Below are 71,702 nucleotides of genomic sequence, written 5' to 3'. Positions count from 1 at the left end.
TATTTTTTCTCTCCTAGCTTTGGAAATTTTCAAGAAAGCTCAGAGCCTCTTGCCTTTTTTCCCCTAACTGAATTAAAGTGGGAAGGTGTAAAAACTAAATAATCCAATTATATTCATGGCTTAGAACCTTGGATACAAGCAATGCAAAACCCAGTAAAAAGAAAACACAAGAGTGTTTTGGCTGCTTCTGTCATTAATAGGTTTTATGATATTTTCTAATGTAAGTGAAGTTGCTTATTTTCTTCTCCTCTAGAGTATTTAGAAAAAATTGTTGAAATCAACTTCTTACACAACTGCAAACAAAATTTTTTCTCTGAAGATTTCTCTTTCAAAATAAAACCGTGGTAGAGAGGCACTACCTTCTCTGAAGTAAAAACTGCTTAGCAGAGGGTGCTTTTCATGAAGCAGTGAAAAAAGGAGTGCCCAGTTCTTTCTCTGTCAAGTGCCATGGCTACAAACCAGCTGTGATTCATGGAGCAACACTGACTTGCAGTGAGGATTTAGTCCCAAAGGACACAAGAAGGCCCACCCCAAGGACACCCAGCAGGATATACAGGAACATACCCCAGGGTTAGTCAGTGGTACTGCTTCCATAGCCTCACCCTCTACCTCCATGCTTGACATGGATTTTTTGAGGAGTCCTTTTTGGGGAGGTGTAGTTGGGGGGTGGCAGGAGGAGGAATGAACAAGTATCATCCTGTTCTACCAGCACCTTCTGTTACTCAGATGCTCCCATCATCATCATCTAAGGAGCAGAAATCAAAATCCCAGCCTATACTTAGTGCTTGAATCACAAGCATCACTCAAATGATTAGACAGAGAGAGCTGCATCAGGGAATATCAGGATGGACCATCTTCTTGCAGAATTCATCTCCTATTTAATTCATATTATTCAGAGCTTGACACATTTTTACTCCTAATAAAGTACTACTGCTGACATGCCACACTTCATGAAGCTCTTCTTCCATAATTACATGGTTGTGATAAATACAACGGGGAAAGAAGACCAACTGATTTTGTATCAGTAATTTGAAATGTATTCATAAGCAGTGCTGTAAAAAATAGATTCTGCAAGTTCCAGGGACTAAGTACATAATTCTATACATAACAGTTCTTCAGCTAATAAGCTATTTTTGGACTATGCTGGTCCAAGTTACAACAGGCTTAAAAGGCAGAAAAGGACAATCTATACTGAGATATGATTGATTAGAAATCTGTTTGTCAAACCAAAGTAGAATGACAGACAGCACATGTGCCAGAAAAGCTGCACGCCAGAAAGCCTACCTCAAGTACCCCCCCATAAATAACAGCAAATCTAATCCCCAATTTCTATGGCAACAAACATGCAGCTTTCCTTTCCCACTTCTATCTGCAGGTTTTCTTTTCCAGGGCCATTCACTACACAAGTTTCATCTTAGGACTCCAATTTCCTCTTGGACTGATCATGAACCATGAGGAACAATTCTTGGGTCCTGGCCACTGACCATTTTTAGGTGCACAGTTAAAAACAGCACTAGGAAATCCTTGTGAACTGTGGTTACAGCTGATTCACTTCCCCATTACAGGGGCATCTATCAGCAACAGGCTGAGACTCTGGCTGGGAATTCCAGGCTGATGCTGAGCACACCAGAGCTGGGTTCATTACTTCAGTGCTTATGGTATAATGGCATTGTTGCCAGAAGACACTAGCACAATTTCAACTGTTGCTATGGCCTGTACACAATTAGTAAGACACCATGAATTACCTTGGATTGAATAGGAGTCAGAAGAACAAAAGTGGGCTTCCATTACAGCTCAAGTAACTTACCAATTCAAGAAGTAAATACTGCATAATTTTATTGGTTGTCGTCTGGTTTTAAATGTGTGATGCCCAGCAGATTATGCTTTTCCTAACAGAAATAGCAGCTTTACATCTTCATTCCTGTCTTAGCTTCCTTTTAGAATGTACAGACCATGTTCTATATGATGTATTGTTATCTCTAATCTTTTGTGTACACAGAGAAGTACTTGTGTATAGAATATTACCAACACAGCCCCTTTGGAATGACAGTCATTTTCGTATCCAAGAGGCAAAAGCCATAAAAATGACAAGCTATTATTTTTAACTACAATGCTAATGCCTATTCCTCAGCAGCCTCTATTCCATCTGAGTTAGGCTGGAACAGATTGTATCTTAAATATGTAGCTAACACACATTTGCTGTGGAGCACTAATAGTGCAACAAGCTCTTTGGGCCTCCTTGACTTGCTGAATATTCCACTGCCAGAAGAGAAGGTAAACAATACAGAGCATCACTTTTTATCAGCATGTCAGACATTGTGTTAAACAGCAAGGAAACCTGAGGAGATGCTGGTTTTTCTCAGTTTCACAGCCACGTAACTTTCAGTTGGACATCCCCATAAGGACTGAGAGTTATGGAAACAAAATCTGCACAGGAGCACACAGCAATTTTAGCTCTGGAATGACCACATACTTTTAGGAAATAAGAACTGTATCTGCTATTAGTGCAATGATAGCATTAATAAGATGCAAGCCTAAGAAACATGCTACAGAAAAAAAAACCCCAAACAGCTAGTAAAAATAATTAAATCTTGAACATTTACATTGATCAAATACTTTGTATACTAACAACTTGATCATATTGCCTCAAGCCTTCAAGTCTTTTAAATGTGAACTAAGTATGTTTATTCTTCAAATAACGTCTTTTGCTGAAAAAGGAAATTAAGACAAAAATCATACCTTGGCTTCTCTAAAACTGATTAGTTATTTAGTAAAAAACAAATTAGTTATTGCTCTCATTTGCGATTTCAGACACTCCCAGAATCCAGATACTGCTTTGCTAAGATACAAAAACACAGTTGAGAAGAAATGCTTCTATTTTAGGGTTCAAATTCTACTTAATAGTGTAATACTGGCTACTTAATTACAAGAAAAACAACTTCCATGTAATTGTTACCTTGCAACATTTTAAGTCCTTAATACCACATAATAGCAGAAATAATTAAATGCAATTATGTAAGTGATTATTGCTGATAGCTAAAAATCACACATTAATCACAATCGTGACCAATCCCAAATACCTCACCCTGGACACCATGGCAAAGTTTGTAATTCAAAGAGAAAATCCAATTACAGAAAAGCAGCCCAGAGGCTGGAGAGAACAACTTGAGGTCCTTGGAATCACAGAAAGGTTTGGGTTGGAAGGGACCTTTAAAGATCATCTCATTCCAAACCCCTGTCATGTGCAGGGACATCTTCCACCAGATCAGGCTTCCCCAAAACCCCTCCAACATGGCCTTGAACACTTCCAGGGATGGGGTATTGACAGCTTCTCTAGGCAACATGTCTCATCACCTTCATAATGAAAAGTTCCTCCTCATATTCCACCTAAAACTATCCTCATCACTTTAAAACCATTGTTCCTCCTCCCCATTCCCACAGCCAGCCTCTTTCTCCTCTGGAAGCACTGATACACACTACTCAAGGAAGAATTCAATTTTCTGTACAAACAGCTTTTCTGAAAACAAATTTTCCAATTGCTATTCATACAGACAGTACGGAAAAGCTTGCACACACATCATAACTCCTTGGAAGAAAAAGCCCAACTACACAAATGGTGCTGTGAGACCTTGAGGAGTGACCTCAAGGCTGCTGCAATGCTGTGAGCAATTGTGCTACTCAGGCTGTTCAAATTAGGCTCTTCTTGCTGTGACAGCAGTTCCCAGTGCATGCCTGACTGAGCTTTCAGAAGGGATGTATTTGTTGTTTCAGTGTGGACCCTTTGGAAAAAAACAGGACTTCCAAATCCAAAATGCATAATTTTTTTCACTATTCTGCACATTGCTGCTGGTGCTTGGAACCAGAGTGCAGCTGTACCTGTAATTTCCTAATAACTGACCTACACTGGTTTTATAGTAACTCCGCAATAGTAAGAAAAGTTTCTAGACCATAAATCAAGGACCACAGCTCAGAAGTTGACCAACTCACAACAGAGAGAAAATAAGGCATTTTTAATATTTCTGTCTGGGATCAGACAATTTCTCACATATGATAATTTAATATATTCCACAGAAAGCTCTTCTCCCTTTATTTCCTGAAACTAACCAGTAATAAAATACAGCACACCACACACAGGGCATATATTCTGTGATGCAAGCACCTAGATCTGTCATGTTCCTCAGGCTACTCTTCCAAACAAGAGCTAACACCTGCCTCCCCGTGTACCAACACAAGTAATATCTGTATATGGAACAGTGACCTCTGTCACTATGAACTGAATTCTGGTTGGAGAGAACTCTCTGTCTCCCAGGGAGGGCTGCCCGATGGCTCCTGGTCTCTCTCTCTCTTCCACCCTTCCACCCCCGGGCTCAGGCCTACCTCTCTCGGCCACATGGCTTTTCCCCTCCCACCGCCCAGCCAGCAGCTGGGCCAGAGGAGAGACCCAAACTCTTTCCCACCGGAAACCCAAGAGAGCCTCCCAGGGGAGAGCTCTGCTTTTAACCCCATGTTCTCAGAGGCGGTCCCAATGTCCTAATGGCCAGGTTAGATGCCAATATTAAAGTCTGAACGTCCATTGGCCTGACCACAGCATCCCAGAAAACACATTTTCTGTCAAACCACCACAGTTCCCCAAAACTGAACATGCTAAGCACCTGTGACTATAGAAAAAGAATCTAACACTTATGTCCCATTATTTCACCATTCAGAAACCTGTTTGGGAAGAACACAGAAGTAACTAAGCTGATCAATAAACCTAGTCTAGTATCAGATCAGAGACTCAGAGCTGCCATACAGAAAACCAGGAGCTGTATTTTGGTTTTTAACTCATAGATTATTCTCTGCTAATAACCATAAAGCGTACAATAAATTACTCATTAAAATGAGATCTTACATGTCAGATGTAATAACATCTCTACTCAATTTCTAAGCACTAACATTGCTGGGAATGCAAACACCCCAAACTCAGCAAGTACCAGAAAAAAAAAATCCAACATTAAACTAACAAAGTAGAAACAGTTTAGTTTTGTCCCAATGAGTCACCTTTAAGGTTATCTTGCCATTTTTCTTACCCTTACACATGACCTCCCAAAACCACCCCACCCAATTCCCCAAACCCCAAGGAAAAAGTTGACAATTAAATCTATGCAGTTCATCAAACAGATAAAATGCCTTCCTATAGCTGTACAGGCACCTGCCTGAAGCACTGTATCACTAAACCCCATGGTTTTTTGTGGTTATAACCTTGATTTTTTTTCCCCCATGATCATAAAATTTGGCTGCAATTAAGCTAAACACATGGCTTCCCCTGTGGAATAAAACTCGTTTTTAGGACAGGGCTGTCTTTCATCTGCCAATAGCAGGGGTGCAGCAGCAGTGCCTCCAAGCATCTCTTGAGTCTCATGCCCGTTTCTCCCAGGACGTGGAACTCCCTGGGCAGCCCAGAGGCCGGCCCTCAGCACACGGCTTGCCCTCAGTTGGTGCCGGCAGCTCAGGTGGATGCAGGAATTCCCCATGCTGCAGTTTCCGTGCCCTGGGGCCCCGGGTAACACTTGCTGCTCCGTACAGACTGCAGAGCGTCTTACAAGCCCCATTGGCTCACGCATAAGAAATGAAGCTGGTTTTTTTCTCAGCCTCACCTTCTGCACTGTTGTACCTTTGGAATCAGCCTTGCCTTGTCTCTGACAGCAAGAGCAAGATAGCACCCAGGTAGTGACAGGGAAAGCCAAGCTTCATGCCACAATTCTCTGACACTTTTAAAAGCAGCTTGTGGTCCCAGGAGGGGTCACCACGGTTTTAACAATGGGCCCTGTTCACAGGACATAAAGCCAAATCTGGTAACTCTCCATGGACCGGGAAAGGTAGGAGTTGACTGTCATCCCTGTCTAATTTCTTATTTAATTCTACACCTCTATTTCCCACAAAATGATGCCTAAAAGGGGTACTTGCCAACAGCTTGGGACTCTCAGTGAGGCATTAGCACCTCCTTGGCCACTGTGGGACTTGTGTAGAGGGGACATATTGATACTTCCCAACAGCAATAGCAGATAAGGAAATTACTTCTATTGCACAAACAGTACTTTTTGTTTGCATGGGGACAAGATGCAAAGTGGAGGTACATTATTCAGAAAAATCCCATGTTTATAGTAAAGCTTCTACTAGATGTGACTGCCCTGCTCATCAGAGCAACACTTTTTATAAGCATCTTTTCAGGACCACATCAAAGGATAACAAGTTGATAATATTATTGGTACTTAGAGGTCTAACAGCAAAACACTTCAAGTCAAGAGCACATTAAACTTTTGTGCTTAATTGAAATCTAATTCTGCTCATGGAAATCTAAGACAACCTAATTTACTTCATAGCAAAGCAGGAGCACAGGAAGTCTCTGTGCCACTAACTTGGGGCAATACCAAAACTTTTAACAATGTGTGTGGATCTAGCATCACCTTTTTATTACCAATATCTACATTCCCATCTTTAAAGCACATATTGAGATAGCATTATTTCAGATAATTCCCAGAACTAGACCTGAAAAAGAAAGTACAGTTTAAGAAGGAAATGCATGAGATAAGAGAACATCCCCTAGGGACTTACACTGCTGTGTAGTGGGCAACACCCATGAAAGTTCAGTTTATGAACAATTAAGTTCAGGTTATACAGGTTATACCTTGGAAACCAGAGTTTGATTTGTTTCCCTCCAACAGCTCTAAATCCTGGAGAGAAGGCTAACTGAGCTCGTCAGAGGTTTGCATTAAAACCAATGGTGTCCTAAAAGCATTAATACCTACAGAGAGCTTTAGAAGCCTTGCTGAGGCAAAGAGATAAGGCTTCTCTCCTTTTTCTCCTGGAGGGAGGAACAGAGCTTTCCCAATAGTCAAGATGACCAAATGTCAGAAGTTGTGAACACTAAGTGCCCTTGGTCAAATTGTCTGAACAGGTGAGAAAGTTCAGCATCTTTTTATTCTAAGCTATATTTTGGTAATTTTTAAATACAATTTTTTTTAACCATTGGGACAACTCCTCATCACATCTACCTTTATTCCCAGGTCACTATTTTTACTTCCAACTTACTATCCCCCAAGCCTGTTACTCTTTTAAGAGGAATGTGGGCATGCTACAAAACTTTTTCCTGAACATCTGTAATACTTGAATTACAAGGAGACATGGTCATAAAGACCTCATATAAGAAATCAACTTGCTGGGGAAAAATAAATGCTTTCTTATTTTTAAACTAACCTGTCAAATAATTTGAAATTCAACAGCCATTCCGTTACAAAAGTCATTTTACTGATTTTTCTTTAGTGGATCCAGAATATTTGAGACTAGACTGCTAAAGTCTGTAACTATAAAGGGAGAGAAAACCTTAATATCAACAGTCTTAGCTTCTCCATACCACAAAGTTCACAACAATATTTAATGCAAGGCCAGAGACCCAGAGCTGTGAAAAATCACACAGCATAGGCCTAAAGAAACCAAAATCTTCAAGATGATTTAACACCTTTCCCTCTCATGATTTGCTGCTACAACTGTGTCTAGACCAAATGTGCTTGTGGTCTTGTGGGCACTGTACACCAGTCAACTAAAACCAACCAGGTAGGCTGCCACTAAATATCCTGAAAGAAGGGGAACTCAGCATAATAAGGGAAATAGATTAAAAAGTCTCAGTACATTATGATCCCAGTTTTGCAGTCACAAACTCTCTTCATAAACATGATTTCCCCATTGCGTAGATAACAAGTCACCACTACCAAAGCAGCCAGTGGTTTAAGTTGCTTGAATCTCACCATCATCATTTACTTCAGTTTGCACTGGAACCTCCTGGCAAGCTCAGAAACAAGGAGAAACTAGCAATTTCAAGTACTTGATCTCTGTTTTAATTGTTCATCCTCCCACTACGTGTGCCTTTCCAACTGAAAAAATTTTGAGGAAGCTGCCATCTCATCTGTACTTACATTCATTTGGAAATCTTCAGGGCTGCTACTTCACAGCTGTTACACAGAAAGATTTTATTAGATCAGCTGAATGACTTCTCACTAATAATTTCCTAAGGTCACAAAAAAAAAAAGCCAGAAAAGAATCCCCCTTTTTTCCCCATGATATCTGGATGACATAGTGCTATACACTCTCTCCTTTGCAGAAGAGATTAAATCACCATCAGTTTGGGATCTGTGCAAGTATGAAGCACCTCCTGTAAACCATGCGCAGATAAAGCTCTTTGACTTCCCAAACTGGTAACATGCAACAGAGAAATCTACTACATAAGATGCAATATGAGAATGAAATCATGAAGCCAGGCACCTAAGGCAGCACTACCACAACACTCCTCAGACAATAATTGCCCTAAGAAAAACTAAACGGCAGTCTTCATTACCTACAAACAGCAGTCTTCATTACCTACAAACAGCTTGACTAAATAGCCCATTCTGGGGGGGTTCTGATCAGAGCCACAATAATATCTACTATTTCCTATTATTTTGCCTAATTAATATGTATTATTTCCTATGTTTGCAAACATACTTAAGGTTGTAATCTTTATGTAATAACCTGTCCCTTGCCAGGCACAAACACCAAAACACCAGAGACTGCTCTGTAGAGCCATAGTTAAGGTAAACTCAAGTTTCTCAGAGTCCTGCTTAGGAGAAGTAGTGCTGGGAAAATGGCAAATGGCCTTGTAATGGCTCATAGGACTGGTTAATGAGTGACATTTAAACACATCTGTTGTTTGGAAAACCTTGAGCAGTGCTATTTCCTTGTATCTAGTAAGGAATGCAGTGTTCAACAACATAGTGAAGTAAGAGACCAGACAGATACAACAAAAGCCTTTCAACTAAACTAAAAAAAAAAATCTCATTGAGTAGAAAAATATAAAATATTATGACACAGATGGGATTTTAGATTTTGATTGCACATTGGATTATACAACTCTTACAATTATTCTTTATAGGCCTCAAGACTGCATACAATTAGCAGCAAGAAGAAAAAAGAATTCTCACAAGTTAAGGAAAAGATTGCAGACCTCCAGACACAAGCTCTTTGGAATCCCCTGACATCAGTCCTCTGCACCCAAAAGAACTTAATTTTTTTGTCTGATAAGCATCATTCGAAGTGTTTTTCCATAAACACACAATGTAACTTGGTAACAGATTCATTCACAGAAGTGAGCCAACTTGATCACATTCCCAGCCCTAGTACCATTTTAGCTATGGGTAGTGGCTAGGTCACAATTTCCTACACTAATGCATCAATTTAGCCGAGCTATGGCAGAGAGTCAGAGCCTTCAAAGCATAACTGATTTGGTCCTGTGATGCCCCTGTCCACAAATCATTAACATCATCACAGGCTGAGGTTGGAAGGAAACTCCTAGAGGTACGCTCTGATGCCTTTGGAAGGTACCTGCTGCTCTCCCAGCCTTGCTCTCAGATCTGGCTGTGATTTAGTGGATGCCATCCCTTTCTGGCCAACCTCTGCTGGTGCTTAATCACCCTCACTGCAAAAAAAAATTCCTCAATTTCAGAGGAAAACTCCCCTGTTTCATTTTGTGCCCAGTGGCTCCGGTTCTGGCACCAGGCAGCAAAGGCAGCCAAGTTCTGTCTCCTCTGTACCCTCCCCCTCCAGCTATCTATCCACTGATGAGATGCCCTGGAGCCTTCTGTTTTGAGCTGAAGAAGCACAGTGCTCCCAGCTGTTCCCTGCAGACAGGATGGTGCTTTTCTTTGAACACATTCCTGGCCCTTGGCTGCACACTCTCCTGTATCTCCCTATCTCTCCTGTGCTGAGGGGCCCACATCATCCAATGCATGGTCCCACCAGTGCTTAACGCCTTGGAAAAACTGCTACAAGGTCAGGAACAGCTCTGCACGGGAAGTGTGCAAAACTAATTCAACTTCTCTTAAAGCACGCCAGCACACAGAAGGTTTCCTGATCCTAAAGATTACCATTGTCTCACTTGGCTTTACATTTTCAACCACATTCCTGACCCAGATTTTAAATTAGAAAAAAAAAATCTATCCTTAACATTATAGCTCAACAGAGAAAGCCCAAGATGTAATACTTGAGCATCAGGTTGCTTTCCAATAAAAGTTCTGAAAACACCCTGGATTCTTAGCTTTGGCCACCTTATATTTTAAACAAATAAAGGTCATTTAGCACAGAAAACATGAAGTTACTACATATTTAGAATCTCCTGATGTTGAAAGCAGACATCCAAAAGGTCTATTCCATAAAGTTTACATAGCCTTTGATTTCTGGAGATCTCTTCCTGTTGCACACTGATGAGAAAAACTATGTGATACACAGATGATGATACAATCTCTACTTTTGGCGTTTGTCTCCTCAGTAACTTTTCTGAATGACACCACAAAGTTAATAGCACTCCTTCCCAATCCTACTAAAGAGAATATCTGAAATTAGTCATTATCTTTTATGCCTCAACAATGGCTTGAAAAAGTTTAGGGAAGAAATAGGTGGGTTTCTGTTAAGTTCCAAGGCAGTAAATTGGGACAGTAAAAGATCAAGTAATCTGAATGAGTCACAAAAATTTGGCAAAGGAAGAAATTAGAACTTCATTTCCTGAGTTATGACCTGAAGCTTTTTGAACTTAAGCTACAAGCTTGTTGATTTTACCATTTGTATTCCAAAGGCAACATATACAGAAGGACATGGAGTCAGCAATTTGAATTATGCATAATAATGTAGCTTCTACCAGAAACACATTAATGCTTTCCTAAGCTATGATTGTACTGCAGCAGCACTTCAGGCTTTGCTTTAAGTCCTCACCACACTTTGGCACACAGAGAAATGGCTTCCCAAGCTTACCTGTGCATGCAGAGGTGCAGACACAGGCACACACTGATGACCCTTGCCCTGGAGCTGGGCTATGAATGCAGCAGAGATACCAATTGCTGCACTGACATCCCCACACCCCTCTGGGGCAGAACCAGCCCAGGCACTGTGGCCACACTGGCACTCAGTGCCAAGGCAATTGCCAGTCTATGGCACAAACCAGCAGTTCTGCCCAAGAAGAGGCACCTCAAGCGTGAAGATGAACAGAACTGTGTTTAGCATGCTTCTGTTCCCATACCATAAATAAAAGAAACTGAAATATTTGTCCAGAACTTCCTTGTGATGCACAGTGAGTTTCCCTGGCAGACTGGGCGACAGTTACTGAAAAGCCAGAGCAATGGCTGTGGTACCCAGTGCCTTATGTCCTGCAACATGGATTGTACAGGCAATCTGAACGCCCAGCATGGCTCACAGGATCTTGTTGCTGTAGTATTCCTTACACAGTGTCACATATCAACCCTTGCCTTCCCCTGCAGAGTCTGAGAGATTTAAAAGAATGGATTAAGGCAGGAAGTTCGCCTCTGGCCCAAACCAGAGTTAAGCCCACATTTAACCCTCACTGAAGCCGGTGTGGGATCTCACAAAAAAGTCAGCATCAATTTTAGGATTCTGTGTTTAAATTCTCATCCTAATTTTACTCACCATAAGGTTTCAGAACAAAGGGAGAAAAAGACTGAACACTTGTGTCCAGGTTTTCTTAAATATATACATATACTGATTCTTACACATATAATTTGTAACTGATAGATAACTTAGAAACACATTAAAAAGGAAGCAGTAGAAAGATGGGTTGAGCTGAAAGAAGAATAAACAGACCAAGTAAAAAGCAAGTGGCACAGAGATACCTTATCATATAAAGGGGTATCTTTATTACCACAGAGAATAATAAAAAGAGGAATTGCATAGGAATGGAGAAACCCCATGGATAATGCTTTACACATCTCACAGCATTCCTCTTAAGGAGAACAAGAACAGATGAAGATATTTCTCATTTACACCAGGATATTATCAACAACTCTGACTGGAGAGACTGTGAAAAGAAAAGTTTTGCTTTTCTTTAGTACATCTAAAAACATGTGAGAGAATCACATAGTAAAGACAATGACCATGGACCTACAGCTTACCTGAAGAATTACATGCTGGAAGCTCTTGCACTAATGAATCCATTGTAGAGTTCTGTTCCTAACATGACTCTAAGGAGCAAAGTGCATTCCCCAAAAACCAAACCAACTTATGCTGCCCCAAATCCCTTGGTTGAACCTAATAAAATTTCCAAGTTAATTTTTGTGCTCTCCTTAATTGCCATGAACTTGTAAGGCAGTGCCTCAGACAGCTAATGGGATCTTCAGATCAAGATGTGCAGAAACATGTCCCAAAAGCTGTGCCAGTCAAGGATTTTCACAATAAATTGAGATAGTAATTCTGTAGCTGTGGTGATCTAAGAGAGGTCAGGCTCATAGGGACAGGTAGTCTTGTTAGGCAAACAGTCACAGAAAACTCAGTGAAAGGTCACCTTGGTGAATTCAACTGAACACACTGAAAACCAGCAGAATAAGATGACTGAGCATGCAAAAATTTCTTGCCTAATGTGAAACTTAGTAATTGAGCCACTTGTGAGGTCTGCCCTGTATGTAAAAAGGAGTATTCATGTCCCATCAGCATTACAATAAAACCACATACGCAGATGTTCTGGAAGCTGGAAAATGAAATCCTTTGCATACAATGACACACATGCAAGATATCATCTATCTGATGTGGCTTTTGGGTACAAAACCTGAGACTGCTTCAGGAGCCCACAACTCAGAAATGATACTTTACTTACCAATTAACTTCTCATGGCACAAATGCTGCTTTCTTGCTGCTCACATATGTTTTCAGTGCATTACATGGCAGATAGCCCCAAGCTATATCTGGAAATTCAGTCATTTTTGAATAGAAATGTAGAGATATATTGCATGACTGTGCTTTGAAATATCAATATATGCACTTTTTATGTCAGTCTGAACACAACCACCACTAAAAACCACATTTGGGAAGCCCTTTGCCAATAAACCCACTGTTTTAAAAGCTATCAGGTTACACAGTCAGATTAGTGGACAGTCAAGACTTCTGTTAGCCCAGCTGCATTATAGTGGAACAGAAATCAGGGGCATGTGTCACATCCTCCCTTCGTAAAAGGAGATGAGCAGCATTAGGGAAAGAAAATTTGACAGCCATTACACAGAACAGTCCAAGAAAGTACAAGAAAAAACCCAATACACTGCTGTCATCATATTGCAAAAGTCCCATACCTTCTCCGTGGTTTCTCATGGGCATCTCCTCACAGCTCTGACTCCTTCACAGCACAGCCAACTCCAACTCTCCCCTCACCCAGCTCACCCACCCTTTTGTAGCACTCATCTTCTTATTGGACACAGCTGTGGCCTGTTAAGGGCAGGCCTGTTCCTAACCTTTGGTGATTAGTACAGCTGCAACTCCTCAGGCATGAGACTACCTTCTGCACTATTCTTTTACATTCTATCCCTCCAGAACACACTAATACAAGTATGATTGGGAAATGCATTTATTCATCAACTACAATACCATGGCACAGAGGCCAGTGAGATACTTAAAATTCCACCACAGAAATAAAATTCAACTCAGACTAAAGAAATGAAAAAAAAATTGATTGACTTGCAAAGAGACATAACCAAAGACAGCAGCAGTGATTGCTTCACCTTACTGGCATAAAAGGCCTTAAAATGACTTGTTTTATTTAGTCTTTAACCTGGTCAGAATCACCAAATAGATCGAGTGTTAGCTAGAACAAGTAATTCCACCTTACAAAGCAAGTTTTTCTGGTATCTTTGGTGTTTTTTTGTTTTGTTTTGTTTTTTTGTTTTGAGGTTTTTTTTGTTTAATCGGTGGTGGGTTTTTCAGTTTGGTTGTTTTTGGGTTTTTTTTTTGGGTGGTGCTTGGGTTTGTTGGTTTGTGGGTTGTTTGGTTTTTTTGTTTCTGTTTTTCTTATTTGGGATTGGGGTGGGGTTTTTTTTAGAGTTTCTGTGTGTGTGTGTGGTATACAAGGAGCAGAATACCAGTACAATACCAGTAGAGGTCCTTGGTTTTCAGGGCTTACCTGCACTGCTCCAGGCCCCAAATGTTCTCATACTTGACCAGGTAAATATAACCTGTATATAACAGGAAGTCCCAAGCATAAACTATAACTTCCCCTCTCATACAGTTGGTATTTAAATCAAAACCTTTTCTCACATGGCTTGATACTGAATCATTCCATGACCCTTGCATTAATGTAAATTGAATCTCACCATATCTCCCAACTTTTAGCATGCATTTCTTTCTAGTTGTGTCACTATTTACAAAACACTTTATCTACCAGGATGTTGCAATTTTGGAATAGGAGCTGGTAACTTTTATTTTGGCAAGCTTCACATGCTTCAATTTCACTTACCTCAGCAACGTTCTAGGAGTGAAGCATTTCCACAATTTGCCCGCTGTCCTTGCTGTTCCAGTCTGTAGACTGTCCCTCCTGTGTTTCCTTCTGGGCATATACTGTCACAATATGGAGTAAAACAGGATGTAATTTATGTTGCTAATGCCATGCATTAAGTGGTGGTACTGCTATGTACCACAGACACACAAAAAATACTTCTGTTTCACCTTCATTATCAGTCTATAGTCATTCCCTCTTATAGTTAAAACACTTAATAAGCTGGTCCCTCTTGCTTATTAAGTGTATCTTTGAAGCTAAGCTGCCTGTTTAAAAACCATCTCAGCTCTGTTGTAACCAGGAGCTTCGTAGGGAAGCCTAACTCTGACAAGCAGCTTGTTTCCTTTCATTTCTGATGGTGGATTTTACCACAAACCTCATATCAATTGGTTGAAAACTGAATGAAGTTAGGCTGAAAATATTTCTAGAATCAAAAACATTAAAGGCATTTTCATCTTTGTAGTTATATGTCATTTTCATGGGCCAAAAACCACAGGACTTCAAATCCCTTTCTATTTAAAGATGCACAAATTCAGATTTCACTCTCCAAATGCTCAAACAAGCAGGTCCTATCACCCTACAGGACAAGTCTTTTATGATGGATCTGTCAAGATGCCACCCTTACATAGTCACTGGGCAGCAGCAAACACTTTTTCCTTGATACTTTTAAGGAAATTCAAAGATGCCTCTGCTGCTCTATATTGGGACACTAAAAAGGGCAGGTAGTGTTAATCTGGGAGGGAAAAATAAATTTGCTAAGAGAGATTTTCCCATTATTAGTCACTAAGTGTTTAATCCAGGCAAGACAGCAAGGTGTGACACCATCTGCCCATCACTGTGGTTGTCAATGGTAATGAAATTTAACTGTTCATGAACATTTCTTCTGTTTTCTAGAATGAAATATTAATCATTTTACAGTGCTGCATGTATTTGTGCTTTGTTCAGTGACCAGAACAAATAAGTTATTGGCACAATGATGCCCATCCTGTTAAACCCAGGCTGTCATATGGACACAACACAGCAACTACTGCCAGCCCTGTCACCAACACATGCAAGTCATTTCACAAATTCTTTGATGACTTGTGCTGACATCTCAATGGACTCTTCACACTGTTGTACTCACTGACTTCTCACTCAGATTCTCCATTACTTGCTGTTCCTTCAGTTCCTTGATTTCCAGCTCCTGGTCACTTGCATACCTGTATCCCATGGCATTGCTTGCTCTGCAATAGGTGGCAAAAGCTGACTCTGTCTCTCTGCAGCTGCCTTGCTTGTCCTTGTTTCACATCCTGCTTAAGTGCGCTCTCCTTGTTCCTTCAATGCCATCCTTCTTGCCGCAGAGAGGGCACTATCCTCCTTACTACCTGGCTGTATCCAAAATACGCATAAACCCCTGGGGGGAAAACCCCAAACAGTTGGCAGAACAGCAGCTCTCCTCCACCTATCCCTCCTGCAGACTCATCTCTGCCTCTAGAGCAGACCACGGTGCACTACCACCTGTTTCCCTAATACAGCAAAAATCTCTTTTACTTATCATTGATCACTTCTTGGAGATCAATCCATTTGACTTAAGCTCCCGTCAAAAAAGTTTTTAAAAAGGCACCATAAAGGTGGGAGATGCAGCCACATTTTCCCAAAAGTGAAATAGGCTGGAAGCCAACCTGGAGAACTGTGCTTGAGTCTTATTTTTAGCAAAGGCAAAACAAGAGACAGATTTACTCCAGAAAGAAGCAACATAACCTATTCCTTAAGGAGCTTGTACCACTAGATGGTGCTTTCAAGAGAACCAAACAAATCAAGTCAAAGCAGCAGACAAGGTCAACACACCAGAATGGAGAGAAAAAAGCACAGCAAATCAAGCTACAAACATAGCCTTATGGTATTAAACTTGTGTTCTAGGCCAGGCTGTGGTTCCCTGGCAGAGAAAGGGAGCCTGAACACACCCGGCCATCACAACAGGGACATGACAAGCAATGACATGGTAATAAATATTCCAAGCTCCCAACTGCTTCCAGCAGAGGATACCAGGGCATGGAGAGAAGCAAATAGACTCAAGCACCCTCTGGGCAAGCAGATGTCCTTTTCAGAAAAGGGATGAATTACACTCAAAGTGACCTGAAGCCATCTCACTTACCACCTGTCACAGTCCCTCCAAGCATAAGACTGGATCACCGGGCTCAGTGGTCTGAGAAAAAAAAAGGAAAAAGGTTGGTGTTTGTCCTTATGGATAGGCATGAATTGAGAACTTTTCTGGTTATTTCCACAATTCAGAAGCTTGTTAAACAAACCATAAGAAAAGCTTGGCAACTGCCTTGTTAATCATGTTTTAAAACACATGTAACATTGCTGTACAGATACACAGCTCAGCCAGCTGGAAGCTTCAAGAGGTTTTGTTTTGCCTCATGCTCCAATCAGGTAATGAATAGAACATGGCATAGAACAAATATATACATTTTAATTTCAGTCTTTGCACTGTTTTATTGTTTGTTTAAGCCAGCCCAACTGAGACTCCTTGCACTATACGCCCCTGGTTGCATTCCATTGGAAACAAAGGCATATTTGAGGGAAGTACCTCTTACAAAGAGGTATTGATGAACCAGAAATCAGGGTCTGGACAAATAACCATTTTTCTATAAACACAGCTCTATTGTTTCAGCTGTTCTTCTCCAAGGGAATAAATATTTCATTATTCAAAGCAGTGGCTGAAAAAGAAGAACTCCTCCCCCTTCAACCAATAATCTTCCCCTCTACACTCTAGAAAAACCAAACCCCATGATTTCCATGATGCCTCTTCTTGCAATATTTGTACTCATTTTTTCACTCTTAACTTGCCTATAGACATTACTGTGATATTAAAAAGAGAAAGTCCGAGCCAATTAAGGCAGTAATGTCTGCAATCCCTTGCCCACCACAATTCCAACTTGCTCTTTGCATCTGCACCACCTATATTAAACTCATGGTTTTGCTATTACCAATGCCTTCATTTTCATTAATCCTCTTTTTTTTGGCTTTACTCCATCTGTCAAGCTGCCTCTTCTGCAATGAGTTCCTTCCCAAGTGTGCTCTTAGCCATCTCACAGATATAAAATCAAAGGGAGGAGCCAATTCTGTCTTCCCTCCAGCCCTAGCAGACTCCAAGATCTAATCCCAATCAGGAAAACTTTCTTTCTGGGAATCACTGTTTCTGATCCACACAAACCCCACAGCACCAGAGTTACAAAACAAGACAAGATTTCAGTAGGTGTGGAGGGATATCTCCATACTCTCACACAAAATCCCCAGTCTGGCAAGACTGAAGGAACACAGGTGAATAAATTCTCTAGTGTCCTATATCTCAAGAGAGCTGAGGGGAGAACTCATTACTCTCCTCAGCTATCTAGTGGAGTTAGGTAAAGGAACAGCAAGGCTTTTTGGGAAGTGCTCAGTGATAGCATGAAAGGCAGTGGACACAAAGGCCAAGAAGAGCTGCTTAGAAAAAAACCAACATAGTTGTCAAACACCAAAAGAGGTTGCCCACATAGGCTGTGGAACCCTGATATTCCAATGTTCCAGACTGAACAGAGCAGGCCCTAAGCACCCAAAACTAATATGATCAATTCCTGCCAGGGGTGGGACTAGACCTCCAGACATAGCTTCCAACCTGGATTATTTTAGGATTCCTATGCTCAAGGATACCTGTATCTGCAGTAACCAGTAGCCAGTAACCATTTCCAAAACTGTGCTCCCAAACTTCTACAAGGGCAACATGAAGCAGCAGACTTCTACAGAAGGAAGATGAATTAAGGCTCCCAAATATTCAACTCTACATATGACAGTTCTGAAATCGATTTTAGTACATTGCTACATTCACAGCACACAAAATCAAAAACCTAAATCTCAGTTAATAATCACATATAGAAAATATCTAAACTCCCCCTCAAACACAATAAAAGGAGATAATTACATTAACTGCAAATGAATCAAGATTTACCATGCCTTATCAATAAAAGAATCAACCTTCAAAGCTGCTGGTAAAACAAGAGTGTAAGGGGAGAGGTTAATCGTGAAATGGCAGATTTTTACTTCCCTAAACATACACTTGGATCAGCTGCAGTTCAGTCACTACAGTTAGAGTAACAGGATAATGGGACAAAGGGAAGTGTAACAGTTCACTGCTCCAAACATTTTCATGCTCTTGCATATGTTTAACACACTCCCGATATGAAATAGGATCCAGGTTCCCTTAGCAAACCCTTCAATGCATTATTCAATGTTCCTAGGAGGGCTTTAACATGGATGTACTCAGCAAGAGACAATAACTTCAATTAAATCACTGAGGGCTGAGTAAAGGACGAGGTCCTGCCGAGGAAGATGATTGATACAGGAGACAAACAGAGGAAACACATCGAAGATCACTGATAAGAGGAGACAAACACAGGAAACACATCGTTATGTGATGGTATCAGCCCCGGGCTGCAGGGAGATGGAAGAGCTCTGTACTGGGACACAGCGTCTGCTCTGCCCCACATCACAAGCTGGGCCAACACATCTGTCTGCAATTACATTTTTCCTAGCCAATTTTGGTGTACCTGGCACATCACAAGCACAGATGGGATTACATAGATACCCGCAGATACAAGACACAAGCTAGTTAGCTCCATTTTCACACAACTATACAAGAAGGTAGTAACGAAGAAACAAAGCAACAAAAATAAACAGTGGATTTAACAGAAGGCAAATTTCCCTGCCAAGAGAAAAGACTGCTAGAAAATAAAAGCAGGAAAAAGGTTTATTTGAAAAGGAGAGAACAGATTTTCAATGATAAAAAATATTAATTTTTTTTCTGCAGTTGTTTTAAACTGACTTCCTAGAGTTAGTATAAATCATGTTGCTGATATTCTGTACAAACTTGCTACTTGCTTAAAGATATTTCCCCTGTTCTATTTAATAGTGTTATTAGAATGCAGCCTTTAACATTACATTATTCAGAATTGCATCAAAATTGTTAAATGCTCTAAAAGTTCAAAAGTCAATACATAAACTCATGAAGAACTTGGACAAATATACATATGATGACTCATTTGAGACCTTTGACTTGAAAGAAACTAGTATGTCATCAGGGGTATGACATGGCACACCAGTAGATTTCTAATATCTACATATATAATTAAAAATTTCTTTTCAGCTTGTTGGAGCTCTAATTTGTTAAGGCTATTTTTTCCCCTAGTTTTGGGAGGAATAGAAATGGGTTCCTGACACTCTCAGAAGTGCCTTTCACATCCTTCTCTTGATATTTAGCCCATCTTCTAAATAAAAGGGAAGAAGAAAGGCTACACTGGGAACTAAATTAACAAGAGCAGTTTGGAGAGAAAATGACTTTCAATTTGTTCTCTCTTCCAAAGCTGATCGCCTGCCCTAAATGATTCATTCTTCACTTCAGGCCTCCAAGCTCTCTGGTTGCCTTAAGCACAAGGACAGCATGAAATAATTGAAACCAATAAAAAGGAAAAACTTGACATTGTAGGAAATGGTACTGGACATACTCCTTAAAAACAGATAAACCAGTAAGAAATGGTAAGGCCACAAAAGGGACAATGTAAAATGACCCAGGTATTTGGGTACTCTAAAAGGTGTAGCTATGAAAACAAGGCAACTTCAGCTGCAAAAGGCTGTGGTCTCTTAGACTTTGATGGTAGAATTGCACAGAAGGGACACATTTCTTAGAGCTGAGCAGAAGGAACACCTAAGTGAAAAAGGCTTCTGCAGCATTCAGAAAACAGCTTGTCAGAACACTTTTATAACTAGGGCTACTTAAAAAGCACAGAAGAGGGAAAACAATTTGTAAGGCAGACGGGAATGCATAAAGATGGAAGTCCATTACTGTAAAGATCAAATAGAAAAACAGAAGACATTCCTGGGAAGCCTGCTTCTCCACCTGAAGCACAAAGAGGTCCTCTGATATCAGATGCAGTGGTTTCAGTATGACAGTCTCGGTATCATAATGCTTGCAAAATGAAACACAGACACGCAGGTGAGGAACTAGTTTGGAATATCTGGCATGAGGATGTGATGGTGGCTACCCAAACATTTGGAAACAACTTCTTGGCATGTGGTAGGTACATAGAGTGACTTTGGCATGCTTCCCCATCACCCCCAGCAGCAGAGCTACAACAAGATGAACCAGCACTGCTGCTGAGGGCCCACAGCTGTGCCGTAAGTTCCATATCCCAAGTTCCTGGCTTCCCAAAGCACTGCAGAGCTGAGACATGCTTGTGGCAGCTGCAATGCCATATTCTCTCCCCTCTCTCTGGACTCACATCAGGGGCCATACTTGATCCCCATAGCAGACTGCATTCACCAGACTTGGGTTGTTCTGCTTCTTAGCCATTGCTGGAAGTCACTGTCCCTGACCCCTCCCAGCGTTATAGCCAAGTGTATTTATATCAGTCACCCAGCACTAGAGCTTAAACTCAGGACCTCTGCCCTGCTCCCAAACACCCCAAAAAAGAAGGCTGGAGAGCCCTGTTCCAGTTCTTCATGTCTCACTTCTCCTAAATATCTGACCAGCAATTCAGGACTGAAAGGGACCTCCTGGGCTGGGACTATTAATCACATAGAACCCAGCCCTACAATGGCTTTCACAGACCCATCAAATTCATCTTAAAATCAGAGAATATTTCTGACAAAGAAACTGGTAGAACAGGTTAGGGTCATAATTAGTTCACCAAGTAGAACTTAGCACTACCTGAGGAGACAGAACACATCCAATGAAGGAAGGACATGATGTCTTTTCAGCAGACATTTAATACTGTTTAACAAGTATTTTCAGACTGCTGCTTAATGTCACCTTTGACTAAAAAGGCTCCAAAATGCCAAGGCCAGTTGGGCTTGACAACAGGAGGAGGAAAAAGAAAAAAGAAAACAGAAGGAAAAAGAGAAAAGGAGTCAATTACATAAGATACAAAGGAAATGCAGAACTTCACTTAAAGAGTTTCATAACTATCTTTTGTCAAGCTTTCACCATACTACAGCCAATGCTATGAAGACTGTCTTACAATAATTTATGAAACAGAAAACCAAATATGCACACACCATGACACACCCCTATCACCTGTGTCACTATGGGATTACCAAGCAGATCTCAGTTCATTTAACTATTCCCTTGAAGCCATTTTTAGGTGCTGCCCTCTCACTCTGCTGCTTACTGCCCAGATGGGCTAAGGAGAGCAAACTAGACGCACAGAGCTTTGGCATTTGGTGTTTCCTTAATAGGTGTGGCAAGAGCTCTTTTATCAATGAGAAATGGTTCAAGAGCCAAATACAATACACTACTGCTGGAGCAATACATTTGCTTGGTTTACTGCTCTTTTTATTCCTTTCAGTCAAACAGCAACACCTTTCAGTAGAGTATCCAGGCACTATTAATTATTTTACTTATTATATACAAACTAACCTTTTCTGCTTACACAGGAAAGACACACAAACCATAGCCCATTATCATGGATAATTTAAGTTAGAACCACAGATGCAAAATTAAGCAGTGCTTCCTGAAGCCACTCACAGGGAAGTGTAGAAACAGAACTGAACCAAGCATCTTGTTGGATTGGCTCACTCTCTCTGCAGCCAGGTTTTGAATGCAGTACTTGTTCAAAGATATACATAATATCAGTGAGGGTCTGAAAACACCTCTTGCAAAGCTAGGCATAAAATTAGTACTAGCTCCAAGCTTGGGTATTTTAGCAACTTTTTTGCCTTGTGAAATAAAACTATTGCAGTAGCCTTTCGTAATTACTTCTTCACATCTAATGAACTAATTGGAACAAGCAACCCCCACCAGGTAACAGACTTGGAACACCTTCTGGTATTTTAAGCTGAAAAAAGAGTACCTCCAATACCTGCTTCATGTTGTTTTCCTCAGATTTAAAGAGATGAAGTCCGAGTGCCTCTTTGAAGGATGATGAAGAAAGCTCATCATGGTGTTATTTGCTGAGATAAAAACCTATAAAAGAGCCAACTACATGTGCAAACATTTCTAACAGCAACTAAGAGAACACTGCTCTCACATGCAGGGTTTTTACACACTTAATGACTAATTTTATGAAATTGAATTTAAAAGCATGAACAGAAACATGAATATTTCTATTTCCATATTCCCTTTTAAAAGCACACTGAGGAATATGTTACCACACAATTCAAGAAGTGACTACGCAAGTGGGGAGAAACAGTATTGAAACACAGGACTGAAACAGGAAGTAGCACAGGTTTTGAACCTCCTTCACAAAACCACCATTAAGCATAGGAACAAAACCAAGCGAGCAAAAAGTCACCAGAACAGCTAACATAAACAAATTTATTCAACTAAGAAGCACCTACCCCATACCTAACACTTCCTGCCTACTTGTGTTTCAGGAGTGCCTAGAACTTGAAAGTGTACCGGGATAAACACAGCCAAAGTTTCCAGAATCAGCTTTTGTAAAAGCATATTATCACCACTTACTAACAGAAAAGCCACTTGAGTTTTTCAATTTTTTAGCTACATTATCACATTTAGAAAAAGTACTCTGCTTAAAGCAGTAAAAAACCACAAAAAAATAAGTTATTGAGCATACCTACTCCCTAGACTATGGTCCTCAACACAAAAACTTCTCTGAGGATGAATAAAGTTCTGGCAGGCCACTAATCAGCTTCTAACAGTATGAAAAGAAGACACTCTCAAGAAACAGCATAACCCCTACTACTAATCCACTCCCTTACTACTCACTCACAATGCTCAGTTATTGAATTTGTACCACCACAGGGCCAAAGGCAACCACCAGAGCCAAAAGAGACCACCCTCAACCACAAACTGCTCACCCTATAACTAACCATACTCACCCAGCCTGCCTTTTTAACTTCTTGGGGGTAATCAAGGAAATCAAGGTCAGCTGCTTGTCATTAAAATCTTCCTCTCATCTCTTCAACCCACTTTGGTGCTCACTGCAGTTACTCTCACCTGTTCTTGAATCACAGCTTCTAGTGAAAAGCAGATGTGTAGCTGTCGGCTCTACCCTCCTTCATGGTTTTGCAGATCTTGACCAAATCTCCTCTCAGCTATTCCCTTCCCACACAGAAGAGTTCCACCTTCTTTAGTCTTTCCTCAAAGGAGAGATGCTTGATCTGCTCAAATGCTTTAAGCGCTCCTCCCTGTGCCTTCTCTAACCACAGAACATGCCTTGCAACAAGGCACAGCAAAGTGGGATTTTTATGGTTTTAACATTTTTCTACATTAAAGTGTCCTGGCCCCATAGTCGACAAACCTGCTCAGAAAGTTACTGCCAAGCAAGGAATAAATAAGACATGAGGTCTCACCTAAATTTGTCCATAAAGGATTCCTTCTTCCTTTGTTAAAATTTTTGCCCCAGGAAATAGAATGTTGTGCTTTGTAATTACACAGGCTGCACTGAACAACTGCAGGTGCATCACAGATTTCTCATCTAGGAGAAAAACTGTCTGCTACTACCCAAATGACATCAGCCAAGTAGAAATTACCATTTCACACCTCCACGAGCCACAAAGCATGGGGTGGTTGCTTTAGTTCTCTGTTAGGAGCCACCGTTTACAGCTGTAACACACAGTTAAGGGGCTCACCCTTAGTGAGATTTAACCTTAGGTAGAATTAACTCGTGTGTTAGTGCCACTTGTGGGAGACAATAAGGCCAACACTTGCCTACTGCAAAGGCAGACTCATTTGTACATTTTTCCTGCTTTTGTGGGGATCTGTGAGCAGGTTCCAAAGACCTGACAGGCAGACCCAGAAGTGCTGGTTGTCTGGTAACACTGCAGTTAAATTGGCTTCTATACGTTTCAGATGATCAACTCCTTCTGGCATATTGGGAAGGCTAAAGAACAACAAGCCCTATTTAAATAAATAAATAGGCTGCTTGTAGTTTTGGCTGCTTGTGACTGTAGATCAACCAGGCAGCAAAGGCAGCTAACTCTGCCTTGGGATCTGAGTTACAAGGAAGGTGATAGTTGTACTTTGCTCTATAAAAACTCTGGAGGTGTGTGCATGTATAGCCAAAACAATCAAGGCTGAGGACAAAACACTTGAAGAACTCCATGTGAATCATCATGATCCAGCACTCTACTGGAGAAATTACTTTCTCTTTGGCCAGACCTGTGCAAATCAGTAGAAATGCACAAGGGACATAATCTTCAGTATACCTTACACATATTGTCCAGTTCAATGAACTGGATTTGCAGAATCACAAATCTGGAATTAACAGTGTAGCATTTCTTGATTCTTATGAGCATGATAAAAACTTCACCAGGACAAAAACACGACAGGGAACCATTGTCTTCCTCCAACACAATCAAGTTCTAACCTCATTCTCTTGGATGAAGGCACTCTACAACCTAGAGAAATATGTCACGTCAAGAGGCATTTCTTGCTCCTCAGCAAGTAAAAATAACCTTGATGACATCACTGTCCAAATTAAAAGCAAATTAATTAAATTCCTCCCTTGAAATATATTATGAAGGTGTCCCTTTGGACAACAATTGAAGGTTCTTCAAAAATGCTTTGAAGTGTTTATTAACTCTGTAAAACTTTAACAAAAATTAAGAATGCTTCATATTTATAGCATTTTGTGATTTTAAATTATTTATTTGAATCTGATTTCCTATCACAATTTCAGATTTCAAGACTCCAAAACTTTTGCAACACAGAATTTCTTTGACAGGGTCTGGAACATACTGGAGAGCAAAAAATCCCTCTTTCAGTATTTTGCTGTAAACCTTATACACCTTAGAGTTATAATCATACCTTAGCTAATAATGAATGCCTCATATTTACTTTGAAAGAAATACAAACTGTTAAATACAAAATTATACATATATCTGGAGTTGGAAATAAAATCAATTTGGCAATAGCATGGAACCATAACAGGTAGAGACAGGACACTGTGATGTACATGTACCTAGAGTTGATGGAAACTCAAGGCAAGTTGCCATTACAAGGCAAGGAAAGATGCCATTACAATAAATGTAGGATGTTATGAGAAAATCATTAGCTCTTTAAAAATTTTTGGTAAAACATTGTGTCTGACCTATTCTCATCTGCTCAAGACAGGAAACTGGGAAGGCAGAACAATGACAAAATTAAGCAAATCTGATGTACTGACAGAAGAGCGGGTGGGGAATAATACGAAAGATTTTAGAAGTAACATTCACTCCTGAGTATTAAATAGCACTCAGTAATTAAATTCAAAATGCTACCAGCACTGTGAGACATCTTCAGTACAATATTCCATGAAGAAACCTTTAATTTTTTACCAAGGTCTGGTAAATAATTGTAATAGAATTCCCCAGGTACCTGCACCAATTGCCACTTTTAGAGATTTGAGAAACTTTAACGATTTGTTCCATGTGTAAGAAACAGAATAGCTCTTAAAAAGCTGTATAACGAATATAGAGGAAAACTATATGTCCCAAATAAATTGGATTAATTTGAATGAAAGTTGAGTTTCATTTTCTTTTGCAAGCCATCTTGACTGAAATGGAAATCAATTTAAAGCTTATACTCATTTTTCTTATCATGCTGTTTCATTAACCTATCATTCCAATTTCATTAACTTTTTTGTTTTGTCTGATGAAACTTAAACCTTCACTTTTATTGAAGGAGTAACCTGATCTGTCAAATCAGGAAGACAATCTGACACTTCTTGTCCTTTAAAGCTCATTGCAAAAACTTCAGTGAATGTGAAAGTGAAAAGAAACAGGGAAAGATTAGACTTTAGAGTGTATGAGAGGTGAGGGGCAAATCTTGTTGTTTCAAAGAACTTTACTGTCTGTCAGCTATGAGATAACAGCTTTATTATATTTTGACATATCATTATTAGATAACAAGAAAATAACACAGGAAACAATCCCAAATTCACATCCACCCAAACATGAAACCAACTGGATAATTAGCGCTTGTATTTAAAGACGGTCGAGGGAGCGAAATTGTGATAACTACGTTAAGTTGGTGCTTAATTGGCTAAATAGTTGAACGTGGCTTGGAGCAACCTGGTCCGGCAGAAGGTATTTCTGCCCCCGGTAAAGGGTTGGATCTGAAGAGTAGCCGCACTGGGGCTGATTGGTGGGGGCGGTCCCGGTCCGCCCGCCAGAGGCGGGCCCAGGGGAGCTGCCCTGTGCTGGGAGCTGCCCGCCGTCCCGGCAGTGGGGCAGTGCATGGGGCGGGAGGGCAGCCGAGCTTTTCCCCGGACGCGGGGGCGAGCGGCAGCGCCGGTGCATGCGGTGGGGCGGAGCGGGGGCAGCCCGGAGTGATGCGAAGTTGAGGGAGGACGGAGCGAGGGAGCCTCCTCTGCTCGCAGGGCAGCCCAGCCCCGCAGCAGGTGCAGCAGAGCCCGGGCGGAGGCACCGGCGGGCCCGGCGCTCTCGGCGCCGCAGCAGCGCCGCAGCCCGGGCCGGGCGGACCCGGCTGAAGGACAAGAGCCCCGAGCGGAGCTGCGCTCGTCGGCTCCTTACCAGAGGCAGCGACGCGGAGGAGCGGCCCTGAAGGGAGAGCGGTGAGGGGCCTTGGCGGTACCGAGGTGGCCCAGGGGTCCCGGCTGCGGCGCGGAGGGTCCGGGTGGGGAGGTGGAGAGGGAATGTCGTTCCACCTCACTGCTTGTCCTAGTCTACCTTCACCCTCTTCCCTTCCTGCAAGGGGAAGGGTGCCTGCGGTGGAGGGTCTGATGTAGCGGGAGGAGGGAAAGCCATTCAGGGGGATGGGGTGCGTGAGAGTAGAGGGGCTGAGAGAAAGAGCTATGGAAGGGGGATGAGGGCTGGAGGGCTGAGGGGAAGAGCCATGGAAGTCTGGGTGAGAAGTGGGGAGCTGAGGTGAAGAGCCGTGCCTTGGGGTGACAGCTGAGAGAAGGAGCCGCAGGGGAGCCGCGTCGATGCGGTGCCTCCGAGCGAGGGGACGGTGTGACCTGAGGAGGGAGCTGAGGGGCGAGGGGGAGCGCCATGTGCTGAGGGGCACCAGAAGGACGCGTCCCTTCCCGCCCTTTTCGTGAGGGGCGCTCGGGCGGGGAGACGAGAGGGGCCCGGGGGCGGCGTGCAGCTACCTGTGCGGCGCGGCAGGCGGGCACTCATCAGCCGGGCTCTGGCGTGGTCCTTGTCCGGCGCCGCAGCGGCGAGTGCGGGGAAGCCCAGCAGGTGCTGCCGCTGCTCCTTGGAGTTGGAGCGCCGTGATGGAAGAGGGAGCCGGGGGGGGCCGAGGGGGCGCCCGCCTGCCCGGGGGTCCCTCAGCGGCGGCTCCGTAGCCCTGAGCGGAGGCGCGCGCGAGGGGTTCGGCGCGCGCGGGGCGCTGAGGGCGGGAGTGGGGCCGCGGGGGTCGCGGGAAGGCGCCGCTTTTCGGACACCGAATTCTGGCCGGTCTCGGCGGGTCCCCGTTTACTATTTAGTGTCGCCGTGAGGGGCTGTCGCCGACAGCGGCTCCGCGGTGGTGTCAGCGCGGGTAGCACCGCGCAGAGCCCCCCCTCCCTCCCTTGTTGCGTTGCCACCCGGCTGCCGGCTTGGAGACGCGGTGTAAGGGAGGGCGGGGGGACCTGGGATGGCTCCCAGAGCGCCTGGGATGCAGTGCCCTCCCTGGATATTCCCTCAGTTTCCATCCCAGCCGCCTCTGAAGGAACAGCGTTGCGTAATTGCTGCTGCGCCTCCCGGTGGGGCTCAAAAAGGAGGAAAACGGTGAAGCGTGAACTTTTCGGGCGACACATCGCTGAAGTTGCGGTATTTAAGCGGGTATCGAGTGGCATCTTGTCTCTTATTCTCTAAATAACCTACTCGTTTGAGCCCTGGCTGTGGAACAACAGGGAATTTTTGGGAATTGCGCAGCCCGTTTTGCGTGCTCCTCAGCGTTCCCTGGGGATGGACAGCAAGGAGCAACTGTAGTAGTAGGCATCCTTGAAGGTCTTCTCCTCCAAAGCAAAAACCCTAAATAAGTGGTTTTTAATGTCTTTTTCATGTTATGACCAAATTACTTAGTTTTGGGAATATTTCACGTGATATTACTTATTTCTAGACTTTTATGCCAACGTTTTCTTGGTTAGTGTTTCCAGTCTGAAGCTGCCTGCTTTTCCAAGCAATTATCACACAAGGTCACTTAGGTTTTTAGCTGAGCTAGTTTTAAAGCACTGACACTACCTAGTGTGCAATTAACCTTTGCTTCACATTTCCTTGTTTTTGTTTGCTTGTTTCAGTCATTGATCCAGGCCGAACACTGGATACTGCAGTGGCTTTTCTTTTCCAAAAGACCAACCAGTTTGTGCTGGAGTCTTGTGCTCCGAGACAGCTTTCATGCTGTTGTGAAAATATTTCAGTTGAAGTACAGGGAAATGAGTGTTTAGCACAAAATACTTGTGACTTTTTTTCCTTTTTTTTGTGCCTTTCCTGTTAACAGAAGCTCTTTATAGAACTCGAGAAAAGAAAATATTTGTTTGGTGAGGTGTCTGTTAAATATTGAGACTCAGAGGTGAGAATCATGTCAGTGTTTTATAAACAGTAGATTTTATTTTCTTAGGATGCTTCTAAACAGTTGGGTTGCTCTAAAGCAGGATTTGGGTGGAGAAACCCATGAGATTAACCAGGACTGGAGGAGAGGACATCTGAAAGGATCCTGCGTCCTTCTTCTGTGCAGGGTGATGTCACCTGAGCTCTGAGTCCTCTCCTTGCCCGTGTGAGTGATTTGCTGAGTAAGTGCTAATGGAACAGTGGGGTTTTGGGGGATGGAACTGGTGGCAATTGCAGCTGCTGTGCCTCGCTGGCATGGCTTTGTGTGTGGGGCCTTCCCTGCACCTGTTGAGACATGCACAGAGGACATGATTTGCTGGAATACTCTTCCTACTACTTGAAGAGTGTTCTGAGCTAATTTAAAGAGTAACAGTGTCTGTCCTGACTTGGTTATGTTCTAATTGATGCTCTTGACTATGAGATACATTAGTTTTGACTTCAACTGCGGAGCGTTTGTTGCCCTTGCCTACCTTTCCTGCTGTTTTCCACTTTGGGCTCTTTAAAGTGCTTTTTGTCCACATTGCTCTTTCTGAATGTTGCTCCCTTCAGAACAGAAGAATTTACCTTGGTTTGTTCCTTATTGGTCAAATCTCTTGTCTTTTACTCACCAGAGAAATCCCACTGCAGTATTAAAGCCTATTGGGTTGTTTGTAGTGAGATCAAATTCATGAATTGATTAGCAAATGAAATAACTTTTTTCTTCCAGCTCTAGACTTTCAACAAATATTTTTATTTCTGTTTGATTATTACAAAGTCATATTTGTGAAGGGAACAGAAGTGTGTTTGAGAAATGCTGACACATGAGAAGCATTTGACATTCACCTCCTTTGTTGGTATTTCTAGTCCTCAGAAAAATTTCAGCATGGATTGACTTCTTATTGTTGTTTCAGAAAGTATCTTTGGGCTGAAAACTGACTTTCTGGTACAGGTCCAAGTGTTTGTGAATAGGTATTGTAGAGGGTTCTTCTCCCTGTTTTCCAGGAAGTAAAATGCACTGGAAGCATTTAGTGGAATTCTCTGTCCCTCCTCTAGGACAGCTTTGCTGGGAGGAAATTTCCAAGACTTGTGACATAAGGTTTCTTGAACCTTTTGATGAATTATTTTTGATCTTTTATGACACTTGGATGTATGTCTGTTAAAATGTTCAGGGTGTGAGGTCCTGCTATTCTGTGTAAGAAATAAGCGTTTAAATGGTTAGTAGCCCGAACTGTGCCTATAAACTGGTTTGTCATGCCCATAACTTTATTTGTATAGGGAAACAAGCATAGCATTCTTCTTTGCTCTGTGCTGTTCTTTCCTCCTATGAATGGATGGTTCAGCTTCACAAAAAATAAGCAACTTAAGACTATTTTCCCTTCTTACTCAGTAACTAAAGAGAGAGTTAATGGGAAGTCTTGAGTCAGCTTCTGATTCTGAGCTGAAAGTGAGCCTTGATGCCCTGCAGAAACAGCATGCTTGAAAAAAAATGAAATATTAAAGTTGTGTCTTAGACTTAAAAGGCGGTAACAGTGGGAATGTAGAAGTTGGAGGACCTTTCAAGTTTCTTAATTCAAGACTATATTCTATTAGAGAAATTATTTTCACCACCAGTCTGGAAAAAGTTGTTTATTTGTTATAACTGAAGATGGAGTGCATAAGTGTAATCAAAACTTTCAAACATTGATTTTAGATGTCCAGGATTTAATCTAAACTGCATTTAGATTGAAATGCAGTTACATTTGTATTTGATTTGTTTTAGGTTTTTTTCTGCAGCCCCCATCTGATTTGAAAATTATTTGACTTAAGTCAGATGAATAAGGTGCTTTAGTGCCAGGAGTACCAATTCATGAAATAGATGTTTTTAAAAGTATGGAAAAAACTTTCAACAAAAAATAAATACTATCTTTAAAAAAAAAAAAAAAGACAAAAAAGCTAGCACAAAGCAAACAAAGCTAGCACTTCATGTACTAGCTGTTTCAGATTTGTGAGTGCTAGGGATTTTTAAAATGAGATAGTTGTTAAAGATCATAGCTGCTGTTTGCAAGGAACTAGATTTTTTTCTTTTTTATGTTTGCTTAGGAAGCCACTTGTGCCAATTGATCAAAATGCAAACATCTGCTCAGCAGTATTTCTTTTTAACAGCATGGTATCCTGAGGTGGACCTTGCAGCAGTATTCTTCTCTGGAGTGTTCTTGGTTGCTGCTCCTGGAGAGCTGGATCTGGCATGGTCCAGAGTCACCACAGCTCAGTTCAAACCTGTACATCAATGTGCTGTGAATGCCAGCAAAGCTTTACTGAAGGATTACACCCCTGATGAAGCCTTGCTGGTCCTCAGAAGAAAATTATTTCCGGAAACCGAGCTTTGAGGGGTGTGTGGTGATTTGTCCCTGGACACAAAACTGTATCACTTTAATCAAGCTTAAAATGTTTGTGTGAAGCTTTGTCCACACACATTTTGCTTCCCAGCAGCACAAAGTGGAAAATTCCATGTGTATTATTTCAGTAACATGTCTGGATAGGCCAGTCTAGTGCTTGGGGCATCCATGACTTGAGGGCTAAAAGGAAATGGGAGCTGTTGCTGTCAGTCTTGTGAGGACTTGTGTGGAAACTTGCCCAAGGATGGTTGATGGTTATCTGAGGTTGTTTTTTTTTTTTTTTTAAGTTGAGAATCTTGAAAAAGAGATCTGAATGTGTAAAATACAGGAGTGAAGCTGTCATATTTCTTTAACCACTCCTAATAAGTCATTAATTACTGTACTTTGTGACAGTTTGGTAATTATTTTGCTTGTTTACCAGTTAGCTTTATTTTCATGGAAGTACACTTGAGGATTGCAGTATTCCAAATCATTTTATTGCAGACTATACTTTTATTAGATAAGTCTTGCCTTAAACTGCTTACTAATGAAATAACTACAGATACAGATTATAAAGTTATTTCTGTTTTAAACCCCCGTCAGATATTTTTTGCTCTGTAGTGCTCATGTTGAGAAAGATTTAGTTGCTTTCCAGAAGTGGAGGAATACCTGGGAAGTGCTGTTTTGGTGGGTAGGAACAGACATGTGCATGTGTAGAAGCACTTGGGGTGTACCTGGATGGGTTATTGTTCATTTGTTTTGGTTTTACACCGAGGTTATTCTGGGAATTGTGGTCTTGGAGATGGGAACCATCTTTGTCCTGACCCCTTGTAATCTTTGGATTTATTTTCTCTTTTCCCTAATGTTTGTGAATTAACAGATTGTACTTAAGTCTGAGACTATCTGGGAAAATGTACAAACCCTGTCTTTACATTTTGAATTATACTCTAGACTTTCCTTTCATGAATTATACTCTAGTCTTACTCAACTACTAGTGCTAGAAATTCGCAGGAAGATTATGTGTGTTTAAAAATTTTCATACAGCTACAAAAACATAAAAAGCCCCAACCCTTACTGGAGTGTGTTTTGTTCCTTCTAGAAGATTCCCAAGTTGGTTTCTGTCCCCTGTAGCTCTGGTAAGTGATGTGGTCTTGGTCTTAAAATCAGAATCTCAGGATTAAACTATGCAGGAAAGCTGTTACACTACACTTTTATCCTTACTCTAGGCCCAGATTCTACCAGGAGATAGTTGAAAGCAGGCACTCAAAATACAAATCTGAGAGCAACAGACAACAACTGAATTTGAACAAAACCGACCTGTAAATTTCGAAACAGAAGCTATTAATTAACAGACTGAATAAGCTAAATATTTTTGGCATGTGTGGTGTTGTTGCAATTATTTTAATGGAGCTGAATAAGAGCAAAGCGTGATGAAATGCAGTGTTTTTACTTTATTCCAGGTTGTATTTCCCACTGCTGAAACAAACCTGCGATAGTTTCCTTTGTGATTGTGTTTGTGTGGCTTGTTAAAATGTGCTTATTTGCTATAGGATGAAGTCAGAAAAGGAACAAAGAAATTCATTGAGTGCTTCTGGCTGTCATGTGATGGCGTGACCAGGGAGAGCTTGTACCAAGCTGAAGCCAGCTGGAGTGAAAAGCAAAGCATCCCCCCAATAATTATTGAAGTTAAGTGAAAATCCCAGTGAAATGGGTTTCAGTTTAAAACTAACCTTGTCTCAGGCCCTGGGGCTTGTTCGTGAGGCAAAATTCATGCTTGGGTGATGGTAGCACATAACTACAGGCACCAAGGAATTAGGCTCACAGCAAAGTGCACTGCAATTTCTTCCAGCCCCTTCTTCAGAGGGTCATTATAGCAAGGGTGATCCAGTCATTAATTCAAGTATTGAAAATCAGAGTGAGGTTTTTTCTTTTTTTCCTTTTTCCATCTCTTTAGTGCTTCATTCATCTGCTCTTTGAGCCTGTCTTTTGATGCTAGTGTGAGAGCAAAGACACCGTGGGCAGCTTTGACCCTTCAGTGGGGGCATCTTTGTCTCCATCAGCTCCTGTGGCACTTATGCCTTGTCCTCTCTGCAGGTAGAAAGTTTCCTTTTATGTTCAGCACTTAGTCCTGTGGTGAGTTATTCTGTTCCTGGGCTCTTCGGGGCACAGTGGTCACACAGTAGGAACAGGGATGGTAAAAAATGTCTTTACCAACACTGGTGTCCCCTGGAAATGTGGAATAACCTGTTGGCTCCTCTCTGTTGATCCCTCCAGCCCTAATATCACAGGAATATTTCTGGTTCTTTCTAGTGCAAAACAGCTACAGCAGGTGGAGGAACTTAGGGTTTCAGGTCTGGGTACTTGGAGGGAAGATCTCCAAGGAGCTGAGGAGACTTTGTCAAGGGACTTGGGTGTTGTTGCCAAAACACAGTGTCGTGAGTGAGTTCCCAGTAGCTGCGAAGGAAGAGGTGTCATTTGTCAGGGAAGGTTCTCCTGTTGTGTTGATGAAGCAGACAAATCTCTCCACCAGGAGTGTGTGTCTCACAAACAGATGGCTCTGGGCTGTGTGCAGGAAGCAGGTGTCTTTCCAAGGTACCAGGGCTGGGATAACCATGGGCAGCATGGAGCAGAGCTGTGTCACGGAGATCGCCAATGCGGAGAAATCTGAGCTGCTGGCACACCCAGTCAGGCTGCCCTGGTGGAAGGCTTGCTGGTTTCGGAGCAGTAAGTGAGTGCTTGGCTTTGCTAATCCTCACTTTGCGAAGTGTTACAAATTATAGGGATCTTGAAATGCCCTGTTTGAGATGCCCGGTGCAAAACAGGGCAAAAAGGACTGGCTGTTCTTGCTCTATTTGCTTTTATTTGGGTTATTAAAATGACTCAAGAATGTGTTTTGATTTGTTTTGATTACCCTACCTGGTAGGTCTACAGAGGTTAATGTTTCACAGGTTTTAAAATCTTGATGAAACTCAATTCCATGCAGTTAGTTGGGCTGAACTTGGAAAATGGATGCTTGTACAATACTGACCTTTTGTAAAGTTTATAATTTGTGCTGTGCATTGTTTGCTCAGTTTTAGTGCGTGGAGTGTTAAGGAATGTAGGTCATGTGGAGTGGAAGGTGCCTTGGCCCTGTTGGAACTTAGTTCACCTAATGAAAATATTTAATTAAACTTGAATCCTTTACTCTCAGGTAAATGAGATTTTGACTGATACAGTCACTACTGCAGCATTATGACTCCAAAGCATGCAGGTTATAAGGGTCTTGATTAAAAGATCAAATTATTGCTCTTAATAGATTTGGAAATCCTGAGTAGATTTAGAACAGAACCATTATAAAGAGAGTATATGTAAGTATTTAATCTTTTTAGACACGATCAGTCTTTTCAGAAGTTTGGGGCAGTTTTCCATAACCATGAAGAACCACAGAGCACTTCTTTCCAAAAGCCAGTGGTCAAGTGTTACCAGGAGTGTTATACTTTGGTCACTTGCTATAAAGTTATTTCAGTAGGACAGAATGCCTTATATAGGAGTTCTGTTCCCATGTGACTTCTGAAAGATCCATCTACTGGCATGCTTTTTGAAAATATGTTATGTATAAATTGTAGAACCTTTATTTTGAAGAAGTGCCTCTTCTGCCATGCTACCTGTGAAGTGGGGCTTTCTAAAATCCTTTTTCTGCCGTGGTTGAGTACAAAAGCTTAGGTAAAACCCTTCAATGTTTGATAAAACCTGTTGCACATACACTAAGTGGTTACTAAAAGTGGTTTCATAAATTGTATATCCTTTTGACTCCCTCTTAATAGCTCCTTTGCTGTTTGCATAGCTGACACAATAAGTCTGACAGAGGATTGTCTGTGGATGAGATGTTCTTGTACTCGTTGAAGTGCTTCAGCCATTGGAATAGGAGCTGTTGTTTGCGAGACTCTACAAAGCAAATGCAAAAACCTGCTCTTGTTGATACACGTGTCTTACTAATTTCTTAATTTATTCATTTAGTTGAAAAAAGGAGCCTGTGGTTGGAAGCCAAATCACACCACTCATCTAAAACATGGCAGCACAGAATAGCAATCACAGTATACACTGTGCCTCAGCAATTAGTAACAGGATGTGTGATAGAGAAAACCTAAGGACATAAACCCAAAGGCTGTACAATGCCTTATGACAGAGTCTCTTCCCAGATGATTTCCTGATTTGTTGCTCCCAGGCTCTGCACATTTCTGCATTTCTGGTGCTTTTTTGCTGCTTTTCAGCATGCAGGTCACTTAGTACCAAGTGCTTCCTAATATTAACCTGCAGTTTGCTTCCTCAAGTCAGCTTGTGCAATGCTGACTGTAATGTTGTAATGGTCCTAAAGGATTAGGGTATTTTGGATTGCCTGTGGAATATGTACAGCACAGCAAACAGTATTATGGGCTAAGAACATGTTTAACATTTCCCAGCCTAAAGGAATGGTTAGGAGGCAAGTTTTTGCTTGAAGATCATGGTCTTCCTTACTGTTGTCTGTTATGCCACTAATTAAACTCTTCCTGTCTCAATGATAAAATTATATTCTGAGACATGCTGTCAGACATAATTTGGTTAATGTATTTCCTCGCATAGGTACCATTTCTGGGTGCTCAGCAAAAAAATGCTGATGTGGAGTGCTGTTAAATCTTAAAGTGTTTGGGGGAAATGTGAAAAATCAGACATGTTGAGGGATGTGTAAAAGGGAAGAGTTTCTCTTTTCTCTGGTCACTCCTTTGGTTTGGAATCAATGTACTTCATGCATATTTGTGTGTATTTGTATTTTGTCTTTATTATCACCTTCATGTATTTGGCTAGCACACCTAAGATTTGGGTTGAGTACATGCATTTTTAGCATAGAATCATCCTGTACTCAGGACTAGTGAAACCTTCTCTTTGTCTTGAAGTATTTTATTTGTCTTTCAGCATTATACTTAACTGCAAGTGCCTTCTGTTAGTCATTCCTGCCTATCTGGGGCTTGATAAAAAGCTTTGCTTACAGGGCCTTTGGTCAGGCAGCCTGGGTTGTAGGGCTTGGCTCTGTGTTTGTATAAGTGAGGTGTTCACAAGCCTCTGGAGGACAGCTATCATGTTTTACCTGTAAAACTGTTTTTAACAGCAGCTAAAGCAAATAGAACTGCACACGAAGTACACTCATGTCAATGGAGTTTGGAGTGGGCAGGGCTGGAGTGGCACTCAATTGGGTAATGTCGGGCAACAATCTAGGATCAGTCATCATTTCTTTCCCTGTTTTAATGCTTCCTTTCTATTGAGAGCAGTAGTAAACTATAATCAGCAGCTCCTTATGGTTGTTTTGTTTTTTTTTTTTCCCAGAGGCAGTTTGTAGTGCTCTCTGTGACCAGTTCTTCTGCAGCTTCCCTCAGCATTTCTCTTGCTATGCTTTCAACCACGTGTCTCCTACTACAGCTACAGTACAACTGATTTTGAGAGGAATGAGCACCCTGTTTGTGTTTGTCTGTGGTGAAGGCTGCAGTTGGGCATGGTGGGGTGGGATTGGCTCCTGAGGTGACACTGCCCTGCTCATGATTCCAATTTTTTTGACCTCAGGTGGGATAACTAAGGCCAAATATGCCTCACTGGGAGAAAACCACCCTGGCATGGGTGGTTGCTGTATTTAACTGAAAACTGGTCAAGGTCCCTCTACCTGTGTGAAAAGGGCATCAGATCTGCAGCTTTTAATGCAAGTTAGTTGCTGATTAAATCACCTTTCTTTTGGAAAAAAGGTTAAATGAAAAAATGGTGTTTCTGCCTTTTTGTTCCAATTGGCTCAGACAGTAATGTCAAGTTTTAGGGAGTTTACAGCTCCAAGAGCAGAGTTTGTGTTCTTCCTTCTAAAATAAGGAGTTTTGTGTAATGAGGTGTAGTAAAGGGAGGGGGACAATACTGAGAGCAAGATGAGGGAATAAATCTGTGTGTTAGCACCACAACAGTGGCAATTGCTGGTTTGCTGAATTACACGAAAATCTCACATTTCCCCGCTTTAAAAAATAATAATATTCCTGGGATGCACACATTAGCTTTCCATTTGGGCATAGTCATTTCATTGCTCATGAGCTCCCAGATTTGGGCTTGCAGAGGTGGCAGCCTGTTCCTTTAACCTGTGTTGTCTCTGTGGAATGGTAATGAGTAATTTGAGCTCTTTGGGTAAGGTGAGTGATCAGCAGCTCAGAGATTGCTCCTTTGCTGTCAGCGAGCACTGCGGTTTGGGATGAAGGGCACCTTTCCCAGCAGAGGTCCTGCTCAAACTGCCCAGGTAAACTCAGCAAACCTTAACAGATCTAAAAAAAGGCTGAACGGAAGGGAGGAACTCAAAAAAGCAGATTGAATCGCTGAACTGAAGCTCTGTCAAACTTCCTTTGCTGCTTTTGAAGTCAGGAGTGTTCCTGGTTAGTGAATAAAAAGGACTCTTAATGTCCTTACGTATAAGAGCTGTTTAATCTTTTGAGTTGTGATAAATGTGGGAGCAGTTTGCATTCAGGCTGTGCTGGATAGAGGTGAGTGAGAGGCTCTTCTGCTTCTGGATCTCTCTACCATGGAGGAAAATGTGGATAATGATATTGCTGGCTTGCAAATAGCTATTTCTGAGTTTCAGAAAGAGCAGGTAGGCAGCCAGGAGTGTAAAACAGGAGAAAGCCCTCAAACATGCCAAAAAGTTCTATTAGCAGATTATTAAGAATTGGCAGCAAATCTAAGTGTAATCTTGGGTATGTGTTCTAGGACTGTAATTGACTGTTACACCAATTATTACTTGGAATTCATCTAAAATAATTTAAAATTGATGTTTATATAAATGACATTAAGTCTTAATGTTTAAATTAGTATTCTACAAGTCAGCTAGCACTACACTTATTTCAGTCATTCACTTCATTTCCACATTGCCCAGCCTTCATGTATCAGAACTTTGTGAAGAAGGGGAGGGAAGATCCTCCCTCCTATTTTTTAGTTCTGAAAGTCATTATTTTCTGTGTAGTCACACTTCTTGTTGTAGGTTCTGCTTGGTTCTTCTGGGTGAATGGAAGAATACTTCCTTAAAAAAAAAACCCAGTTGTGATTTAGAAGTGTTTTGGTCAGCTGAAAACTGCTCCAACAGTCTGACTGTCCAGGAGTGTGCTTGTTTTTCTGTAACCCTTTAAAACTCACGCTTCCTCTTTCACTTGAAAACCCCCACATAGAGGTCATTAAACTTACTCCAACAGCTGCTCATAAAGTTAAAGGCATACCAAGAAGTTAAACATTAACTTTTTCTTGTTATGCTCCAATAGGAGAACCCTTTACAATGAGTAGTTGGTTTCACTACTAAAATGCCACTCTGCATCTGGCCTTTCTCCATATCTTTGCTTTTGGGCCTTTTTGAAAGGAATGTCTTCAATTCAGTGATGATTTTATGGGTGTTGTTTGGTTGGGCGTTATGTTTTGGGGTTTTTAAGTGTTAGCAAATTTGGATTTTCCTTTTCACCCCTGTGATAAAAGGATGTTGCATGCCAGCTCAGATGCCAAAACAGACACCTTTAATGGAGGCAAATCCTAAGAAGAAGGACTTAAGATAGAGGTACAAAATGGTTTTATATTGTCAACCATCTTAGAGAAATTCATCATTCTGTGTCTCTGGGCTTTTCTTTCCCCTTTTCTATCAGGACATCTGATAGTTGCTTTCATGCTTCTGGTGTGCAGAAACAGAAGGCAGTTGCATTGGACGTTGATCCTGTTTATTTCTTTTGGCCAGTGGTTTGTTCTGGGAGTTGACAACTGGATTGTGGCTGGGAGTTAGTAGGAAGAATCCCTGAGCTCTGGCTGTTACTAGCCGGCTTCAGCTGAGCACCACCTTGGCCTTGTCCTGACACTTGTAAAGACTTCTGTGCCTGGGCACTGCCTGCTGCTTGGGGAGATGAGCTGAAGCAGAAATTCCCACTGGAATAGGCAAGTGTCCCAGGGGAATACCTGCTGTGCTGGGGGAGCTCACTGCTGAGGGCCCTTGGAGTGGGGGCGTGTCTGGGAGAGAGCCTGGAGCTGAGCTTGGGTGATTGTGTGTTGATTCCCTGCTGATGGCACCAGGCGCCCACCCATTCCCCAGTCCCAGTCTGCCAAATGGGAATTAGGCTGGTGATTAATTGGCTTACAGAATGCTGTTACCTATTGCCCTTGTTCCTGCAGAATTCAAACCTGAGCTCCCTGCTTCTGTCTGGCCAGGGTATGAAATGATGAGGCTGCAGGTTCCTGCCAGAAGTTCAATAGAAGGTCAATGCCATTTTCCCCAGTAAAAATGTCACTTAATCGGCATTGCTCTAATAGCATCATGTGTTTTATATTGCTATGGCTTGGCAGGTCCTGTACATATATTTTCCAGCTCCTGTGGAAGGTGCTTATGTTGAAAAGGGGAGTTGCATAATAGGTTTTTGAGAAGTGGTGATTGTTTTATTAGTTCTGAAGATATCACAAGGTAGAGACTACCAGGGAAGTGTGTTGTGTCATCTCTTGACAGTAATACACTGCAAGAGGATAAAAAATAATGTTTGGTAAATGGTTTTAGTTATATTGCCAGGTTTTCATGTTAGTATTTATAATACCTTCACAAGGAGTTGAATGTGCCATGTGGTTCCTGTTTAAAACTTGGCTGCCAGGTAAATGTGGGGACAGGAAGCAGTGGGGAAACACTGTCAACATCCTAGGGGAAGGATGGCTGTAGTTCCATTGGCCTTTGGTGACACGTGTCACCCCAGCCATGGAAACTATGCCTTAGGGCTAAGGATTGTCTCTTCTGTGCTGTGCTCTAGGCCTTGGATCAGGAGATGGAAGTGGAGTTGGCCTGTGGCATCATGTTGGATCCTCAGGAGCCCTCAGGCTCCTGGAACCTTTGATTTCTGCTGCTGATAAAACATAACTGAGTTTGCCAGTCCTGCGCCTCCATTCATGGTTTTGTAATATCGCTCTTGTTGACAGGAGCAGTAACTCAATACCGTGGGAACGCTTCTAGCATGGGGACATGGAATCAATATTGGGGTTTTTCTGAGTTTGATTAATCATTTTTCTTGGATGTTTCATTGGTGAACCATGTTTACTTCCTTTTCCTAACACCTTTCTTAGCTAAGGAGCATGACCCTCCAGCAGGGTTCTGTTCAGGACATGGGCCAGGGCAGTGATTCTCCATCTGTGACTGGCCCTTTGAGACCACACCTTGAGTGCTGTGTCCAGTTCTGGGCCTCTTGCCTCATGAACCGTGTGGAGGTGCTGGAGCACATCCTGACAAGGGCAGTGAAGCTGGTGAAGGATCTGGACAATAATTCTTGTGAGAAGTAATTGAGGGAGCTGGGGGAAAAAGGAGCTCAGGTGAGATCTATCTGCTGCCTACAGCTACCTGAAAGGGACATCCTTCAGAAAACTCACTACAGAGTAATATAACTCAAAAAACCCTTAAAATTTTTACGTAATAAGCGTATAGGAATATAGTAATTTATGAATAGCTATATGAAATGCTCTATTTGTTAGCTGGTAACCCATGTAACATTAACTAAGAGAAAGTCCTGAGCAATATCAGGAGGGAGGAGGGTTGTAGGAAGGTTATATGGCTATACCATAAGGAGATAAGGACTGAGTAGCAGTGTTATCTGTTGTTTTTATTTAGAAAGGACACTGCAACAGACTCGGGCTTCCACCTGGATTGGTTTGGCACGAGGCAAGAGCAGATTGTTTAGTTTGGCTTGTACTCATTTCTCTGTCCTAGGAGGGTGATGGTGACTGAGGATTTTCTGACATGTCCTTGTTGTGCTTCTGAGGCACTTTGCTTTCCTCTGCTGCGTACAGCATTTTAAATCACCCAGCCATGTGTGAAAAGTATTTTCCCTTTCCCCAGCAGTGTGCTGCTGTCAGGAACAGTGCTCTCAGGATGGCAGTGGGGTTTTTCAGCTGGTGTTCAAGTGGGTATTTAAATGCTGATTGAAGTAGGTTGAGAATCAAGTGCTTCAGTGGAAGTGGCCGCGTTCACGTGTGCAGTACTAACTCCTGTTATTACACTTGTTCTTGTAAGCAGAATGTCATTTTTGGAGGCTCAAAGTTGGTTCTTACTCAAAGTGGTAGCATCTTCCTGCCTGATTTTTTGCTTTCCACTCCTATGTATCTGATCATCATTGATACTAAAGGAAAACATGGCAGGAATTTGCATGTCCTTTTAGGAGGAAAAAAGTCCTCTATATTCTCTGACCTGTTAGCTTATGTGAAAACAAAACCCTAGATAATGTTATGCTAAAATCAGAGTAAAGTCGCAGCTTGAAGGAGGACATCTTGAAGCCTGTGGGTAACTATCAGAGAAGGACTTGTAACCATGCAAACTGAAGGGTGGTGTGCTTAAGCAGCAAAGTGCAGTCCTGTTGTCTGTGATGTAATGCTCTTATTTCTCCTTGCAGCTATGAAGCCGTACGCTCCAGCCTTCATTCTCCTGTGGAGTGCTGTTGGGATAGTGAGGGCTGCCAAAATCGTTGTTGTGCCGCCAATTATGTTTGAAAGCCATCTTTATATTTTCAAGACTCTGGCCTCAGCCTTGCATGACCAAGGTCACCAGACAGTGTTTCTCCTCTCTGAGGGCAGAGAGATTCCTCCATCTAATCACTACAGACTGCAGCGCTACCCAGGGATCTTTAACAGCAGCACCTCAGATGATTTCCTCCAGTCCAAGATGAGGAGTATCTTCTCGGGGAGGCTGACCGCCCTCGAACTCTTTGATATCCTGGATCACTACTCCAAGAACTGCGACATGATCGTCGGCAACCGCAACCTCATGCATGCCCTCAAACAGGAGAACTTTGACCTGCTCTTGGTAGATCCCAATGAGATGTGTGGATTTGTTATAGCCCATCTTTTGGGGGTTAAGTACGCCGTGTTTTCCACAGGCCTCTGGTATCCAGCAGAAGTGGGCGCTCCGGCTCCCCTGTCCTATGTTCCAGAATTTAACTCGCTGCTCACAGATCACATGAACCTATTCGAGAGGATTAAAAATACTGTTGTTTATCTTATTTCAAGATTTGGAGTCAGTTTTTTGGTTCTACCAAAATATGAAAGGATAATGCAGAAACACAAGGTTCTTCCAGAGCGGTCCATGTATGACTTGGTCCATGGATCCAGCCTGTGGATGCTTTGTACTGATGTAGCACTGGAGTTTCCGAGACCTACGCTACCCAACGTTGTTTATGTGGGAGGAATCCTAACGAAGCCGGCCAGCCCTCTGCCAGAAGTAAGGTTTGCTGAGTTTTACAGTAATTCCTGTGCTTTCTGCTTGACCTCATGTCAGTGATTTTTCAGGTGGGACCTGTTCTTGCTGCTTGGTGAAATATTCTGGGGAAGTCACTTCATGTGGTGATGAGGGGAACTGTTGGTTGCAAAATCAACAAAATGAATAATTTTTGGATGCAGGAAGTATTTTGCTTTTGAGTGAGGTGTTTAATGCTGCACTAGAGGTGAGAAACAGTGCACTCTGCCTTGGAAATCACATCAGTACCTTTTAACCAGACATGGTTTAAAATGAACCTGAGGGAGAATGTTTGAATACTGTTTTTTGCTTAAAGAAGCCTGCTGATAGTTTATGCTAGGTAACTTCATGGTATGGGTGTTTTTATGGTATTTGTTTTTGTACCTCCCTTAGGTTTGATAATGACTCTAAGACTAGGAATACATGAGCCTGGAAAGACTGTACCGAGTGAGAAATGGAGCTAAGAGTTGGCCAAAATAGCACTAAGGCTGCACTCAGATGTGAATTTTTACTGTGCACGTGCACAACATCAGGCTCAGAACTTCAGACTGAAACAGTGATAGTGACTGGACTGGCTCCAGAAATCCTGGCTGCACAGATTAATTATTAAATTTGATTAGTTCAGTGATCTGTGATATGTTATACCTAAGAATGCCTCTGTTGAGCAATACAGTGGTGAGTGACAGGCAGAACAATCTCACAGAAAACAATGTAATTTACGCTTTGGTTTATGTGTACATAAACAAATAGATCTTGAATTGGAGGGGATTTTTAATGGATGCTTTCGGCTGGATGATACAAAGGACTGGGTAGACCTGCAGTGTTCAACAATTTGCTTCTTAAAATGGCTGTTTCAGCCTTTGGTTATTGTATGAAAGGTGCTATTGTCTGTTCTCCAGAGTGTCATCAGAGATGACCATAGCAGTGCTGCTTCTAAGTGGCTGTTTACACATGTGCTGCAGTGTGTTTGTGTTAAGGAAGGGTCAGGTATCCTGAGAAGGCAGACTGAAGGTACCCTTGTGCTGTCTAAAAGTTCATCCCTATTTTCCCTCCAGGAAAACTTTGCTGGCTGGATTGAGTTTTTCCTTTGTTTTCCAGACTGATATTTCTTTTCCTGTAAGAGAAAAAGGGTATTTGCATAATCGATTTGGGCAATGAGGTTAACACTGTCTGTTTTGTCTTTTGATGTTCAGTATCCTTTTCAAGGATAGTGACCTTGAAAAAGACCTGTAGTGTCTGTTTCAAGTAAATGGTGGGAAATATTTGTTACAGAGGGGGAAAGAAACTGCCTATAATTATTAGTGAGCTGAGACATTATTTACTTTTTCAATATTATCAGGCAATTCTCTCTTAGTGTTTGAAGCATGAGTTTTCATTGAAAGCGAGAGAGGGACAAAGTGAGCATATTCCTTTTTTATCCTGTCATTTGTCCATGCCGAAACTGTTACACATCCCCCTGTGGTGTGTATTGTAGGTAAATTACTGGGCAATCAGTTTGTGTTTGCTGAGCAATTGGATGCAATTCCTAAGTGTCCCTCTGTCCTGGCAGATGAGAGCTGCGAGTGCAGGTAGCACGTGTGCTGCGGCTGCTCTCTGCTCTTGCTGCATCTCCGAGGCAGCAGCCTTGGCTAATTTATTTTCTGCAGCTTCTAGTTTGGTGCATTAAGGTGAGCCAGAAGCAGAGTTCATGTTTCTATGCTGGGCTGGAACTGGTGATGCTTCAGCAGCTCTCTCAAGTCATTTTCTTGTCCATGGATGATGATGAGAAAAGGGGAGCTTGTAGCAGGACACAGCAGCTAAAATGTGCCCACTAAAGCTGTTATTAAAAGTCTTTCAGGTGTCTTGAATTCACCAAAACTGCATGTAAGTAGCCTTTGTCTGCTAGAGAAATATTGGGGAAAAAATCAGGGGTCTTCTTTCAAGTCCAAAATACCTGCTCAGACTACCTGGGCACCTCAGTAGTGGTGCCCCTGTATTGTCAATAGTTTTTTCCTTTTTTTCCTCCCTCGCCAAAAATAACCAAGTAGTTGTTTAATCATAATGGAATGCCTATTTTAACGTTAGTTAAAACTTCTAGCTTTCTGCTCATAACCAGCATCTTTAAAATAAGAGGCAGGAACTAACAAGCAGTCAATGAGGAGATAAAGGTCAAGATCTTTTAAGGTGTTACATGGCAGCCATTCTTTCATTCCAGGGGATGGGGTAGCTCTGTTTTGTGGCTGCTCAGATTCTGCACATGTTCCCTGAGCTTCTTGAAAGAAAAGTTGGAAAAACACAGATTTAAAGGTAGCATGTAGCAGTGGGCACTCAATATTCATGTTGTGTAACAGTGTGAGAGGAAACAAACCTGATCCAACTTTGCTGGTCATCTGTGTTAATACTGTATTTTTTACATGTATGTGTGTGTATATGTAAAAATACATAACCTGACCCAGCTTTGCTGTCCCATCTGCATTAATATTTCGATCCTGGGGCACATCGTCCCTGCTGCTTCTACAGTTAGCGTGTGTCAAGTACGATTTCTAGCTGCGGCTGAGCTCTGTAGCAATTACGCTGCAGCCTCCGGCTGTGGCACACAAACTGCGAGCGTGCCTTTGGGTTGCAGCTTGCCCGGATGCCTCGGGAAGGCTCCCATCTTGCTCGCTTCTCTCCCTCCCGGGCAATGAGTGCCCCGGTGTCGGGCTGCGCTTGGCGCAGTGTCCCTCGGCAAGTCGCAGTGCTCGGCGTGCCAAGGAGGGGGAGCCAGCGGCGAGAGCAGCGGCTCCTTTGGAGGTCACCGCTCTGCCCGGCTCCCTGCGGCGCCTTGGGCTCCCTCCTCGGCAGGGCAGGGGCAGCCCTACCCGGGCAGGCAGTGGCTGAAGTGCCTGAGCATGGCACATCGCCCCTTGGGATCCCTGCTGCGGGGGGATGAAGTGAGCACACCCTGTCACTCGGCTCTGCCGTGCTGGAAGGTGCCTTTGCCAAGCTCTGCATGGGCGATTGTGGTTGTGTTCTGTGAGAGCCAGTGTGACATTTTCACTGGTTAAACTGGGTTTGGATGGTGCTTCTGGCTTGAAGTGTGCTGTGCTGCTCAGTAAAAGATGAGGAGATGGTTAAGGTGACTTATCCCACATGCTTGTGAAATTTTATTTTGCTTATGGGTGGTGGGTGCAGAGTCCAGGATTTGTGTACATATCTCATCAAACCATATGCTGAATTATTTAGAGGACAGTGTGAACAGAACTAGCCTCAAAGGATGAAAAGCTAGAAAGAGACTGGCTATCAAGTTCTTAAGGTCCTCAGTGCCTTAAACTATTGAGGGTATGGTGTTCCCTGGCAGCATTTTGCAGATAACTGTCATTGGCCATTAGGAAAATCACAGGGTCCTCTGCCTCTTTCTCACTACACTTCTCCAGAGGGACCTGAATGAAGCTGGCTTTTTAAAGGGACACTCTTTTGGGAAGCCTCTTCTCTGGCATTTCTGCCTTGTGACCAGGTTGGTGCATACCAGGCATTAATCAGCCTGATAAGTCCCTGAATCAGGGCAGGAAGCTGAGGGGTGCTCCAAGCAGCTGCCTTGGGAAGTACTCAGTCCATGAGGAAACTGAATTTATGCTGCAGAGGAGGGTGCTCTCATTTTGGAGTAATAACTTGTCCTTACAGTTGCAGCTGTCAACAGATAATTACAGGAACTTCCTCACTCCTCCATGGACATCTCTTATCTGAGCTCGTTATTATACAGATCAAAGTCTATGCAGCAAATTGGTGCCTTTGAAATATCTTCACTAAAAAGTATTTTGGTATTTTTTGGTTTGTTTTCTTGGTTTTTTTCCCTCTCTGAGCCTTGCTGACACTTGTATGTTTACTCGGTGTGTTAGCTGATACTGATATGTATCTTGAACAGGGGGTGGGAGAATCAAGAGATGTTTTATTCCTTAAACGTGGCTTTTCTCCTTCATTCAGATTCAAGGACACATCTATAAGCCCTTGCAGACTGTAGCAGTGGATTGTTGTGCATGGCATAGTACCATCACTTTAGTATTATTTTTAAAGTCCAGGAAATGGTTCTTACAGACCTGTTTGGACAGTAAGTTCCTGATGATGTAAAGCATTTCCAGAGCTGTTTGGAAATGCCTGTGGTTGTCAGCTGGGGAGGCAAAAAGTCTTTTAAGGATGGTGGAGATGATGCAGCACTGTGTGAATTCTGTACTGAACTGTATGATCATGTCTTTTAGCTCTGAAATTTGTTTTAGATAAAGCTTCTTCCCCCCAGAACTTGATGTTTTGATCCACAAGAAAGAGTTGTACCCACTGTCCTAAAACTGTAGTGTCCAGTCTCAGCTGCTCCAGCAGAACTGGGTTGGTGAACCATGTCTGGTCTCCTGTACTGCTGCGTTTTAAATTTGGGAAGAAATGTTGACTCAGTATCTGTTTAGTGCAAGACACTGGGAAAAGGACACAAGGCTGATTTTGGAGCTTGGTAGTGTCTCCAGTTAAATTTGTGAGGAAGGCAGGTTCTCCAGGTGCATGTGCCAGGCATAAAGCTGGCATCCCATGAGCTGACCAAACCTGCAGTGAGCCTGTGCTGTCCATCAAAAAGTGAGTTTACTTGGTTCATGGATTGCAGTCCAGGCTGGTTATTTCTTGAGTTCAAGCAGTTGTTTGTATTTGGAATGGAAAATAGAAGTTGCAGACCTTAGATGTTGGATAGGTCAGATGATGAAAGCTGAAAGCTAAAACCAAGAGAAGTGACTTTGTTTTTTTTTCATTCATACAAAAAAAAAAAGCCCCTAGCAACCCAACACTTTATTAAGCTACTACTGTAAATAGGCTTTGTGGTTTTAAATATTCTAGTTTATCATGTTCATATTGGAACACACAAACTAACAAGATTTATTCAGTTTGGGAACGTGCAGTGGTTTAAGTGAGTGTCTCTTGGAAAATTTTGAGGAATGACCTCTGTTGAGGACAAATAACAAGCCAGTGTTTTTCCCATATTTCTCCCATTTATAACATAAAACAGAAGATAGGAATTTATTTTAAAGGGTGTTCTTTTTTCCTGGGGTATTTGTAATATCCTTGAGTTTGGGTACCATATTGCTATGATTTGGGAAGTTGGGATGTGCTCAAAGCTTGACATTTACAAGTAGCAAACCTAATTATTAATATTATTGACTCAAAAAAAATCATTAATCAAGACAGCTTTTCAGATGTCCTAGTTGCTTAAAGGTGAAGTGGATAATTTGTTTATGGCTAATACCTTGTTTTGGGGGATGAGGTGTCCCCAGCTTTGTGAGGAGACATCTTCCTGAGCCTTCCCAAGGGGAATTCTGCAGGCAGCGTGTTCCGCTGCTTACCCTGACAAGGGGAGTCTGGTTGGAAGGTGTGGGTTTTACACAGGCTCAGAAGCCAGCTGACCTTAGCATTTTCAAAGAAATTGTGGTGACTGATGGCTTTTTTATATAAATATAATAGAAATATATATGGGTATTGTGTACATATATATATGTATGCATATTTATATATATATGCACTTTACATGTATTTATAAAGCTGTTAAAAGAAAGAGAAGGGAGGCAGTAAACCCCAGGAAGAACGAAAACCTGTTTTATCTGAAGAGGAAAATGAGTAAGAAATTGCAGTTGTTAGATTAAAGGATTTATAGCTCCAGTTTAGAGTTCTTATGTCCTACCATCCACAGAGCACAGGTGTCATACTAGAACAATGACAGACAAAATTTCTCAGTTAAATGAGATTATCATGTGGATTTATGGGTGGGGGTGTATGTCAGTAGCTGTAGTCCAGAGGTCTGTATTTATAATTTAGCTTCTTGTCAATTTTCTTTTTAACTGTATTTTCACCAATTTCATTTAACTTTGTTCTGTAGGCAGAATAAGTAAAAAAGTCTCCATACTTGGTACTGTTTTTTTCTTAATGCCTGTAGAGTTTTTTCCTCCGTATGGAGCAGCTCAGAGGGTTGGTAAGACCTTGGTTTGCATTTCCATTTGATAATCAAGTTTTCCATTCCTGCTTAGGAAGGTGGTTTTGGGGGTGTTTTTAACAGAATGCTGCCTGTGGGGTAATGCCAGCAAGGTTTTCAATTGGAACCCTGGGTGTGAGGATCCCTTTGCAGTGATTTTAATAACCTCTCCTGAAGGGCAAGCTCCTTGTTTTCCATTCCTCCCATTCATTTGAAAAGCAAGGTTGCTTTCCCAGGGTGCTTGCCAGAGCTCTGGTGAGTAATGGATTTTTGCACCAGGGAAGTCCTTGCGCGGCACTTCCCTGGTTGACCTCTAGCTTTGGGTAGAGCCTGTTCCCAGAGCTTCACTGGATATGCCTGCAGCTCTGGAGGGGGCTCAGGTGAAGCAGTCAAGGCTTGAGGGACTGCATTTCCTCACTCTGGTTTGGAGTGAGAATTACATTCCTCTTTAAAGTTAAATGGACTTAAACTTGCTGTCCCTCTTGGATGCTAAATGGGAAAAGGCAGTTAAGGTCTGGGATCAAAAAATACAACATTCTAGGCACTGGAAAGCTTTGTAGGATTTTAAAGACTTTTTTTTTAAACTTAATTTTATACCTCATATGTTGTGGAGAAGGCAGATACACAGTGGTGTATATATAAAACCAGCAAATAATTAGTTGAAAAATATGGCAGGAAAATGTCTGTTTTTCAGCAGGGCTCAATCTGTGTCTAATATTGGAAATGCTAACAGCAATGTCAGATTAGTATGTGGTGACTGTACTTAGCAATGTTTGGGTTTCTGTTAGGAAACAGTTCAGATTTTAAGAGTTTGTTTCCCAACAGGTAGCAAAAAACCAGATTAAGTCTTTCTTCTTAGCTGGCAAGAAAGCAGGGATTTAGTCTAATGCCACAGTCTGGGTACGCTTCTTCAATGGGCACAAGGTATTGTTTTTGGAGTTAGCTCACTCTGTGCCAGTATGAATTACAAAATATGGAAAAATGGTGTGAATATTAACTGCATGCACTTGTTGTATAAGGTAGAGTTCATTAATAAAGCCTAGGGGAGAGAAGAATTAACTTGTCATTAATGGAGAGGGACATTGGGGCTCAGGAGGGTCCCATCCTCATTGGGAACTGCGTGTCTGCCCTTAATTGAACTAAGAACTTAATTAAGATGGGTGATATGGAAAGGAGCAAGTCCTGATAAAATGAGAGAATGGCTTTTGCCTAGTGGCCCCTAGTTTTTACAAGGCAGGAGTTCAAGCAGTGGAAAATCACCTTGGGAGTCTGAGCGAGGCGCTGGGCGATGCGGAGCCAGCAGAAGCAGCTGGATGTGCGGAGTCAGGGAGGCTGAGTCCATCCTCTGCCTCGTGCCCTCTGTGTGCACTGGCCTCTTCTGTGTCCTTTGCTGCTCCAAGCAAATAAAAACTCCCATTTTTGGTTCTAGACTGACTTAAAATTCATGGCAAGTAAATACGAACAGCTTACTTTGCCTGGAGTGATAGTTTCTCTGAGTTTCCTGTGGAATTATGGGGTTTTATAACTTTCAGGTTATACGATACTATTTTATTTGTTTTGTGATAGTAAAGGTTGTATAAGTGCACCGGTATGACCTTAGACCACCTGTTCTGATACATTGTGTTAGTAAAATCTGAAATAAAAATGTATTAATACAGGATTGACCTATGTCACATGAGAGAAATACTATTCAGAGGACAGCAGAAAAGTTTAGGCACTCAAAAAAAAAAATCTTTATACCTTTCTGTTAATTTATCAGTGAGTATCTCTTTTCTAAAGATGGCTTAATGTGGCTTCTTAATTTAAAATAGATCTGGTTTTGTCTGCTCTTAGCAGCATTTTGTAGAAGTTGCATAGGATGCCTGTGCTCTGCCTTGGGGAAAGGGTGGTTTGCAACCATATCCGAAGAACAGGCGTTTGTGCTATTGCACATTTGAATGGAGCAGCTGAACAGGGGAAGCTTCGGATATTACGCCGAGTTATGTTTGTATTTGTGCACTTTGTTTATTTGAAACAAAGCTCAGTATTAGGCACCACTGGTTACTGCCAGCTGGGCCCTCGCTCCCTGCTCACAGCTGTGTGTTCAGCACTGGGGCCTGCAGAGAATGGCTAATTAGACCACCAGGCAGAACAAAGCCCACACAGTGGGGCTGGCACAATAGCATTCCTGTCTCACACTGGTCAAAAGATGGATTTTATGTCTTTATTCCTCCCCCCTCGCTCCTATAGTACAGCATGGATCAATAAGTGCTTCTTGTCCCTATTCAAGCACAGAGTCCTGTACTATTTCTCCCAAAGGACATGGATTTGCACAGAACTTGCATGGAAACAAGCAGAGACCTGGCAGGGCTGGGCACAGTGTTTTGAGTAGAGGCCCTTTGAGTTTTTTATGCTTTAGTATGCAGTTTTTATTTCTTTTTAAAATAACTTTGGAGAAAATTTTAATTAATATAGGTATTGGGTGATATTTGCATTATTTATTATTTTTTTAAACTGTTTAAGTGAAAATTTGAATTGGTTATAATATGTGTATTAGGTGGTCCTTTATTATGAGTGTGTATAGAGCTGTAACTGCATGAAAAGCAAAATTGAGCTGGAAAACTTAGTTTACAGTTCAATTCAGAATGTGAATGTGCTGTATTAGGCTTCCCAGGCCTACACTTTGAATGGACATGATGTACACAAGCTCTGGGAGTGTCTGTTCTGATTGTTCATTATACATTTCTATTGGCAGTTTTGTGTCAAGTTCATCCAGGTTTGGGGGTTATAATTCCTTCAGGTTTGATTGCTGGTTTGGAAGGGAAGAGCCTGATCCCTGTTTCTAAGTCGCTGCTGGGTTTGTCAAGTTGGCAGTGTAGCCTCAGCGAGGCAATGTTGTCTCTTGGCTGTGCTAGGACTTAGAAGGAAAAAACCCTTGCCTCAACCCTTGTAATTTTCAGTTTTAAGAAAACCTGAAAATTACTTATATTTCTGTGTGTGGGAGAGGGTTAGGTGTTCTCTTCCAGTCACTGAAAGGAAGAGCCATTTAAAGAAGTGCATGTCCTGATGATTTATATCTTAAGTTTGCATTAACTTCTCACTTCTGTGCTCAGTTGAAGTTTGAATCAGAGTTTGAGGAAGGCTCAAAGCAGCTCATCATGCAACAAACTCCCTCCCCCGACTTTTTTCTCCAAAATGGTCATTTCCTTTCCTTGTGTTAAAAGAAAACCATCCTGAGTTTATTGGAAACCTGGAAATCCTTTAAAGTGGGCAGGAGGCGGGTGTGCTGCAAGGCAGGAGCTGTGAAGTGCTGCCCAACTAGGGAATGCTGATTTTAATGAGGGTGGCTCTAATGACTCATCCTGACTCAGTGCCTTTTCATACAGAGAGTAATTAGATCGCCGGGCAGAATGTGCTGGAGGTCAAAAGTGTAAGTGGATTTAAGACAAAGAAAGGGGTGAATTCATGGGGATGAACTTGGGTGTCTCTGAGGGCTTTTTTTGTGGGTTCATCGAGGCTGCTGTGGGGGATGTTAGGGCTAATATGGCCCTGGAGAGTGGAAAAGGTAGGAAGGTGACTGAGGGCTGCTGAAATTGTAGGCAGAAAAAACTGTTCTGTGGCATCAGTGTGTGCTTTTTCCAGTGCTCAGGTTCTGTGAGCCTTGCTCCCAGCTTCTCTTTGGTGATCATTAGGAGTGTACATGGAAGAATGAAGTGACATTGACAGCCACAGTCACAGTGCTGCTGAAGTATTCAATCCCTTTCAGAGATGTGCCAAGAGCACAGCCTGCTCTTTATCTGCTGTGGGTATCTCAGCTACACCTTGTATGCTGCACAAAGAACAGGCAAAATACAAGAAAATACTGAGGCTTTGTGCCATGGCCTGGCTGATTGTACCAGGACACTCAGATGTGTCTTAAAACCAAAGGCCTGGCAATGCCACTCGCTTGGATTCAGTTTCACTTGCTCCTCTGTGTAGAAATTCCATGCTAAAAAGCTATCACAGAGATAATTACAGTAAGTTTAAGGACCTGGGAATAATGGAATAATAATCATCCAGATCACAGACTTGGGGAGCTCTAAGAGGATGCAGTGTAAGTTCCCTCTTTTCCATAGCCTATTTTTTACCCAGCTCCCTACATTTGTAGTGATCCCCTTGAATCAGGGCTGTGTTATGCTAGGAATGATACAGATGTTTGCAGGAAAAACCTTCATCCCGACAAGTCTGTAGCTGATGTTCTGCAGCAATGATGTCCAGCACCCCTCTGGGGAAGCAGATTGGGAAGGGGCTGCTGGTCAGAGGGCAGGTAAACAATTCCTCTTGGTAACAGCATCATGTAAAACACAGATAAAATCTGGGGTAGGAAAGAACTTTCCAGATGATGTCAAAACACACCAAGCTGAGATCAAACTCTCTGGGTCTTCCTGAGGTGGGCACTGGGCAGTTTTGACCCTGAGGAATAAATTGCGTTCTTTCTAATTTACTATTCTAAAGGATACTCCATTAGGTTCCTCTGCTTCAGCTTTGGCCAGGCATCATCCAGCTCTGGTCTGGATATTAAGGTTCTGTTGATAAAAACTATTTTTTTCCTCAGTATTCCAGCTTTTTTTTTTTTTTAATGTAATCACATTTTATATGACAAACAAATCCCATGCTTTCGGCCTGATGGTAGGATTTTGTCTTGCCAAGACCAATCTTGTCAAGATTTTAAATTCACCTTTGTCCATGTGATGTTCCACTGAAGCAGTGGGATTACCTTCAAAGGGAAGGATTACAGAGGCTTGGCTATGAAACCACCATAACAACACAGGGCAGGTTGCTTTCCTGTTGCACAGCAAAATGCAAAAGTCTGTAGGTGACAAAATTCCTTTTTTAAAAATTATTCTTCTTGTACATAAAATTATAAGTACTTAGCAGCTATTTGTATTGTATACGGGGCTTTTTTGAATGCTATTTTAGAAATTCCATTACAGGGAAATACTTATACTTCCTCTATGCTTCTATAATGAAGTGTAATTGTTACTGTGTGAATACATGGGGTCTTTGAATTCTCCCAGAATTTCTCATAAAGCACAGAGGAGCAGTGGCATTGGGAGCCTGTTCTCAGCTAGAACAGGCTCCTTTCCAGCAGCAGAAATCAAGTGTCTGGCCAAGGAGAGGTAGTCACAGGTAGGACCTTCTGATGCCAGGATGGTCTAGGATTCTTTTCCATCGCTTTCCAGGGATCAAATTGGAACTTAGTAGACTGCTCCATGGGTTTTCCGCTATAAAAGCACAAGTGACACTTGTTATTTTTCCTGTTTCCTCACCCATTCCACACCAGTTTCCAGGCACCTGGCATTTCTGGGTTCATCCTATCAGGCCCTGTGTAAGTAGTCTATGTCCAGTTAATTTAGACTTCCCCTCTGCTCTGAGGGACCTGGCATTGCCAAAGGTCAAACCCATAAAGGCTAAAGTGAAGAAAGCAGGAAGCACTTGGAGATTTTTGACATCAGGTCCTTTGTCCCATTCACCTCTGGCTTTGGCTGGGTGAGTGCCCTGTGAAGACCAGGACCTGTGAATATTGAGCTTTTCAGGATGGTTTGTCCTAGAGCCCACAAAAAGTTATTTTCTCTTTAGCTTTAAACAGCTGATGGAAAAGACTTGAAGATGTAACTAGCTGAAGCACTACAGTGACTAATATAATGACATTTGCAGTGTGCCTTAGGTCCTGAAGTAAGATTCAAGGACGAGCTTTAAATAAATCACAAAACCACTTGGAAACTTTGGTGTCAGAAGTTCAGGCCCTAATAAATGATTCAGCTTTGAGGCAGGTCAGAGCCACTTCCCCTCCTTTGCCTTCTCCCTCTCTCTCCACATGAACAAAAAAAAAGGAAAAGAGTGCATTGGAGAAGGACAAGCAGTGGATTTAAAGAAAATGGAAATTATTTTGCTTTACAGCAGAGAGAGTACACAGCCCCCGGTGCAGCGTGCTGGATTTTGTGCTGGGATACGACAGCTCGGCGTTACTCCATTACTGTCTGCCCTCCTATTTATTACCAGGACAAGAGGCACATTGTGAGCAGGGCTCTTCACTTTCTCTTTGCTCATTTCCTATTGCTGCACTGGTGTTGAGCAGGCTTGTGCTTAAACTTGATGAGACCAGAATTAAACCATATCCTGAGATATTCTTCTTCCGACTGATATGTGTTAGGAAAACCCAGAATTTAAATTCATGCTTTAAAAAGTAAAAGGTATGTTTTCTTTACTCCTTGTGCAGTAGGAACTGACAGTGTTTTTAGAAGCTCTGGCTTCTTTCAAGTTGTATTTATTCTTTTTATATAAATGAAAGCAAAACGAGGCTTTTGAAGCACTCTCCCATTGCTAAAGGCTGGAAATGACACAGCTGAGTCCCGGGCTTCATTCACACTTCTCCTGTGCAGGGCTTCCAAGCTGATACTGAGATGGATTTATTTATGCCTTGCTGAGTTAAAATGCAGCCTGGTAACTTGTGCGTGTGTGTCAACTGCTCATTTAAGGAGGGACAAATTGTCTGAAGCTGCTGGTGGTTAATAGTGCAGCTAAAACAAACACGGAAGGGTTTTGCTTTTTGTCACCTCTGCTCTGGATTCTGAATCTCGAGCCATCGTTCCCAGTGACTTCTGGGATGTTTGGGATTTGTGAACCTTGGCTTCTGAAGCATCAAATGCACCACCAACTGCTCATTCACAGCCACGTTTCCTTACCGTTCATGTGCTTTGCCTGCAGTGCTCAGTGTGAACTTTGTTTCCCACAGGATCTGCAGGCGTGGGTGAGCGGCGCTCACGAGAACGGCTTTGTCCTCGTCTCCTTCGGTGCTGGAGTCAAGTACCTGTCAGAAGACATCGCCAATAAGTTGGCACATGCCCTGGCAAGGCTGCCCCAAAGGGTCATCTGGAGGTAAAGGCACTGTTGGAGCAACTTGGGGTGGTTTGGAGAGTGCTTGTTTGCCACTGGAGTTGAGGCTGCCTGGGTGGCACAGACGATGTGGCACTCCTGAAAAACACTCAACATGAAAATACTGCAATATCCTGGTAACAAGGAGAAGCAGTTACTGTTGTGGCAGAATAAGGCGTGGTTACACTCCTAGGCTGAGTTTATGTCCTTGGAAGGATTAGGGACCGTGAAAACAAGCTAAGGTTATAACGTTTAGGACCTACTGTCCCTATTTTTGATGAAGGAACTACCCCAGGGCTCAAGAATGAATTCTGATGATGAAAAGCCTCCATTTTCTTTCTTCTTTCCCTTTTCTCTCACTCTTTTGGGCCCTTTTCCTCTTTTTATGTGTAAACACAGCCTTTCATTATTGATTTTCCCACTTGCTTGTTCTCTGTGAGAAATTGAAGGAGGAGAAATTTTTAGAAGTCAGAGTCAGTAAGAAGCATTCTTAGTTCTAAAAACATCTTGAGTGGTGCTCACAACTCCCTGTAAAAATCCAAAAACTGTTTAGTCAGCTCTGCTTGGTGTCAAGCATCTCTGATATGATTTGGTGGAGTTCATGTGAACTATTTCTTGTTTTTCAAATATTCAGCGTCTTACACTTCATGTAGGTGTCTCACAACCCTGCCACACTCTTGGAGTTGTATTAATAGTTTTGGTGGCCTGTTCTCCACAATATTTTAAGGAATGTCCTTGCTGCTGTCTGTAGTTCAAGGATCAAATCCCACTAATGAACAGGAAAAATAGAATGCTTTCAGGCTCTGGCACAGAATCTGTGGTAGTGAAGCTAACATCAGTTTTTGTTTGGAGTAGAGCCTTTGTTTTCTTATGAATCCCACAACACTGCTTGGTTTCTAATTAATAATCCAAATTTATCTCGCTGCTTTTCTTCTCTCCTTTTACTATGTTTTCCCTGGAATATGCCTCTTTAGGAAGCATCCATGTTTTGTAGTAAATAAATCTGGAGGATTTTTCATAAGGACAGCTTTTTTTTTAATGTCAACCCAACAATTTCATTTAAAGCCTTCTATTAAAATTTAGGTATTTATAGATCAGTCAGCTGTAAGTTGGAGTTTTTGGGGTTTGGTTTTGCTCCTTAGATCATGGACCTGTGTGTTGGACAGAAAAGTAGTGAGTACTACTTGGTTGTCTTAATGTCATGATATTAAATCAAGGGATTTTTGTAGTTTTTTATGCCCTTCTAGTTAGGGCATAAAGAAACTATTTATCTAGTTAGCATAATTAATTGCTTTTATATAACTTAGCATAAATAATTTAGGCTTTTTTCAACGTACAGAAGTACAGGCCAGTTGCAAAGATGTGTTGTGGATTCTTTGTTCAGTAACCAGAGTTCCAACAATGTATGTTTTGCTTCATTGGGAATGTAGCTGGTTCTTTCTGAAGTTGCAGTTCCAGTCCTCTCTAATACAAAAAACAACCCTATCCTTTAGTAGTTGCTTGGGAGGGTTTGATAACTGTTTCCATTTCATGTTACTGGTTTAGGTTTTCAGGAAACAAACCAAGGAATTTAGGCAACAATACCAAGCTGATCGAATGGTTGCCACAAAATGACCTCCTTGGTGAGTATCTGTTTCCATTATTTATTGCTTATTCTCTCTTGAGTTCAGTTTGTTCTTCCAAAAATACTCTACTGAATTAGCAGCTATTATAAAGCCAGGATAATTTCTGTCATGGCAGTCATGGAGCAAGAATATGAAATTAGGCTCTGAAGAGAGAATTGAACACCACTCTGTTAATTGTCTTTCCCTGGTACAAATTGCATGTTTTCCCTAAGTTCAAGCCCTGTTCAAGGAGGAGTCGTGAAACTGAGCATCAGAGTAAGTTTTAGGAGTCCGTAAATACTGTTTTATAAAGACAAGAAAGCTCTACCAGAACCTGGGTATGTGATGCAAACTGATAACCTTTCTGTTGAACTGAGGTGCTTCAGGTTCTCGGGGGAAATGAAACTTGATATTTTATTTTTCTTTGTCTTCCCTGTCAAAGGGTGCCTGGGCCCCTTGCAGATCTGAGAGGCCACTGAATATTTGACTGCTTCTGGGACACCTGGATGCCTGTGTGTTCCCAAAACAGCTCTGATGGGAGCTGATGAGTGCATTAAGCATCAGTGTGTGTGAGCTGGAGAATGTAGCGAGTAGGCAGATGACTCCTAGAGCAGGTAGATTTGTTTTGGTTACAGGGTTGCTCCGAGGCAGCCAGGCTGCTTTTCCCATCACATGAGGCTGTTGCTGTGATTGTCAGGTCTTGCTAAGCTCAAGTAAGGCTTGTGAAACTTGAGGGAGAGTGTGACTTCAGTTGTCCTGCCGTTAAAAAAAATATTATTTTCCATACAAGTGTGCTCCCCCTTGCTCAGGTGTACTGCTGGACCTGCTGGAGTCACCACCTGCAGCTCCTCAGGAGTGGGCAATGCATATGAATTACTCCATTAATCATTTTACACTACTCATACACATGAGAATTTTCTTTCTTTACTTTGGCTGTTCTCTCTCTCAGTGCGTAAGGAAATGATTTAATGCATGAGGAATTTTAGCAGAGGAGGAATTTCACCAAGGTAGAACTTCAGAACAAGCTGCAGTAACATTAACCTGCCAGAGTTGCAGTTATAGAAACATGGTGATCAATTTGTTGTACCCAGGTGCTTCAACAATAGGAGATAGAAGTGCATTTTGTAACCTTGGTGCCTCTTGTGGTTCCAGGTCACTCTAACATCAAAGCTTTCCTCAGTCACGGAGGCTTGAACAGCATTTTTGAGACCATGTACCACGGGGTGCCGGTGGTGGGCATCCCCCTCTTCGGTGACCATTACGACACCATGACCCGTGTGCAGGCCAAAGGGATGGGAATTCTGCTCAACTGGAAGACCATGACCGAGAGTGAGCTCTATGAAGCCCTAGTAAAAGTTATTAATGACCCCAGGTATGGAATGAGCCATTGTGCTTGTGTGTGAATGGATAGGAAACCGTTGTGCAGTGGAAAAAAACTGCCTTTTATGATTTATGTGTGCAGTTGAGGCAAGTCTGGGTGTTTGTCCCATTTCCCAGGATTACCCAACAGCTGAAGTTTCTGTGTGGGTGCTGGGCTAATTGCTCAGCACCAAAACTCAGTTGTCTTGCTTGCTCTTTGTAGCAGTTGCCATGTGGAGGGCACAGAGGTTATGGAAACAAACCTGTCCCAACTTATTCCGTGTTGCAGACTAAGGTCCCTTTGTGTCTGTTTGGATTACTCCACACGCGCAGTCTGGCTGTGGTGCTGCCTGGAGCAAGATACATGTACATAGTTTGGATTTTAGCTAAAATGGGGAGATATTCAGGACGAGTGCCTCTAAGTTCTGTGATTTTATTATTAAAAAAATTATACTTAGTGTTATTTTCATGTTCTGGCTCATAATACCATTCATATCCAGATAAAAATGAGTGAGGGGTTATCTGGCAGTATATTGTATTGGGCTAACCCTAACTTTGGAGCATGGTGCTATTGATGCTTCTTGCTTTCATGGCAGCTGAGCCTTTCTGGGAAAGGAGATGGCTGTCAGGAACAAGCAGCAGAGAGGGGGAATGTTGATAGCAACCTCGATAACATCAGTTGCATCACCTTCCCCTTGTGCAATTATCCTTGGTGTGAAGGCAAGTCCTGTGTAAATAAGCTGCAGACAGGAAAGGAAGAAATTGGCAGGGTCAGCTGCTGGGGTGAAAAACCAAAAGTTTTGGGCGAAACTCCTGACCTGAGCGGAAATGGTTTATTGCAAAATCAACCCCAGGTTTCTCACTGTTGTCCATTTCTCTGCTGATTCAGTTGCACAATGAGATGACAGCTTTTCCTTTCTTCCTTGTTTGCTTCCCTCCCCCAGCTATCGGCAGCGGGCGCTGCGGCTGTCGGAGATCCACAAGGACCAGCCTGGCCACCCAGTGAACCGGACTGTGTACTGGATCAACTACATCCTGCGCCACAATGGAGCCCAGCACCTGCGTGCTGCTGTTTACAGCATCTCCCTCTTTCAGTATTTCTTACTGGATATTGCCTTGGTCCTACTAGTGGGTGCTGCCTTACTTTACTATGTTTTGGCCAGGATGGCAAAGTTAATCTGCAAGCAGAGCAAACATCTCTGGTCCAATGACAAACATAGCGCTGTTAATGGACACTACCAGAACGGGATCCCCAATGGCAAGTATAGAAGGAACGGCCACATTAAGCATGAAAAAAAGGTGAAATGAGCCAACAGCCCCATGTAAAGTAGTAATGAATCAGATCAGTAATCAAATTTTATCGCTGTAACTTAGTCTCTAACAACTACTTAAAACCTCAATAAGCAGTTCTAACACTCCCCTTCAGTATGTAATATTATGTGACAAAATTCTACGGAACTAAGAGAGGTCTTAAAAAAAAACAACAAAAAAAAAGGCAAGCACAACCTAAAATGGAAAATATTTTATTCTTAATACTGATATGCAGAGAGGTTATTTTGGCACTGAAGTTTTTAGAAGCCTTAATTCTCTGAAGTTCTATACAATGACCATATTTATGAATTTTCAGCTTTTAAAAGCTCAGTGTATGTGTCCTAAATGAGGAGAGGTTTCTTTTTATTTGCAGAGGTGTTCTCCTTTTTTTTATTTTAATATCTCCATCTTTTTAGCTGAGAGAACTCTCTAGTGCTAGTTCTGTGTTTCCTTTGTGGAAGGTTCAACTTGTTGTGTAAGAATGCTGTTTAAAACACAAGTGATTTCCCCCAGTCTTTATGCAAGAAATAGCAAGTTGTGGACTGAGAAAACAAATGTTAAAAAAAATAAGAATAATCTTAAAGAGCACTGAAGAAAAATGGCAAAAATATGTACTCGTTTTACTGATAAAGCTGCATGACTCTTCTGCTCGCTACCAGTACTTTGGAGGAAAGGGTCCTGAGTAAGTCTACAGTGTGTCCTAACTTTAACTGAGACAAAATGTTGTCGCCTTTCTCTGCATACGGAATTTATGCCACAAAAATATTAGGGAGTCTTATTTCAGTTCCAAATATGGCTGTGTGGGAAGTAGATTTGCATAATTAAGAAAAATAAGTGAAACAACAGCAAAAAAAAAAAAAAAAAACTTATAAAAATCTAGCTCTGTGCTTAGTGCAGGAGGTTTTGTGATGGCCCAGAGCTGTGCAAGACTCGAACCACTCCTTGGGGTTTGTTTAAAGGGAACGACCCCCACACAGCGCTCCCCCAGAGTTGAATGTCTTTCCTGTTAATTCTCATTAAGTTCTTTCTGAATCGCAATGTTGTAGATGTTCTCTTTCAACAGTTGTCTCTGGAGAAACAGAAACATTACCTTCTATTAGTCTGGGCCACGCAATCCATGTTCCACCTTGTTGCCAATAGGAATTCTGTGCCGCGGGCTGTGTCCGGCTGTCCTGCCTGGGGCTGGTGGCATGTGTGGGGTGAAGCCTGGTCACCTGGCTGTGGAGGTGGCCCCGTGTCCCCCTGCCCCCAGCAGCCTCCTTCAATCATTGTCGCCGACACGGGACCCCGCGCTCCCGGGGTGGGAATGCTGGGCATGGGATCCTTGCTGCCCTGCTGAACCAAAGTTGGCAACTCTGAGTTTTATTTCTGTGTCATTCTGTTTACTTGGAATTTGCACTACACATGTTGTGAGTGTATGCTTTATTTATTTGTAGTTCGAGGTCCCGTGGCTGAGAGGGAAAAGAGGGAAGTCCTGAGGTTTTGCCTTGTGTCGCTCACTAACATGGGAGGAGTTGGGATGATGACGGGATGCTGAGCTCATATTCATACACAGTGATGCAAAATTTCATCACCATTCCATCAGGAGCCTCGGTCCTACAGCAATAAATAACAGTGCAGATATGTTTCTAATATGCAGGGCAGCTCCTCGTGCTGCTCTCTGAATACTTGAACACAAAAATGGTATTATAAATATAAGCCTCTTAGCTATACCTTTTTACAATCTCGCAGCCCGTGGCAACTACAGGAGCACACAGAGGCGATGAATGGTGGGATGGTGAGAAGACTTCGAGTGTATGAATGACTTGGTTTAAAATGTGGGGGTTTTTTGGCATTAAAGAAGGTACAAAAGCACTGACCGGATGATTAAGCATAATTTAATCTCCACTGTGATAAAACTTAAGCAATAAACATGGATTTAATAGAGAAATTCTGTTGTTGGAAGTATATTTTTGTTCAGCTGGATGCTGGTTGTCTCCAAGTACCCACTGTATGTGTGTACTTAAGTGTGGATGCTTACTGGGGTACACTTAACTTTTCAGTGTTTACTGTGGTGCATGATATATATTTGAAATCAAAAATATATCTGGTTTTTGTGAGTGTAGGTCCATTTCCTGTAGGAGCTTTGAATTGAAAGAGAAAATGGTTCATTACATTTCTTAAAAGCAATTCAAGTTTTTTGAGGTTGGTGGACATAGCTGGCACAGTGGTTTCTGTTTTGTTGTTTTCCTGTACTTGGTAAACTCTTGACTTGAAAAGCAGGGCTGAAAGGTTTTTCACAGTGATGTTAGCTGAGATGATGGATTGGTTTCTTGAGTAGTCTCTGTAGGTACAAACATGCTGCAGTTCTTTTGCAGGAAGAGGCTTTTGCTGTGTTCATTGTGTTGCCAAATTCCTGATGAGGCTGATCCACCTCATGTCTAGAAATACCTGTTGTGTTTCAACTTCCTTCTAAGTTCAGGCAAAAGCTGTTACTGTGGTTATTTCAATCCCCTCTTTGCCACAGCAAGCAAGTTGTTCCTGTGTTTCAGAGACAGAATGGAGCAGTGATTGCTGTTGGTGCCCAGCCAGTGTTGGAATCAGCCAGATGGCTGAAGAAATGTTAAAGGAAGGGTTTAAAAACACATGTGTATCTCCAGAGTGCATCACAGTGTCAGAACTGAGGCTTTAGTCACCCCTCTGATCAATATTAGTTATTAGGCATTGAACAGAGAAACTGAGTTCATCTTCCAAGACAGTGCTCTGCCACCAATTGGAAAATACCACAGTTGGGCCTTACTTATCCAACTATAAAGCTGGTTTATTTATGGGTATGTGTGTGTTTTCTCAAACAGAGGCCAGCAAATGCTGAATCTCATTTCACTGTAAAATGAAGAAGCACACAGTGTTGGGCAGTCCTGGTTACCCTGTAATGAAACAAAAATTGGATAGAAAAAACTGTCTTCCTCATAGATTGAAGGCATGGAAGGCTGAACAGTATTTAGGGAAAGCTTGGAAATTCCTGTTCTGCAATTTACTATTAGAGTAGGGGATAGAATGATGAGCTGCAGTGGGCATAGGGATGTTCAGCATTCTCTGGAGATGTCTCTGGTTATTTGTGCTCTTCAAAGCTCACCTGGTCATTTTCCAAGCTCTCTGCAAAAAGATGCACTGAATGCCTGTGACAGCCTGATGGGAAGGAATTGTTCTCATTCTAAACACAAACAGCTCTTTGCTTCTTGAAATGAAGCAGCAGATATGTGATAATCTCAGAGACCTTGAATAAATTCCTAATTTCTGCTCCTGTGAGATTTATGGCAAGGGTAGGAGTTTTCAGCTCCAGGAGATGACCACTGAGGAAAACTTAGTAGAGACAGTAAATATATATGTAGAGAAAATAGAGTTCTATAAGGAATTAACACATGTGCCTGTTCTTGTAAGAGGTTCTACTGTGTTGTGCCCTGCTTTTTTGTGCATTTATGCATCTTTTTCTGAATGTTTCTGTATTTTCCCTTTTTGGTTCAGCAGCCTTTCTCAGCAGCATTTTTACTGTGTGTTAGTTTCTGAGCTTGCCAGGTTTTGATTTGCCATTTTCCCGAAGCCCCCTTGGTATTTCCCTGCCCTCCTGGTTCTGCCTTCCAGAACTCACCTGGGGACACCTTAACTCTACCAGAAGCTGTTCCAGTAGCTCCATCCCAGCTCTGCTTGTCTGGAAAGCTCCTGTGGATCCTGGATGTCCTCCCTGGCCTCTGTTGGCTCTTGGGTGGAGGTGGCCTCACTCCAGGGAGCGTTTCCAAGCTGAGATTTAAGTTTGGACATTGGATTTCACTGCAGATAAGACCTTTCAACACTTCAGGCCTCACCCATGAGCTTCTTGATGAAAGAAATGTTTATTTAGCTTTTTCTCTTTGTTGTTTTTGGCTCTGCAGCCTCTGGTCTGGGAAAAGGTGCAGTTCTGGGTCTTTTGGTGGCACTGAGAAAAGCGTGACATGGAGGCGCATGATTAAAATCTGCATTGCTTTTACTGGAAGAAAATGCTGGAATTTGCTTTTTTAGATGAAATTATAGGAACTTGGAGTGTGATTGATGGCTGGGCACAGCAAGGGGAATAGTTTATTCCTTGGATCCCATTGCTTGAATTACTCAGGTACAAGAACTTCATCCATTCTTTTTTAAGGACTCATTCGTACTGGCCACCTCTCCTACTGTGGACTGCAAGTGGTTCCTGGTTTTTGCAGACAGATCTCCTTTGTGTGGAGCTGCACCACAAACGAACAGGGTGAGAAGATCCAGGTTAAAAATAACCCTAAGGGAATAAACCCCAGGTCATTCCCTGTTTGTCTCTTTCAGAGCAGCCTCACAACAGCAGATGGAGCAGTGAAGAAACCAGGGGGTGAGGAATGGCATGCAATGAGGGGCAGGACTCTGTGACTCCATGCTTTTCCAAAAAAGGCAAATGAATCCACACCTGTTCATGACACTTGGGATTCCTCAAAGATTCATCAGCTTCTTTAATTTTATTTTTCTTTCTTTTTTGTGTTTTAGTGGATGTAAAGAGAAGAGCATCTCAAGGTAACAATAGGAAGCATTCCAGTCTATCCTTGGGAGCCTGATGGGATTGCTGTATCAAATTAAGGGGGGGTGTATAAAAAAAAAGCTTTTAGTTAAGAGGGTTAAAGTAACATTATAGGTAAAACAACTTTTCAGAAGTAACAAATTGTCACCACTGAACAAATGATGTAAGAGCAACTTTAGGGTAGGTTACTATTCCCAGACCTGTGACCAACTTTCTTGCTACTACTTTCTTAGCCAATTTCTTCATCTTCAGGAAATGTCCCACAGACCCACACCATTTCACCAGATGTATTGTTATGGATGGGTTCTGGGCAGTCCTGCTGTTCCTGGGTGTGGGAGGAAAGGTTGGGAAAGCTGGACACTCTTCCTTGTGTCATAGGAGTCACCACATGTCCACCTGGGTGGCTGTCCTGGTGAGGGCACACCTTTGTGTGTTGGCAGAGAGAAAACACAGAGGCAATCCTTGAGGGGTGGGGGAGGAATGGCAAGAGTGTGACCTTCTCCTTGATTTATCCATCCTATGGCATGAGGAATTTGTTTGTGGAATCTCTCAGGAGCTCATGTCAGGACTGTACCCCCCTGCTGTGTCACTTCTGCCTCATGCTCCTGCTGTGTCCTTGTACCTTTTTCAGGTCATTGCCCTGCCAAAAAGGTGACCCCTGTGGCCTTCTCTGGCCAGGCTATTTAGTGGTTGTCTTTAATGCTCTGAGTTTTCCCATTCTGTTCCAGGACAGGAAGGATTATTCCCAGCACTTGCTGGTTGATCTTGGGTGATCTGTGTAGGGGCTCCTCATCTCCTGCCCTCTGCTCCTGGCTGGGATACAGGAGAAGGCAGCTGCCCTGGGCCATGCAGGAGCCTTCAAGGTGGGGATGCTGGGATGAGAGGTCCCTTTACTCACACCATGACTGGGAACATGGTCTACATCCCAGTTATGGGAGTGGGGAATAAAGGAGCTGTGTGGGTGGCAGCCAGAGGGCAGATGTCCAGGCCAAGTTCAAATATCAGTGTTCAGGCTGGAGGGATTTAAGCCATGTATAATTCTGGTCACTATTTAAAGGCTGATTTCTCAAGTCTTTAGCCTACAAACTCAATTTGAGCTATATTTGAGGCTGAATTACCTGAACCACCACGATCTGTGTAAAATGGAGGCCAGGTTGTTGCTCCCCTTCAGTGTTCAGGGACAGTCTGGGTGCCAAGGGAGAGTTCCTTCAGCCTCTTGAGTGTGCACAGTTCAGGAACTTCCTGGCAGAGAACAATTGCTTCTCAGGGCTGGAGCCATGGAAAGGTATGTCAGGTGTGGTGTGAGAGATCATCCATGGCAAGGGACCAATCATGCAAGCCAGAACAGCTCTTATTGACATTTTTGGGGAAGTTCAGTTGAGCTGAACATTAATATTCCCATAACTGCTGAAGCATTGCTGCCCCTCACTCTCCTCACTGCCTTTATTTGCATTTTTCTCCTAATGCTTTGCCTCACTCTGTGAGAAATATGAAGAGACGACCACTTCCCAGAAAAATCCCTGCTTGACAGGAGTTGCTCTCCCCAGGACATCATGTCCAGGTAGGTCTGAATATTCCCAGGGAAGGAGTCTCCCCAGCCCCTCTCTGGACAGGCTGCTCCAGCACTCAGTTGTTGGAGTGCTGCTCTTTGCTCTCAGCATCCCTGAACCCCTGGGTTTGTTGGCACCAGATTTCAAGGAAGGAAAAGCCAATGCCCAGCTTGTTCTGTCCCACCAAGGACAGACAAAGGCTGGGAGGAGCTGAGGTTACACAGCAAGGAGTGTGGAAAAGGGCCTAGGAAGGGAGTTTAGCCAAATAACTATTCTGTGAGGCTAAGCCAGAAAGGTAAAGGGGAAGTTGGGCAGGAGAATATGGAAGTGTCCAAGGCCAGGTTGGATGGGGCTTGGAGCAACTTGTTGTAGTGGAAGGGGTTGGAGTCAGATGGGCTGTATGGTCTTTTCCCACCCAAACTATTCAGTAGTTCCATGATTCTGTGGTTTAGGCTGGTGGCTTTCTGATTGTACCACAGGAAGAAAATGCAGCTTAGTTTCACTCTGGAGCTTGATGAACTTGGAGCCAGCCCCTTCTGGCGCACATGCAGACTGGAAAACACTTTCTATTCCACTTCTGGGCATTTTTGGGCTGGGAAATATCTCGGTGTTTCCCAGCATCACCTTGACTTCTCACTATCTGATTGAAAGGATGGCTCTCCTCAGGAGGTGTGCTTTTTTGCTTTTAAAAGGGAGTTTAACAGGCCTAAACCAATCCAAAATCTGCTTCTCATCCTGGCTGATGTTTTAACTTGAGATCCAAAATCCCAGTTCATGGCATTATTTGAAATTTACAGTAATGTGTGCTTCTGGTTAAAAATAAGATTTTTTTTGTCTGTTTGTTTGAGGGGTTGAAGAAGAATAACAAATGTGTGCACCCCTGTACACGTGTCAACATCCTACAACTGTGTCCATATATCCCTGTTTTCTGTGACAGCCCTTTAGCACCTTGTGGTGCCTTTTCCCGGGGCTGGAAGCTGGAGCATCCCACTGAAGGTATTCCCACAGTAGAGCGGCTTTCCCTGCAGACACCCTGTTAGACATCCGCCGCTTTTTTCCGTTTTCATCTTTTTTCCCCTCCCGTTTTCCAATGCCCCCGCTGTTCTCCATAGGTGGGGCTGTGCTGCCACCTGGCGTCACGATCCCGCATGCCGGGAAGGAGCCTCCTGCTTTTCGGGAAAAGTGTTTTTCTGCTGCCCCTTGGGGCTGTGCGACCTTCAGAAAACCCTCAAAACAAACAAATATCCCCCCCCCCCCAAAAAAAAAAAAAAAACAACCCAACAAAAACAAAAACAAACAAACAAAACCAAAAACCAAACCAACAACAAAAGAAGGGAAGCACTGAGACATTTTTGCCATGTCCCATAGAGCTGCAGCTTCCTCCCTGGGAAGGGTTTTTTTTGATGTTATGTGCTCTTTATTATAAGTTTTCATTAGATAATGCTGTTGGGATTTGAGCCCTTCTACAGTATCCTTTTTCTTATCCCCATTCCTTGATCTCTATAATAAGTCAAGTAGAATCTTTCACATGTTGCTCTTGTCCCAGAGGATCCCTGTGGTTCAGGAGATGTGTTTTCCCACTAATTTCCCATATTTACATCTCCTGTGTTGTGCAAGGCTCTGAGGGCAGAGCCAGGTGTCAGGAGCAAAAGTCACAGCCATGAATATGCTTGGCTTTGGGATTGAAGGCTGGGGAAACAGAAAGGTAATGTTTATTTTTCCTTAGGACAATGGGAAATTTCTATTTTACAGGGAATCTCCCTGGCAAATACTAATTGCAGGCTTGAAGGGTGCCACCACTGCCCAAGTGGAATTTGGGGGACTCAACTCTGGGTGGATCCTGCTCCAGCCCTGCCCTGGCTGTCCTTCCCAGTGCCTTTGGATTTGTGAGGACCTGGCTAGCACCAAGTGCAGTCTGTGCCTGAACACAAGGGGGTGATTCAGGGATTGGGAGAGGCTCCCATTGGTGCCCCCAGCACAAAGGCAGGATTCAGGTGGAGCAGCCCCATCCCAGGATGAAATTGCAGCCCCTGCACCATGCTGAGAATGGGCCTTGTTTCCCTAATCTGCTGCTGCTCCACAGCTTTAAAGCTGAGGGAAAGAAAATCTGGATGTAAGTGCAGCTGTGAAAGGAGTCAGTGATGGCAGGGAAATGTGAGATAAAATTATAGCCAGAATGGGCAGGTGGGGATTTATTTTCGATGTGGGAATAACGTCCATGCATGCACTCATAACCCCAAGGCAGCAGTTTGTCTCATCTCAGCCTTGCCAAACACGGGTGACCTTAGGCAGGGATAACTTTAAGGTCTACAAGGTCATGTCTTACCCCTTCATTCTGCTGCATCCTTTCTCTCAAAGATGAATTTGAGAACTGGTAATGTTTTTAAACCCCTGGTGGTTAAACCAGGGTTTAAAACCAGGGTTTAAACCCCCTGGTTTCCCCCGCTTTTGGGGTGGGAAATGAACACATTTTCTCCACATATTTTACCTTTCCAGATTCACATAGCTTGTATGGAGTAAATTACTCCCAAAAAATAATGGGTTCCTAAGTACAGAAGAATAGTTGCTAGTTAAAGATTTAGCTGTATTCCTTTCCTCAGTGCATCCCTAACTCAGGGAAGGTGGGAATGAGTCACAGAGTGGGAATCAGCAGATATCACAAATAATGTTGTTCCTGATGAATTAACACCCTGACTTCCTCAAGGCGACTTTGGAGGTTGTTCAGAGCATCCTTGGCATTGCTTAATGGCTTTGCTCTGACATTCATCTTCAACCCAAATGGATTCTGCAATAGCTTAAAAAAGAAAAAAAGCAAGTTAGTGCTTGAAAGGTTGAAAAGGAATCCTGCTTGGCTTGACCTTGTTGGTCATGGGAATGATTCTTCTGAGATTTCAGATGCATTTCAATCCACAAATCAGGGGAAAGACACTCCAGGTTTTATAGCTTGAGCACCTCAGGTCTTTCTTCATCAGCAGAGATGAATCAGCCCCTCAGAGAAGTGAAGGAGCTGAATTCCAACTTCTGTTTCCATGTTAGCCTTGTACAATCCATGGTGCCATATCAGTGTAGTATATGGTGGGATGATTCCTGTGAATTCCCCCCAGGACCCATTTCCTCCTGATTCTGTTTGTAAATATGTGGCTTTGTTCCAGGAATGCTTTTTGCTTCAGGCCTCCTTAATATGGTGGGGTATTTACTTGTGCTGTTTGACTGCTTATATGTATATAGGAAAAATTATTGCCAAGGAGATGAACACATGTCCTGGGGATAGTCTGAAGCTCCAGGGGCTGGCTTCCTCTCACAGCAGCATTCAGCTTGTTAGAGAAACTGCCCTGCAAAGGCAGGAGCTGTGAAGCTGCAGGTCTGTGGGGGCATCTGGGAGAGGATAGAAACACAGGGGCCCAGATTCTCCTACTGCAGCTGCTTCCAGTGGAGATATTCCCCAAATCCTCACCCTTCTGAAGTGAATCCCAAATGTTTTGGAGTGGGTACTCTGTGTATGTATTAAAGCACTGTTAGAGGATGTTGTTTACCTGCAGTGTCAAAGGGGGGGGGGTGGTTTAGAACTTTAAATAACTTCTGCATTGTCTGTTGATGTTTTAATAGGCTCCAGGCTGGAAGTGTAATCCATAAAAATGTGTGTCAGGTGGTTGATGAATATAAATTGTAGCCCTGTGAGGCTGGAGGATGCACAAGGGAGACGGGGCTGTCTTCTGTGTCGGGGAGCTGGACTGTGAAATTCAGCACATGGCTCTGCAGCCTTGTCATTCTGTGTTTCCTGGAGTTCCACTGCTGCAGACACAGCCAGTTTATGGAGATGCACAAAGAGGTAAGAAAATCCCCTGTGGCACAGACACAGATCCTGGAAAAGTCACAGGGAAGAGGTTAAAGTGTGTGGGAGCTGGTGTGGCTGGAGAAAAGCCTTGGAGAAATCTGGGTGTTACCCAAGTGGCACAGGGAATGGTGCCACTTCTTCATCTTCAGGAAGGATAAATACATGACATAGCCTGCTCCAAGTCTTTTGGTCTGTAGGCTGGAGGAGAGATAGTACAAGACCCAAAGTTTTAAGGGAAGGGAGGGCAAGGATAGCCCAAATGGAATGATGTGGATAGGGATGAAGGACGTGCTTCTGACAAGCCAAATTTGCCTTGCCTGTAGGGAAATGTGGTTTTCACACATTTTGAACTTGGGTTCAGTAATAGCTGTAGATCAGAGTAAATGAGGTATAATAAACAGCAATGCAGAGGGGCTGTGCTGACCATGGCTCTGAGCTGGGGAAAAAAGCCTTTCTTACCCTGCTTGACTGAAATCCTGATGTCTTAAATCATTTTACCAGCCAGAAGCTTGGGGAGGAACGATTTGTCAGAATTCCCGATTATAGCAAAGAAGTAGAACGGACTGTGCTCCTCAATTACAGCAGCCATTCTGATCGCTCTTCCTCCCACACAAGGTGTACCAGGAAGGGCAGTTGGTACATAAATAAATAAATCCAAACACAGATCTTGTGCTGCTCCAGGAAGGGGAGCCTGGCGGTGTTGGTGGCTGAGGGAACAGGGGAGTTTGACTGTGGGGAGATGGTTTTGGTCACGTCCCCATTTACTAAATGTTCTGCCACATCCTGAAGCCAGAGCAGATGGATTGTAGGAACAAGGTCTATTTGCTCAGGATGGATGGTACTCTGGAAAGGAAAACACCGACAGGGATTTTTCTCTGCCACAGGTGCTGCCTTGTAGACAAGGCCTTCCCAATGGATGAGGTGGGAGCTCTGAGCCAGAACACTCTGGCAGGTCTCCCAAGATGACTGGGATTTCAGATATTGCAGCTATTTTCGTGTTGCTTTAGCACATTCCACAGCCACTCCATGGGCTCGTGGGGGTTCTGGTGACCTCACAGCTTGGGGCAAAGTACTCAATGGTATTTGGGGAGGATGGGTGAAAACATCAGGAGGTGTGTGCCCTTTGTGAGGAGTACTTACATGCCTGAACTCCTTTGCAGTTCTTCCTGGAATAGGGTCTAAAGCTTTTTCTTTAGGTAAGATCCTAAAATCCTGGAGTACTATGGATTGGAAGGGATTTTAAAGCTCATCTTGTTCCAACCCCTGCCATGGTCAGGGACACCTTCTACTAGGCCATGTTGCTCCAAGCCTCAACCAGCCTGCCCTTGAAGCCCATGGCAGTGGTCACTGCTGGGATTGTTACTGTGGAGTAGCTGTTGGACAGTCAGGATTGACACCTGGAGAGTGCCCTCAGTCAGTGCCTTTTTTTGCAGAGAAACTAAGCGGCCAAAACCCAAAGTCAAAGCTTGTGTACAAATGAGGACAAACATGCCCTGTGCACTGACCCACAGCTCATTCCCCAGCCTGCCACCACCCTCTGGAGTGTCACCACATCCCCCTGCTCCCCGGATCGCTGCCTGCACGACAGAGACACCTCTGATAGGGACAATCCAGCAGAGCTGGGGATTTGCTGTCAGGCAGGAGGGGGGGTGGTGCCGGCTGGTGAGAGCTGTGCTTTCTGTCTGATTCCCATTCCCCATGGGCAGCTGACAGAGACAGCAGTGACAGGAAGATGACAAAGATGACAGGCTGCCTTAGTGCCAGGGGCTCAGCATGCATGGAAACAGGAATTGCCGAGAGAGCCAGGGCCCAGGCTGTGGGATGCTTCCTACTGCTCTCCCTTCAGAGCCTGTTTGCTTGTCAGGGGGGCAGGGACAGCCTGGTGGAGCATCCCTCTGGAATAAATGGGATAGGAGCAGGACTGCCCTGATGGCAAACATCAGTGCCCACGGTAAAAGCCTGCTGGATACTTCCAGCAGTGCCCAGAGTATCTTAGGGAACACTCAGCACCCACAGGGCTGCATGTCTTGGGGTGAAACTGTGGTGTTGGCTTAGGGTAAACAGAAATCCCTCTGCTTCCCAGGGTGTTATCCTGCTTAATCAGGGCTCTTCCAGCTGAACTCAGCAAGGATACGCTCCGTCAGATCACTGCCTGAATCCTGGATGTCTTTACTGGAGGTACCAGAGCAGGACAAACAG

General features: G+C 42.8%; 1 protein-coding gene across 6 annotated transcripts; it reads left to right on the top strand.

Moving 5' to 3' along the window:
* The first annotated feature begins 26,655 nt into the window (after nt 1-26,655).
* UGT8 (UDP glycosyltransferase 8) lies at nt 26,656-61,493 on the top strand. Of its 6 annotated transcripts, none has more exons than XM_036382289.2 (7): nt 27,899-28,075; nt 28,888-29,009; nt 41,598-42,421; nt 55,150-55,292; nt 56,835-56,911; nt 58,046-58,265; nt 59,197-61,493. In XM_036382289.2, the coding sequence occupies exons 3-7, from the start codon at nt 41,600-41,602 to the stop codon at nt 59,558-59,560; spliced, it is 1,626 nt and encodes a 541-aa protein (XP_036238182.1). In that variant the 5' UTR covers nt 27,899-28,075; nt 28,888-29,009; nt 41,598-41,599; the 3' UTR covers nt 59,561-61,493. The 6 variants fall into 6 exon arrangements, with proteins under 6 accessions (XP_036238179.1, XP_036238182.1, XP_036238180.1 ...); XM_036382287.2 differs by having other exon boundaries at nt 28,854-29,009; XM_036382286.2 differs by lacking the exons at nt 27,899-28,075; nt 28,888-29,009 and adding an exon at nt 26,656-26,859.
* Nucleotides 61,494-71,702: the final 10,209 nt, after the last annotated feature.

This window comes from Molothrus ater, chromosome 4 (genome assembly GCF_012460135.2).
Source record: "Molothrus ater isolate BHLD 08-10-18 breed brown headed cowbird chromosome 4, BPBGC_Mater_1.1, whole genome shotgun sequence".
Classification (NCBI taxonomy): Eukaryota; Metazoa; Chordata; class Aves; order Passeriformes; family Icteridae; genus Molothrus; species Molothrus ater.
This window is presented reverse-complemented; position numbering and strand designations above follow the sequence as displayed.

What these genes read in the sequence shown, in the direction of transcription:
- UGT8 (XM_036382286.2), top strand. Translation starts at nt 41,600, where the DNA reads ATGAAGCCGTACGCTCCAGCCTTCATTCTCCTGTGGAGTGCTGTTGGG. An exon ending in GCCACAAAATGACCTCCTTG is followed by an intron (nt 56,912 to 58,045) that starts GTGAGTATCTGT and finishes TTGTGGTTCCAG; the next exon opens with GTCACTCTAACATCAAAGCT. An exon ending in AAAGTTATTAATGACCCCAG is followed by an intron (nt 58,266 to 59,196) that starts GTATGGAATGAG and finishes TCCCTCCCCCAG; the next exon opens with CTATCGGCAGCGGGCGCTGC.